The sequence below is a fragment of the Sus scrofa genome, chromosome 4 (genome assembly GCF_054392235.1).
Source record: "Sus scrofa isolate SSC_HxYL_T2T_F1_AM1 chromosome 4, Sscrofa_HxYL_maternal_Yorkshire_Landrace_v2.0, whole genome shotgun sequence".
NCBI lineage: Eukaryota > Metazoa > Chordata > Mammalia > Artiodactyla > Suidae > Sus > Sus scrofa.
In genome coordinates this window covers 96339993-96412081 of record NC_139386.1, presented here as the reverse complement: position 1 = coordinate 96412081, position 72089 = coordinate 96339993, and the positions used below count along the sequence as shown (strand labels likewise).

Below are 72089 nucleotides of genomic sequence, written 5' to 3'. Positions count from 1 at the left end.
TTCTCTTCAGCAGTTGGATCCCTTCATTGTCTTCCAGCATGATAACTGATTTATTCATCTTTTTTAAACATAAATTTTAAACATTTTTTGGTTTGGAGATATGAGATAAATGTATTCTCTGCCATCTTGAGTCAAGCTAGTTTTGTTTTTTTTTTTTATAAACATCACAATTTAAACAATTTTCCTGACTCCATTTTATTTTGTGCTCTTATGATCAATAAAATGTGATTTAAAATAAACCTCATTTTTTCCCCTTTCTTTTCCTCTCCCTCTTATGGTTTTGGTGAAGTAAAATGAAATTTAATTATTAGATTATTTTAACTTTTTTCCTGAAATAGTACAGTGTGTTAAATTTCTCAAGCTCAATTAAACAATTATTTACAGTTAACAATGTTTTTTAAAAATAGTTTAATTCTGGAAAGTTTTATAACATTTCTTGAGTTCTTTATTCAGGCTAATTTTTGGTTTTACTTAAATGTTTAGCTTTATAAAGGGTGTTGTACAGCATATACTTTGGGTTTTTGAGTGTTCAGATATGGATTAATCTTGCCATCATTATTGAATGATAATTTGCCTAAGTAAAATATTTTAGGGTTATCTCATTATCTTAAAATTCTAAAATATTTCCCCATAGCTCTGCACTAGGGGTATTTGAAGTTGGTATCATTATCTTCTTTGTAAGGAACTAGTATATGTCTGCAATTTTGTGAAGTTTGTGGGGTTTTTTTGTTTAATATCTTTGGAATTCAGAAATAGTACCAAGATGAGACTGAATGTGTCTTTTTTCAACAATTCTGATCACTATTCTGTGAGTTTCTCTATAATAAAAGTAGAGGTTTCAGGTTGGGTTTCTGTTTTTTTCCAAAGAAATTTTATCTCTGAAATCTTAGTGTCTGGGAAATTTCTCAGCACCAAGTGGATTCTTGTCAGTTGAATGAATATATGAAAACCTAATGAAGGAATGGTGTTTCAACTGCCTTAAGGCTGCCACAGCAAATGTCAATGAAAGGAACTAAAATAAAGACTCAACTTAATAATTCTTCTGTGAACACTGCAGTCCCCTAGTCACTTTCCTGCCTTCAATGAAACTCCCCTTTAGTCAGTGACCACCAAGGGGACACCAGGGCTCCCACGCCATGAGCTCTGAAGGGACGGCTGCCTGACTGCCCTTCATACCCAGAGTGAAGCTTGCTCACCCGCCTGTAGACACACCAACTCATTTGGGGTGAGGGTAGAGATCCAAGGCCCCTGTATACTCCCTGCAGACACATTCACACAACATGACTAGAAATCCACTTGCCTGTAAATTCACCATGTCCAGGTCAGGGACAGTCATGGACCTTTTAGCAGTGACAACTGGTCTGACTGGGGTAACTGAGCAAAATGTGTAACCTGGGTAACCACTTCCATCCTTCCTCTCCTATGTAAGGCCCTCTTCTCCCATCCTTTTATTCCCTCTATCAGCTTCCCAGGTTCTAAGACGCTGTCACCCAGACAGAAAAGAGCTCCTGTCTTTCCGCATGCTGTAGATCTATCTCCTCCTTTCCCAAAGGCAGGAGGTGCACACCCAGGGTTCTGGGTGGCTGGATGAGCTGCAGACTCAAGGCTGGGAGTGTGTCTTGGGCACCATCTGCTTTCTGTGATTTTTAAAGGTTAGTCTTCTGTGTGGTCCCCCAGGAAATTTTCCTTCCCTTGAATCTCTTTGCTTACTATTTTGTTTACTTTATTTCCCATAACTCTTCCCATATTGATTCTCTCTTACTTTTCCCCCATAGGCCCTTTGAGCTCCAGGTATCATTTGATTATTTAATGCATCTTGAGGAGGCCTCAAAGAGTTTCTTAAATGGGGAATATCAAGGATCTGATTTCTGAGTTTCCAAGGAATGAATTAAAGCCATCTCCAGGATCAGGGATGGTGGTCAACCACTACCGAGTTATTACAGATATTTCCCTTAAAATGAGCGTTGAAAGGGGATCATACACCAGGCCCACTCTGGGGGTCTTTAAATTGAGGGCGTGAAGGCACAGAGATAGACAATATTTCCGTTTTGAATGTTGTGGGTATTCTAAATATTTGGAAATACCTGAAGCATATCGGAATGTCATTTAAAGTGAGGTCCAAGTAACAGGATGAGACTAGGAAATTCTTGTCAAGAGACAAGTATAGGGACTGAAAGCAAAGGTATGGAAACTTTCATACCAATTCAACAGAGCCATTTAATGTATGTTAATCTAATAATGAAACAAGAAAATTTTTGTATTTCCTTCTTACTTTGTTTTTGAAATCATTCATTTTCATCATATTTTACAAAATCTTTGGTACATAACAAATGTGGGGAAAATTGATTTTTCATCTCATACAGATTGAGATGCACAGACATAGATTATGAGGAGGTGGGGCTGGCCTTATAAAAGACTGGAAATAAGGAGTTGGATATACAGGTGTTTAATGCACTATTTTTTTTTTTTGTCTTTTTTTTTTTTTTTTTGATGAGCACTCCCACGGCGTATAGAGATTGCCAGGCTAGGGGTCAAATCGTAGCTGTAGTCTCTGGCCCACACCACAGCCACAGCAATGCAGGATCAGAGATGTGTCTGTGATCTACACCACGACTCATGGCAATGCCAGATCCTTAACCCGAGTGAGACCAGGGATCGAGCCTACATCCTCGTGGATGCTAGTCAGATTCATTTCCACTGAGCCACAATGGGAATTCTCATGCTGCACTATTTAAATGTGATCTCATAAGAAATGGAAAACCATGTTTAAAAAATATTTTAAAATTCTTAGAAAAATGTATCTCAAGCATGTGTGAAAATTAACTAATGTATTAGCAAGGAAATCAGCAAGATGATGAGATTTTAAAAAGTACATGTTCCAGGGATGGTGCAGAATTAGAGCAGTGATATTTTGTGAAACAGAATACCTATTAAAGGTATTACAGAGTGATTATAATTTCATTTCACAGTTTTATAAAAGCATCATGATTGAGTTCTTTTTTAAACAGAACATCTGTAGAGGATGATCTGTGTTGTCAGGTGTGCAGACGTTAAGTCTGAATAAAAAAAATGAAGCAAATACTAGAGATAAAACTTGGTATAAAGTTGAAATACCATGTTTTCACTCTTCGACAACTAATATGTAAGCATAAAACTGTGTCAAATATAGATCTGAAAGAAGACAAGTTCTGATTTTTAACATTGCCAGGGGGACTCCCCACCGCGCCACCAACCTGTAAACAAGGCTGATGATTCAGTTCACCCATTTCTTATACTGGGAGTATTTTACTTTATTTTTTTGACACAGAGAAACAGTTTTGGTAGGGATGAGCCGTAACATTTTCATTTCAGAGGAATAACTGGGTCTGATGTAGAGAATGGATTTAAGGGATCAATAAAGAGACGTTGTCAGTATTTACTGTGTAAATTGAGAAAGGATTGAAGTAAAGCAAGGAGAGATGGTTAATCCTGGCTGCATGATCTGATCTAAATGAGAAGTTTAAAAACACATCACTGAAAAAAAAAAAAAGAGAGAGAGAGTTCCCGCTGTGGCTCAGGGGTAATGAACCTGACTAGTATCCATCAGGATGCAGGTTCTATCCCTGGTCTCACTGAGTGGGTTAAGGATTTGGCATTGCCCTGAGCTGTGGTGTAGGTCGCAGATGGGGCTTGGATCCTGCGTTGCTGTGGCTGTGGTATGCCAGCAGCTGCAGCTCTGATTGGACCTCTAGTCTGGGAACTTTGTATGCCACAGATGCGGCCCTACAAAGCCAAAAAAAAAAAAAAAAAAAAAAAAAAAAGAAAAAAGCCGGTCTGTAACAAGACAAAGAATAATTACTTTTTATGGACTTTACCCTCACACTTTCTTAAAACTTGCCTGAAGTTTTGTGAATAGTTGCAACACAGTCTCAGCAGTCACTGTGATGGATAAGGGGAGGCCTTGAGCCTATTCTTGGGCGCACAATAGACTGTGCCTCAGGACCATCTCAATAGGACTAGCACTATAGAAAAAAAGTGTCTTTAGGGGTCTTAAGATAACAAGCTTGAAAGTATCAATAAAAGCAATAGAAAATTAAGGATGACTTGGGATTTTGTTTTATTTTAAAAAAGAAGGGACTAGAAGTTTAGGGATGTGTTAAAAGTAATTTCTCAATTACTCCAATTTAAGCATTGCTCATGATAAATATGATGGCCCCCACTCTTAAGTAAAGTAAGAACATTTTCACTAGAGAAGTGATATTTAATAAACAGGACTTTAGGAATTAATTGTCAGGGGAAAACAAAAAAAAGTATTTATTTCAGCTAAAAATTAAAGTAATATAAAACATTAAAAGATAGTTTACATTAAATGGTATTATTTTAAATGTCTATGTTTGTCAAATATTTGACAAAATTTTAGGTCTTTTTTTCAAGAAAAAGTCTTTATTCACAATTTAAAAATGATTAACCTAAAATAATTAGATCGCCTCTCACCCAGGGAATGGACATTTAGTGTCTAGATTAGCCATTCAACTTCCTGGAGCTTTCTCACAAATGAATTTTCAGTTCATGGGAAATTGCTTATAAACTTAAAGCTGAAAACATAATAGCTACTTCTCTTATTTAATCTGCCTAAATTAAATATCTGAATGACATATACAAGACACGTGGACTTTGATATAGGATGTGCTTTCTTTGAAAAAATTGTGAAGTTTCTAAATTTAAATTTTTTGAGGTGGAATTCTCCACTTTACATTAAAAGATGATCATTTAGGAGTTCCTGTCATGGCTCAGTGGTCAGCAAAACCCACTAGCATCCATGAGGACATGGGTTTGATCCCTGGCCTTGCTCGGTGGATTAAGGATCCTGTGTTGCTGTGGCTGTGGTGTAGGCCAGTGGCTACAGCTCCAATTGGACCCCTAGCCTGGGAAACTCCATATGCCTTGTGGATGCAGCCCTAAAGAGCCAAAAAAAAAAAAAAAAAAGTGATCATCTAGAATAAATTATACACTTTCATTTTGTTCTTCACCTTGCTTTTGTTTTAGAAACTATTATAACTCTCTGACATACTTCATTCACTTATACTACCTTTATATTAATTTAAAAAAACTGACAACTTCATTTTTCTGAGAATAGATAGGCAGGACCTATGAACATGTGGTATTTCTATGATGGTGATGAAACCATGTATTTATCTTCAGTGACAAGATATTGGATTAAGCTCAGATAATTCAGTTATTGCTTGTGGCTGAGTGCCAAATGTTGGGCCACAAGATACAAAGGGATTATAGAGAGGAAAAAAGAAGAGACTTTTCAGGCCAGAGAAACCTGAACCCCATTACCAGCCAACTTGAGCTAGTTGATATAAACATTCCTTCCAACAGTAGCAGAAAGCATATTCTTTTTACGAGCAGAAGGAACATTTACCAGGAAGGACCACATTCTGGGTCATTAACTGAATCTTCATATATTTAAAAGGATTGAAGTCATATGAAAAGTGTTCTATCATCATAATGCAATTAGACAAGAAAATAATAATAGAAAATTGTCTGGAAAATCTCTGTATACATGGAAATGAGCAATATTTCTAAATAATCCATGGTTCAAAGAAAAGGGAAAATAAAGATTGCATAATATGTTGAATTAAGAAAATGAAAAGATAACACATCCAAATTTGTAAGATGTAGGTAATAGTACATACAGGAGCATTTGTAGCTTTAAATACTTAAACTAGAAATGAAAAATTTCTAAAAATGAATGATTTAAGCTGCCACCTTACAAAATTAGAACAAAAACCTTTTTTTTTTTTTTGTCTTTTTGCCATTTCTTGGGCCGCTCCCGCGGCATATGGAGGTTCCCAGGCTAGGGGTCGAATCGGAGCTGTAGCCACCAGCCTATGCCACAGCCACAGCAACATGGGATCCGAGCCGCGTCTGCAACCTGCACCACAGCTCAAGGCAATGCCGGATCCTTAACCCACTGAGCAAGGGCAGGGACCGAACCCACAACCTCATGGTTCCTAGTCAGATTCTTTTAACCACTGAGCCACGACGAGAACTCCCTTTTTTTTTAATTTTTGTTTTTATTTAATTAAATTAATTAATTTATTTATTTTGTCTTTTCCTGGGCCGCATTCATGGCATATGGAGGTTCCCAGGCTAGGGGTCTATTCGGAGCTGTAGCTGCCAGCCTTTGCCAGAACCACAGCAACTTGGGGGCTGAGCTATGTCTGCGACCTACACCACAGCTTATGGCAACGCCGGATCCTTAACCCATTGAGTGAGGCCAGGGATCAAACCTGCAACCTCATGGTTCCTAGTCGGATTCCTTAACCACTGAGCCACGACAGGAACTCCAGAACAAAAACATTAAATCCAGAGAAGTCAAAGGAAGGAAACATTAAAGAGTGAAAAAATGAACGAATACAAATGTGAAGAATTATAAGAACTCAATTAAATCAAAACATAGTTATTTTGAAAGATGAATTAAACTAGATAAACATCTAGCCAGATTGCTGAAAGATAGGGAGAATATGCAAATTACTAATATCTGGAATAAAAGAGTGTATTCATCTATTCATTAAGATTTTATAAAGAAGATAAGGGAATAATATGAAAAACTGTATGCCAATAAGTATGACAATTAAAGTTAAATAAAGTCCTTGAAAGAAAGAGTGGAGGGGGCTACACTTATTTTGGCAAAATAGACTCTAAGTTAAAAAAGAAAAAGAGGAGTTCCCGTCGTGGCGCAGCGGTTAATGAATCCAACTAGGAACCATGAGGTTGCGGGTTCGATCCCTGCCCCTGCTCAGTGGGTTAACGATCCGGCGTTGCTGTGAGCTGTGGTGTAGGTTGCAGACGCGGCTCGGATCCCGCGTTGCTGTGGCTCTGGCGTAGGCCAGTGGCTACAGCTCCGATTGGATCCCTAGCCTGGGAACCTCCATATGCCACGGGAATGGCCCCAAAAAATAGCAAAAAGACAAAAAAAAAAAAAAAAAAGAAAAAGAAAAAGAAACCAGAGATTAAAAGACATCTTTACATAATAACAAAGGGGACAAGTCGTCAAGAGAATAGTACAATTGTAAGCATTTATGTACCCAACATTGAAACATTTAAATACACAAAGCAATTACTAACATAAAGGTAGAACCAAACAGCGACCAGTAATAGTAGGAGACGTCATTACTCCACTTTCAAAAATAAATAGGTCATCTAGAATGCAACAATAATGATAACAATAATGATGAACACAAAGCAGATTGTGTTGAGTGAAGTAAGCCAGTGAAAGAGGAACACATACTGCATGAGTCCACTGATAGGATGTATCTCAAGTAATCAAACTTATAGAAACAGAAAGCAGGTGGTTGTCAAGGGCTTGGAGGAAGAGAAATGGGGGTTTCTGTTCAATGAGTACAAATTTTCAGTTATGCAAGATCATACATTTCTAGACATCTGCTCTACAATATTGTGCTTATAATTAACAATACTGTACTGTATTCTTAAATGTTTTTATGAGGTTAGATTTCGTAGTATGTGGTTTTTGTTTTTATTTCTTCCCAATTAAGACACATGCACAAAAGGTGTTTCTAAAAGTGCTTATTTTTTGTTGCATCAGAGTAGAATTATTCCAGAGAACATGTGTGTTGCTTGCACTGCAGTGTGTATATACACTACATGGAGACACAAGTCTAAAAGATGTTTCTAAGACTCATAACTGTGTATATGAATTAGGACTTAGCTATTTCAGCGAAAGAATATGTTCTTCACACATTGATGCATGTAATAAACTGTGTGAAGACATGTTTTAAGAAATGACTGCATGGTTGTGGATCAGGGATTAAGATACTCTTTCTTTTCTTTTCTCTTTTTGACCAGCCACACCTATGGCATATGGAAGTTTCAGGGCCAGAGATCAAATCCGAGCCAGAGCTTCCACCTGTGCCACAGAAGCCCCGATCCTGAACACACTCTGTCACAGTAGGAACTCCTCTTTTCTTTTTGAGGGCTAATTTGGCCCTAAACTTTCTCAAGGACCATAAAATCTATTTTGTCTGCTATGAGTATTGCTACGCCCACTTTCCTGTTTCCATTTGCATGAAATATTATTTTCCATCCCCTCACTTTAAGTCTGAGTGTCTCTAGTTCGGAAGTAAATATTTTGTAAGTAGCATACAGATGGGTCTTGTTTGTTTTGTTTGGTGGACTTTTTAGGACCACACCCATACATATGGAGGTTCTTAGGCTAAGAGTCGAATCAGAGATGTAGCCAAAGCTGTAGCTGGCTGGCCTACGCCACAGCCATAGCAACCAGATAGATGGATCTTGTTTTTTAATCCAGTTGGCGATGTTTATCTTTTGATTGGGTCATTTATTACTTTACACGGATATGTAAAGTAAATATTGATAGGTATTGTTTGTACTTTACCAAGTTCTCTATCATAATATATGTATACAACCATATCAGAATTTAATCTAGAGTCATAGTGATGGAGTACTTAATTGATTCCATAATTGAACTGTATATACTCCCATTACAATGGAAATTAATGACAGCATCCTCATTGATCTCATTGATGGTAGAAGACACAGACTATTTGTCTGAGTTTATATGACATCTCATTACAGGAAAAACCAGTTTCCCTTGGGAATTTGAGTTTTCCATCCTTTCCCACACTGGTAGAAAACCACTGGTATGGTATTATAAAGTTTAACAAATACGACACCCACTTATATTTGAATGCCGAATAAACAACAAATAATTTTTTAAGTCTGTCTCATGCAATATTTAGAACATTCTTGTAGTAAAATCATTATTTATGTTTACCTGAATTTAAAATTAATGAAGCATTCTATATGTTATCTTTTAACTCCATACTGATCCAACAAGAAATAGAATTTGAATGCAGTCATTTTTTACAGGGAGAAAGAAGAACCCAGGCTGCCAGCTAGTTAATTGCTCAAGCATCAGAAACAAAGTTTTAGGTTTATTATTTCAAAAACAATATTGAAACAGTGTTATTTTGATACCATAAATGGTGTTCATTTATGGTTTATTTATAGTTTTATACTATATCAATCATGATATCACTGCTTTTTTCTTTTTTCTTTGTATTTTAATAATTACTTAAAGAGTTTAATAATAACTGACTGTAGGCTTTATAAAAATACCATGTTATTAAAAACCTATATATACACCTAAATATCAGAATAAAACATGAAAATTATTATTTGCCTCTTTTCTAGGTAGAAACAGTCTTCTCAATATTTACTCTATATTACTCAAGAGTTTTCAAGGAAATACATACAATGATAGATTAATTTTTAGTTCGTACTTCAGGAATATTGATTTTTAGTTGGAGTTTTTAGAACACAGTCTTGAATATTTACACTCCTAACATTCAAAAATTTCTTTTTATTTTTAAGGGAATCTATTTTTCTGTAAGGTTCAAGAAGAAAAATATCTTTGTGCACAGTGAGTGGTAGGAAAATGGTATTTTACATTCAAATTACATAGAACTTTATAACTATTGTATAAAACTATGACATAAACAACTGAAGTTTTCTATGGGAGGGATGCAGAACAAGGCAAACAAAAAAATAAAAGGTATAACTAATGTAAAAAAAAGTAGAAAACATTTCAGTAAATGTTTAGCTTTGAAGAAGGTTAGAAAGACGCTGGAATGCTAAATCATACTTTAGTATTAATATAAATGGGTAAAAGAGATTGAAATAGCTATGCAGATCTAGTGTATGAGATTATAGATGGATCACATAATTAATTGAATAAGAGATAAAAGTCCTAAGCCTCAGATGTGGAGGGGTAGATATTAATAGCTGCTGTCCACATCAGAGAAGCTGGAGGGGGAAGCCAGGGCTACAATGGAAGCAAGACTACCATATGTAAGAAGATGGGGTAGAGTTCCCATCGCGGCTCAGTGGAAACGAATCTGACAATCATCTACAGGGACGAAGTTTTGGATCACTGCCCTGGCCTCGCTCAGTGGGTTAAGGATCCGGTGTTGCCATGAATTGTGCGGTCGGTTGCAGATGAGACTCCAATCTGACATTGCTGTGGCGGTGGTGTAGGCCGGCGGCTACAGCTCTGATTCAACCCCTAGTCAACTGCTAGCCTGGGAACATCCATATACTGCAGGTGCGGCCCTAAAAAGACAAAAAAAAAAAAAAAAAAAAAAAAAAGATAGGGTGAACTAGAGAAGAAAAGGTAACATATAGCCTGCATTCTGATCCTCAAACATCAGGTCTTTTTACAGAGAATTTAAATCTCTAATCATTGGGGAAATCATTCTGAGGACTGTGTTTCTGAAAGTTTCTTGACTAAGCCCACTACAATGATGTTTCTTTTGAGGAAGTGTTCATTGGGAAATCAATGCCTATTGAGAAACTTGTCATTGTTTCTGTGCCTTTTGTGTTTTGTTTTCTATTAGCAGATGTTTTCCGGTGTAGATTTTTCTATCCTGCAGAATTTCCTGTTGTGTCTGACCAGTGCATCTCTATTTGTCCCAAATGTACCTGATGAGAAAACACCAGCTAACTCTCCCTTTAGGCAGTCAGAGCCTTGCTTGACAGTTCAGTGAATGCAGAGATGGATCTTGTTTCCTTGTCTGAAGCCTTTTCAACCTGTTTTCACATACACAGCTTTGTTCTCTAGAGATTGTCTTCAGGTATAGAATTCATTCTCATTTATCTTAGAAACACAGCAAACATTGCCCAGATGTCTTTTCCCAAATAAATTGTTTTATAATTGGTCTGTTTAAACCTCTTCTTGCCAAAGTTTTTCCATTATCCTGATTTCTAGCAGAGGATTTTTTTTCAGGTGTCCAAATATAGAGAGATTTTCTTCTTTGTAGATGCTTAAGAATTTGGGTTATTTATTAAACATTTTTCTACAGCCACTGTTCACACCAAGTATATTTTCTGGTGTCTATTTAAGTTTATGACAAAAGAATAGAAATCCCTCATCCCCTCCACATTCAGGCAATTCACTAAATTTTGTGACTGCATTTGTGCTCTGGTTTCCAAAAACTGTTTTTCTCAGTTTTTATAGGATTTCACACCTTTGAAGTTCTCGTTTTTTCTTCTGCCTGAAATACCTGTTAGTGTGTATTCCCCAAATCTTATTTGGATCTCAGATCTTCTTGAAAACTATTTCATGCTGTTTGTACTTATAAACCTTTTATCTTGAATGGAATCTATTGAAAATGCAAATTTGATCACATAGGCCTCCTGATTTTTCTTTACAGGTTGACTCACTGATTTGCAGATGATTTTCTTAAATATTTTCTATTTTTTTTACATTAGTTATGTCTTTTATTTTTCTTAGCCTCCCCACCATGCAGCATGAAAGATTTTATAACACATGCAGTAGTACTAACAACATTAATGGAATAATAGCCAGTTACAGTAAGAGTGAGCTTATTCAGGAATAGCCAGAGGAACTTAAATTTACGATGTACAAACCATGGCAAGGCCATAAGCAAATCCAAAAACTGAGGAAGGGCATCTGCTTTTTATCAAGAAAAGGGGTGATTGGGTGGGGCTGTAATAAGCAAAGATTTCATTGGAGGAAGTTAGGAGTCCAAATTACGGAGACTTTTCATTTGTTGGACTGCTATAGTCTCTGATTCGCTGGACTGTTGTTGGGCGAAGATGTTTCTTCCTTATGCTAGGTAGGAAAGTAGGTAACACCTTCTTGTGTAAGCATACATATTTGCAGTAATTGAAGATGAATGGTAAGGTGCGAAAGCTCCACCTACAGGCCAGTCCTGGCTTAAATTTTTCTTTGAAGTTTTTTGTTTTGTTTTTAATTGCATAGTACTTAAAAGAATTCACTGGTGGATTTTCACTTTGTGTTTTCCCATTTTTTTTTAAGTTTTATTGAAGTATAGTTAATTTACAAGGTTGTGACAATTTCTGCTGTACAAAGTGACCCATTCCAGTCACTTTTTTTTTTTTTTTTTTAATGGCTGTGCCCATGGCACATGGAAGTTCCCAGGCCAGGGACTAAATCTCAGGCACACCTGTGATCTACGCCACAACTGTGGCAATACGGCATTTTTTAACCCGCTGTGCCGGGGCAGGGATTGAACCCACACATCTTCAGTGACCCTAGCTGCAATAACTGGATTCTTAACCTGTTGTACTATAGTGGGAACTCCTCCCAGGAGTTTAAATACCCTTTTTTAAATGAAAAAATGTAAAACATTAGTGTCTTCCTATATGGGCTTTTCGCTTCTTTTTGAATCTTTTGGACTTTATATCCTTAGAATTTACCCTTCTTGCTTCTAGTATCTTGGCCTGAGAAGCTTCCTGCAAAGGACACTTCACCCTATTCTTATTCTCTACAGAGCCGTAGGAGAAATTCTGTGGGAAAAAAAGGGAAATTAAAAAATGTATGTTTACCATACAAACACAGAAACAAATAGATGTTACTTTTGGGTTATTTTCCCAAATAAATTAATCTGTTTCATTATATGAAACTGGGGATAACACAGGAATATAGCAATCATCAGGCTGTAATGTTTTAGGTAATAAACATTACATTGCATTTCAATATTTGGGAGCTATGGTAATAGGAAAGCCAAGGCTTAAGTGGGAATTTTAGGGGCAGGTAGTATAAGGGAAACACAAAATGTCTGAGTTAAAATCAATGCATGTTACTAAGACAAGACGTGTTGGGAGAAAGAAAATATTTAATCTGAGATATTTCTGGTTTTGGAGTTGGTAAGTATATCATAGGATGTTCTTGAACGTCTTAAAATTTCCCAGTATTAGCTTGATCCATAGTTTATTAGATTGGCAATTTGCACCTGCAGGATAAAAACAGAATCCTCTACTTAAGACATGCTTGGCAAAAATTAAACTAATTAAGGGTAATGGAGAGACTCGGTTTTTCTGTTATGATTTCCCTCTAAAGGAGCTGTAAAAGTGCATAAGTTTGAATTACTCTATAGATTGAATTCAGTGCAGATACTTTCCTGCCTCGACATCCCTTCTTTGTGAAGGCCATTGAAATTGGAATACATTCTTTCTGGGACACATGAGCTCACAGTCAAATGTCACATGTCATCCAGATTATTTTATTTGTGTTCAGAAATGCAACTTATTTTTGTATGTTGATCTTGTATCCTGCAATTTTACTAAATTTATTACCTTTCAAGTTTTATTTTTTAATTATTTATTTATTTATTTTTGTGTGTGCTTATGTGTGTGGAATATTTAGGGCTTTCTATGCATAAGATTAGTTCCAGGAATTCTTTTGTTACTTTTTTTGCTTTTTAGGGCCATGCCTGCAGCATATGGAATTTCCCTGGCTAGCGGTAGAATCGGAGCTATAGCTGCTAGCCGATACCACAGCCACAGCCACAGCAATGCAGGATCTGAGCTGTGGCAACACCTGATCTTTAATCCACTGAGCGAGGCCAGAGATTGAACCCGCATCCTCATGTATATTAGTTGGGCTTGTTACTGCTGAGCCACATTGGGAACTTCCTCTGTTTGTTACTTTTAATGGTTTCTATTAAACTCCTTTTATTCATGCATTTTTTCCTGATTCTGTTTAATTGTCTATCGGTGTTCTTTTGCATCTCATTTAATTTCCTTCAGATTGTTTTAAAAAATATGTTTACTATTCCTAAGAGACTACCCTAAATAACAAAGTAGCCATGGTAAGTATCTCTAGGTGATGTTCATCCCTCCTTTACTTCTGTCATGTGAATATCATACGGCTGTTGCTTTGGGTGTTTAATCACTATTACACTTTTGAATAGAAGGATATGGAGTGAAAAAAAAGAATTTTTACATCAAAAATTTAAAAATTGTAACCAGTAGGGGTTACAGCCCTCACTTTATTATAGTGATGTAATTGCTAATTTTTTATGTTTAATGTACTCATTTGTCCTTGCCATGTTTCCTTACATCTTTTATCTTAGCATTTGATTAAAATCTTTACTCCTCAGCAGTAAGAACACTTGGAGAAGCTACCTTCATGGGATTGTAGGTGCCTTCTCTTATCTCTAGGCATGGTAGTACAATAAAGCATGAAAAAATATTTGTAACATTCCCACCCTTATTCTGATCACCATAATAAAACTGTAGCTAATTTTCCTTAGATAGGTAAATCATCTCAAGAGACAGTATTTCTTCACTTGTTCAATAGCTTGGGAAACCCGAAATGATTATTTGTTCTTGATCTAATGCTTACATTATTGAAGAAATGCTTTTCCTTTGAGCTCTCAGTTCTACAAGGCTATAGAGACTTGTAGCTGGATGAAGAGAAAAGGCTAGGAAGAAAATATTTTGAGTGAAAGTGGAAGTTAAATATTAAGAATTGTTCCTTCTTTCCCACTCCTAGTGATCCCACAAGCCCTCCCTGTACCAATTACTATTTCAGGTCGTAGATTTCTTCCATAAGATTGTATTCTTCTGTTTAAGGTGTCTCCTTAAAGCTGGTGCCACACCAAGTTTTAATAGGTCATCCTAGAAAGTTCAGGCAGAATAGTGAAAAATAGAAAAAATAAATCAAACCTCAGTGTTAATGAATATGGGTGGCATTCAGCAATTAGTGAACTTTTTGAGGCAAAGTAAATATTTATGAGTGTATAGATAAGTTTCACTAATGTCAACATAATCACTTTGTTCATCATCCCATTTAGTGCAAATCAGTATGGTTGAGAGGGAGGGTGATAGTCATTGAAAAGGTTACCATATCTACTGGGTTACTTTGTGTTTTAGGGCCCTAATACAGGTGGGATACCATTATATTTGCATTCAAGGACTATTTTACATGTTTGCTCACCTTTCTCTCTTCCTGATTACTTTATTACCAAAGATCTAATTTTCCTTCCAGTTTTCTAATAATTTAGTAAGACCATAGCAAATTTCCTGTATTGTTGTTTACATTCCACATATTTTTGAATTTTCTAGTTTCCTCCCATTGTTGATGATTTCTAGTTTCATGTTATTGTGAATGGAAAGCTACTTGGTATGATTTCAATCTTCTTGAATTTGAAAGAAGGTTTTTAACACTTGTTTTGTGACCTAACATATGATCTATGCTAAAGGATGTTTCATGTATGCTTGAGAAGAAGGTGTCTCTGTTCCTGTTGGGTCAGTTGTTCTACTTATGTCCGTTAGTTCTAGGTGGTCTAAAGTATAGTTCAAGTTCAATCCTTTGTTATTGACTTTCTGACTGGATAATCTCTCCATTATTTAATGTGTAGCATTGAAATCTCCTAGGGTAATTATATTGTCTAAAAGACAGGTTTGTTGGGTCAGCATTCTTGGTTGGCAGTTTGGTATTTTAGCACTTTGAATATATCATCCCACTCTCTTCTGGCTTGCAAAGTTTCTGCTATGAAATCTGCTGATAGCCTTACAAGGATTCTTTTTATTTTTTTTTGTGAGAATATTTTTTTCTCTTATTCTTTCAAAAAATCTCTTTGTCTTTGAGTTTTGAAAGTTTTATTATAATGTGTCTTAGAGATCTTTTTTATGGTTGGCTGTTTCCTTAAGATTTTATTTTATTTTTATTAGAGCATAGTTGATTTACAGTGTTGTTTCTATTTCTGTTGTACATCCTAGTGACCCAGTCATATATTTACATCGTGTGTGTGTGTGAGTACACATCCTTTGTATGGCACAAATGAGCCTATCTACAAAACAGAAACTGACTCATGGACATAGAGAACTGACCTGTCATTGCTAAGAGGGAGGGGGAGGAAATGGGATGGATGAGGATTTGGTGCAAACTATTACATTTAGAATGGGTAAGCAATGAAATCCAACTGTATAGCACAGGGAAGTATTTCCAGTCTCTTGGGATAAAACATGATGGAAGACAGTATGAGAGAAAAATGTGTATATGGATATATTTTTGTGTTGAATCATTTAGGGATCTCTGAGTTTCTTAAACTGAATGTACAAGTCCCTCATATTTAGGAGCTTCTCAGTTATTATTTATTTACATAAGCTCCCCTCCCCCCACACTTTTTTCCTTTCTCCTCTATCTGGGAATGCAGTAATGTGTAGAAGTTTCTTCTTGATGGTGTCCCAATGCTCACATAAACTTTTTTTACTCTTTTTCATTCTTTTTCTTTTCCTCTTCCGACTGGATAATTTCAAATGACTTTTCTTTGAATTCACAGATTCTTTCTTTTGCTTGAGTAAGACTGCTATCATTGATAACTACTACTTTTTTTATTTCATTTATTGTATTCTTCAGCTTCAGAATTTGCTGGTTCCTTTTTCTTCCTTTCTTTCTTTCTTTCTTTCTTTCTTTCTCTCTTTCTTTCTTTCTTTCTTTCTTTCTTCCTCTCTCTCTCTTTCTCTCTCTCTTTCTCTCTTTCTCTTTCTTTCTTTCTTTCTTTCTTTCTTAGGGTTGCATTTGCAGTATATGGAGGTTTCCAGGTAGGGGCTGAATCAGAGCTGCAGCTGCTGGCCTATGCCACAGACACAACAATGCCATATCCAAGCTGCATCTGTGACCTATGCCACAACTTGTGGCAACACTGGGTCTTTAACCCACTAAGCAAGGCCAGGGATAGAACTTGCAACCTCGTGGATACTAGTTGTGTTCTTAACCCTCTGAGATATGATGAAAACTCCCATTTTCATTATTTCTATCTCATTGTTTAACTTGTTTTATTCATTTTTTATATTCCTGATTTCATAGATTTGTCTTTCTGTGTTTTCTTGTAGCTCACTGGACTTTCTTTTTTTTATTTTTCTCAATACATTTTTTTCTACTGTACAGCATAGTGACCCAGTTACACATACATGTATACATTCTTTTTTCTCACATTATCATGTTCCATCATAAGTGACTAGACATAGTTCCCAGTGCTACATAGCAGGATCTCATTGCTAATACACTCCAAAGGCAATAGTCTGTATCTATTAACCCCAAGCTCCCAATCCACCCCACTCAAAACTTTCCTTAAAAAAGACACATACACCTGCATGTTCATTGCAGCACTATTCACAATAGCCAAGACATGGAAACATTCCAAATGTCCATTGACAGATGATTGGATTAGGAAGATGAACCACATACACCTATATACACAATGGAATACTACTCAGCCATAAAAAGAACAAAATAATGCCATTTGCAGTCACTGGACTTTCTTAAAACAACTAATTTGAATTCTTCATTGGGCAAATTTTAGATCTTCCTTTCTTCAGGGATGATTAGTGGGAAATTATTGCGTTTTTTTATGGTGTCATATTTCCTTGATTTTTCATGTATTTGAATCTTGTACTGCTGTTTTTGAATTTGAAGAAGCAATAGCTTCTTTCAGTCTTTATTGACAATTTTTGGGAGATAAATACTTCCTGTCAGATGTCATAAGGACTCTGTGATTTTCTGAGACATGTTCTAGGGATATGTCTAGTCCACACTATTTGCTTTCTCTTGGGGGAGGACTTATTAGGATTGTATTCCTTCTCTTGATCCTGCAAAGCCAGTTTGGGCCAACAGCCTCGCATTTGCTTACCCCAAGAGAATGCTGAATGCTAAAGTTTGTTTGGTTTCTCTCAATCTTCAGGGTAGAACTAGATTTCTGCATGACTTAATTAGGTATCTTCAAAAACTCGTTCCCAATGCCCTCATGTGTGTATAAGGAGTCACTGACAGGGTGGGAAGATTTATAGGAAAGATATACAGAGTGCTGGGAGTGCCCTTGTGCCAGCTGGGAGGATCTGCAGATGAAGTATCCCCAGAAGCTCATGGGTGGGCTTCCTAATAGTGTCTACAAAAAATGGCTAGTACAATCCACATCTCTCTCTTTGATGTCTTCTGAGAGCCCTGGCTGCTGTTCTCCCAGCCTCTCCCCACCCCCAGTCATGCAACATATCTCAATATTCTTGGTGGGACAGGAAGGAATATTTGGCTTCTTTGGCAGTATCCTTCACAGCTGGGAAGCTGATTGTTCACTATGTGCTCTCACTTTCCTCTCTAGGAGATATCATGGGAGTTTTTTCCTGGTGCTGAGTTGGAGAAAGGATAAGGCAGGTAAAGGGAAATGGTTCCACTTAACCTCTTCAATGCATACTACAATCTTGGGATTTTTTTTTTTTTTTTAATCTAAAGTGCAGTTGTGGAAGTTCTCCACTGGACCCATGTGTGTACTTAAAGGTATTCTCATCCATGAGTAATTGTCAAAACCAGTGTTCTTTGGAGGTAAGATAGTGGAAGATTTATATTCTGTTATTTTGCTAATGTCACTCTTGTAGATTATTATCAGCATCAATGTCATCATTAATTTTATAAAATGAGAATCTAATCAGATAATATCCTAGATTATGAATTCTTCAATAGCTCATAACAAATAAAAAGATAACTTTTAACCCCGAAATTAAAATTTCTATCAATGTAATTGCTATTCCATGCCTCCTTATCTTTAAATATATTAGAGATTTTCTAGAAATTTATTCATTCTCCTTATTTGTCTACCCCCTACTCAGATTTAAAAACTTCACTCAAGCATAACCATGTCTAAGAAATTTTTATTGACTTCTACCACCTAATTCATATTTCTCTTCCGTGTGCTCTCAGAGTGACATGCATATCTTGAATGCACATCTCTCCCATAGCCTCCCCACCCCCATCAGGGCACACTGTGGTCAGCTCTTTCTTTGTCTCCTCCCATGGGGATTAAATTTCCTATGGGGCGCTATCCTTATTTGAGCCCACATCACCTGAATATAACACACTTCTTGACAGAAGTAAGAACTAAGTATTTGCTTTTGGAATAATAAGCAGGTAAGTGATGTCTCTGGCCCTATATGTGAGTATTGTCACATTACATTGCATCTTCTAGAGTTGTTCTTTGCTGCTATTACTGGTGCAACTATGCCAGCTCATTCTGTCATTTCTCACAACATACTCCTCTTTGAAATAGAGGCTAGAGTGCAGATGGAAAAGCATAGGAAATTCTTGCCTCCAACCAAAGGATGAAGAAATATAGGGAAAGACCATGGAGAGTGTTACCAAGTCTTTTCTGTTATGTCCAGCAGCCTCCAGATTTCTAATGAGTCACCTCACTGGGGAATCTAGAATTTAAAAAGCAGCCCTAGTCTCGTAGTTTATCTTTGAGAGCCTTGAGCCCCATTTTCCCCTTAGACCATAGTTCCCAACTGAGGGAAAGCAGGACTTGTTTCAACAGGAGCAATGCGGTAGTGGTTCCCTAGGGCTATGTGTAGTGAAATTACGAAGCAATGCATTTACTCTAATGCAGATAACCAAAAAGATGTCTATTAATAACACTCACTCATGTTGTAAGTGGGTCATCACAATGAGTAGTTCTTAGGAGTGTGGTGGTGAGTCTTTTGCTATTGCTTTGAACAATTCTAAGAGAATGAGAGGAAGATCGGAATGTGAATACTGGGAATTGTCATCACATTAGTTAGACTTTTTCTGAAAGGCCATGATAAAAGATAAGAAACTGCATTCCTCTATAGAACTCACATGTTGGGGAACATGAAACTCTTTTACATTGGTGACTTGGCTTTCTTACTTCATAACTTGAATAATATGGCCCATTAAATAATCTAAAACCTTACAGTATATTTATTACATCTCCTAGTTCATCACTAGTTATGCATTTTATCTCATGTTCAATTAAGAAATACTGTAGATATTTTTAGAACTGTGGTCTATGTATATATAATAGATAAGGACTGAAGAGTGGTAATAGGCAAAGTAGTTGGGTGGGGAGACAAGATGATGCAGAGGTTGGGATTTTAAGGTTAAGAAGAAAGGAAAACAGTAGAGATATTGGAGAATGGTCACAGGAGGTATCCATAATATCAATATCCAGAAGGAAAGAAAGGATGTATTTAATTAGTGCTTTGTATGTATAATTTTGGGCTACATTTTAACTTATGCCATTAATTGTCATAGTATTTTAAATTTCAGTAGAGAAAATAAGATTTAGGGAGATTTAACTATTTACTCAGAAAATGCTGAAATAAAAATATGAATTAATGCTTTTTAACTTTATATCTAGATAGTGCTTCTTCACCATATAAATCTTATTTTTTTATTTTTTATTTTTGCTCATTTAACACCTTTACCAGCTATATGACAGATATATACATATAAATCAGTTGGGATATTCATTCATTCATTAGTTTATTTAGACATTGGTTGTCACACATAAAATTTGAATATTGCTATTTTTTAGGAAATCTGATGCTGGTGGGGATGAGAGGGGTGTAGATGAATCCCTGGTGCCTGACACGTGGACTTTTGTCAAATGAACAACATGGTGTCTACCCTCTAAGAACTTGACTTTTTTTGAGAAAATGATATCATTTTCTAGAATTACCTTAAATATGAGAAGTTCTAAAATATATATATTTCATGAAGGCAGGGATCTTGTTTTGTTCACTGATGTATTCCAAACATTTAATATAGTGGCTGTGATTTACTGTGTACCCAATAAAAATTTATTGAGTTGAAGGAAGTGCTATAGGAATGAGAGCAAATTATTTGTTTCTTCCTGAGAGTTCAAAGGATCTGCCCCAAACAAAAAAGTCATCAGGGTGATATGACATGGCTCATTGCATGCCCAATGAACTATTGAATTTCCCTGTGATTAAAATATTGGGATAAAATCTGGTAGATGGAAGACATCAATTTCGAGTGTGGTGAGAGCCCAATATATCAAAAACCCTCCTCCACATTTTTTTTTTTTTACCAAGAAGTTGGAGCTTTATAAAGTATTCAGAGATCATTATAAGTTTTCAGTAAGAAGGTACTCAGTTAAATAAAATTTTTAATTATTCTGCATTCACCCCTTCTTTCCAGCTGAATTATTTCAATACCTACTTGCCCATTTTTTTCTCCTATTTCCGGCCACTTTGTTTAAGCTATTCTCTGTGTCTGCAATTCCAGATTTCTCATTCTTAGGGTCATGTAACCTTGCTTCCCAAACAACTCTGAAAATATTCACCTCCCCTTGGTCTTCTCACATCAAAAGCATTGGAGGCCAAAATCTGTAGATTTTTGCCTTGCATGAGTCTGTTTTCTAATTATGAGAGGGAAAGGCAAACAGGATTGAAAATAGAGTGTCATGGATAAATATACATATATACATATATATTTTTTTCATTTTCAGAAAAATTGTTTCTCTTCAGATTCTTCTGCTGCCTCTAGAGAAGAATCAGTCATGTCAAAAACACCCGATTTGGGAATCCGGGGACCTGAAGAGGTAAAAAAAAAATTCATTTCCCACCAAAGCTATCAGCCCATGTATTATGTATTCTATGTTCATAGTTTTACCTGCAGAACAGAGTAAAAAATATATTTTAACTCCCACCTAGCATGCAGGTGCACATGTGACAGATGGACCGGGACAGAAGATTCAATTTAAAGAAGGGTCACTCATCATTGTGTACTTTCTCCAGTGGTTTATTTCTGTCTATTATTCTGTTTGCACATTAAAGCTTCTGTTTTTGACCACTCACCTGCACCTGATTCTATAACTTCAGTGGTGGGATAAGCATAAAGTTTCAGAATCAATGTCTTTGAATGGATGGCTTGTTTAGAGAGAAAAGAGCCCAGCAAAAAAAATAAATAAATAAAAAAAAATAAAGATACTTGAGATACTCAAAGTCACACCACTAATAGGATATTTCTTATGTAGCAAATGATATTTAAGCACTTTAAATAAACATATACATTTAATTTTTTCAGGGAATCAATGTATTTGTGCATATTTGTATGTGTTCTAGTATTTTTATGTATTTTAATTTTATTTGTATTACTTTATATTTTTGTTTCCCTTTAGTTTGTTTTATTTCTAAATTTCTGCTATTTTATAAAAATATTTATTACAATTGCTTATGCATAATTAAGGCATTTATTTTCCTTTTATCGCTGCTTTAAACAGCCTGTATTTCTAATATGTAGAATGCAGGTGATATTATTTTGTGACATTTATTTTACTTTACTTTGTATTTCCTCTTCCTTTGGCCAAAAGATCCACCAGAATTTTCTTGGCGAATGGATCTCCTCATCTAGTGAGTTCATCAAGAAAAGCTGGAGTTCCCCATGGCACAACGGAAACAAATCCAACTAGGAACCATGAGGTTGATCCCTGGCCTCGCTCATTGGGTTAAGGATCCAGCATTGCTGTGGCTGTAGTGTAGGCTGGCAACTGTAGTTCTGATTAGACCCCTAGCCTGGGAACCTCCATATGCTGTGGTGTGGCCCTAAAAAGCCAAAAAAAAAAAAAAAAAAGAAATGAAAAAAAGAAAAGAAAGGAAAAGCTAGTGGTTTTAATATTCCTGGAGCATTAGCATACTTAAAACTATTTTTCTATATCATTTGTATGTTTGTGTATGAAAATCCTTGGTAAAACTTCCTTCCTTGAATATCTTGAAAATCTCCACACTCTCATAATGCATTGTGTATTGTTGTCAGATAATATATATGTATTAAATCCACATGATTTTTAAATGTTAGTAATCAATATTTTTGCTCAAAGTCACAGATAATTTTTCATCATATTTAAATATAATATATTGACTATGTTATGTCTTAAACTTTACGGTTTTTGGTCAGTATTCGTGAGGGTTTGGATAGTCATGGATACGAGTAGCCTGAAAGGATGGCAGATCATTTCAGTGTGTAGGTGTAGATCTTTTTTATATCAGGGAAATTCTTTTTAACATTTTTACATGTTGAATTTATTTAATACTGTGCATGTTGGAGCTGTTTTGCTACTCTTCTATATCTATCACGTTCTTTATAATCATTTTAAAGTCTTTCTCTATTTCATTTAGTTACACTTAATTAATTATTTTTTAATTTTGCAAAATTTTCTTCTGTTCACAGCTGTTTTTGTTTTTTGACATTTTCTTTTATTATGTTTTGCTGTAGTTTTCACTTGCTGAACTCTGTAAAATATTTGCATGACTTGATTATTTTTCAAGTCTTTAGGTTTATCCTTCATTTTATTATGTTCCAGTATTTTTTTATTATTATTATTTTATGGCTGCACCCTGGCTTATGGAAATTCCCAGGCCAGGCATTGAATCTGAGCTGCAGCAATATCAGATCCTTTAACCTGCTGCACCAGGCCAGGGATTGAACCTGGGCCTCTACAGTGCCCAAGCAGCTGCAGTTAGGTTCTTAACTCACTACACCACAATGGGGACTCTGTGTTCCTGTATATTTTATATAATGTCATTTTGGACTTTAAAAAAATTTTTCCTAATCCTTATCAAACATAGACTTCTCCTAGACCAATATTTGTTAATGCATTTAATAAAAAAGACTTAAAAAGATTCTTATTTCTATTTGTTAGAACTTGGGAGGTTTAGGTGCAAAGAATATAGAATAAATTTGTTCTAAGGTAATTTTACCTTATTTACTTAATGACTGAATCTATTCTTATCTTCCCCAATTATCAAGTTTTTCTCTCTGTCCTTGCTGGACTAGAAAATCAAAAGTAGTCTATGTTTCTTTGCTTTTTGACTGCAGAAAAGATTGTTGACAATCCCGACTCCAATTTACAATGTTTTTCGTGACCCCATGGCCTATATACACTATATTTTTTTTCTAAAGGGAGGCAGTTTATGTATCACAATTCAATTACCCTACAACAGACCATGTTTTGATCTAAGTATGGTGGACACCACATGTATCTATAAATTGAGATGATGATGAGTAAAGGAAGAGAGAATGAAAGGTAGTAGGAGTAATTCTGGTCACTTAAGAGTATAGTTATCCTATATATAAATATTGATATACAGGATAATTATATTCTTTTGGTTTCATTGGCTTTAATCAGCTGAAGAACATGCCTTTTCTTATTTTTCTTGAATATCTATTTTGAGATTGTTCGGGGGGGGGCATGTGAAATAAATAGTCATAATTGGCAGTCCAGCTTGGCCCCTGTATGGAATTTAATAGAATCTCTCTCTCAGTCCTCTGCTCACGTGTAGGATCTTCTCTTCTACTTTTTGCACATACTTATGGCTATATTAATTGGGGTTTGGAGATAGAATTAAGCATTACTATCATGGTAAATCCTAAGTTGTCAGACTAGCAATGTAAATAATTTATGTTTAAAATTAACCTCAATTTTTGAAGATCTATGATGTATTCCAGAAACACTTAAACATTCCAGAGATGGACTCAAATAATAAAAATTTGGATTCTAGTGTCCCATAGGTCTCCATTTAGTGATTAAAATAGATAAATATATGAAAAATTAAATCATCAATATATCTGAATTTCCTTCAAAATGATCTTTCAAAAATAACTTAATATACTATGAAATTCACACAGATTGATAGTTATGTGATCATCAACACAATCATGTTTTAAAACGTTTGCTTCATCCCCAAAACATACCTCTTACTTGTTTGCAGTCACATGCCATTTTGTCCCCATTCCAACGTTACAACTAATCTACTTTCTGCTAATATATATTTTCTTTTCCAAGACATTTCATATAAATAGAATTTCCAATATGTAGTCTTTTGCACTTGGCTACTATCATTTCATGTAATGTTTTTGAAGATATTTATGTTGTGCTATATACCATACTTTCATTCCTTTTATTACTGAATAGTATTTAATTTTGTGAGAATATCGGATTTTGTTTATCAATAAATGTATTTATTCATAAATTGATAGACAATTGGATAGTCTTATTCTTTTGGCCATTATAAATTATGCTACCGAGAGCAGTTACATAAAAATATTTGTATGATAGTGTTCACTTCTCTCTGGTATATTCCTGAGAATCATATTGTTAATAGGTAAGTTTATACCCACCATTAGAAGAAACTGCAAAATCTTTTCAAAGTGATTGCATAATTTTATATTCCCATCATCAAAATGTGAAGGTTTTAGTCTCTCTACATACTCATAGCACCTTTATTGGCTATTAATTTAGTTATAGTCATTCTATTGCATGCGAACAGTCATCTCATTGTGGTTTTAATTTACATTCCTCTAACGATGAATGAACATACTTTTGTATACCATTAGCCTCTGATATACTTTGATGAAACGTCTAGTGAAAAGAGTATGCCCATTTTTTAAATGGCATGCGTCTCTTATTTTAATTTTAAGAAATACATGTGTATTTTTCCTACAAATCTCTTATCAGATATATGCTTTACAAATATGTATTATCTCTGTGTTTAACAATGATTTCATAATGGTACCTTTTGAAGTATGTATTTCTGGACTGTCAGTCTTTACCGTTGTGTATATATGTAATTATATATGCCAGTGCCATACTTTTTTGATTACTTCATTATTAGGGTGAGTTTTGCAATCAGAAAGTATAGACCCTCCATCTTTTTTTTTTTACTTTTTTCTTTCTTTTGGCCTCACCCATGGCATGTGGAAATTCCTGGGCCAGAGACGGAGTCTATGGCACAGCAATGACCCGAGTCACAGCAGTAACAAATCCATATCCTTAACCCGATGAGCCACCACAGACCTCCTAAACCTTCCATCCTTACCCTTCTTTTTCACAATTATTTAGGCTACACTAGTTTCTTTCCATATACATTTTATGATCACTTTGTCAGTTTTTACAAGAACAGTCTGCTGGGATTTATAAGAATTATGTTGAATTTATTGCTCATTTTGCTCAGAATTGTTTCCCAATTATGTTGCGTGCTCCAACCGATGAATGTGGCTATCTCTTCATTTATTTAAATCTTTAATTTCTTTCAACTATTTTGATGGTTTTCTGTATATGTATCTTGCATCTTCCTTTAGAAAAATTGATTCTCTTTTTGATGCTATTAAAAAGAGAATTGTTTTCTCTGTTTCATTTTTTGCATTGTATTCCTATTGTAGTAGGCACAATAATGACCTTCCAATGATGTCCATGTATCAAGCCCAGAAACATGTAAATAGCTTAGGTTAAATGAAAAAGGAGGAAGGCTAGAGACAGAATTAAGTTTGCTAATCTGCTGACCTTTAGGTAGATTATTTTATATCATTTGCGTGTGACCATATAATCATGGTATTCTTCAAAGTGGATGGCAGAATCAGAGTCAGAGGAAGAGGTGTAACTTTCCCAACTTTGAAGAAAGAAGAGGGAGACCATGAACCAGAGGCTACTAGAAACTGGAGAGGGCATAATTCTTTCTTAGAACACAAGTCTGCATATCCTAGATTCCTGTATTTGTGTACCTGAATATGTTTTACCTCTTTCCTTTTCAGGTCTTGGCGAAAAATCTCACCATGGTCACGGAGTTCCTGTTGCTGGGTTTCTCCAGCCTTGGTGAAATTCAGCTTGCCCTCTTTGTGGTTTTCCTTTCCCTATACCTCGTCATTCTCAGTGGTAATGTCACTATTGTTAATATCATCCGCCTGGATAAAAGCCTTCACACACCAATGTACTTCTTCCTTGGCATACTCTCAACATCAGAGACCTTCTACACCTTTGTCATCCTACCCAAGATGCTTCTCAATCTCCTTTCTGTGGCCAGGACTATCTCCTTCATCTGTTGTGCCATCCAAATGTTCTTCTTCCTTGGTTTTGCTATTACCAACTGCCTGCTATTGGGAGTGATGGGCTATGATCGTTATGCTGCCATATGTCACCCTCTACATTATCCCATCCTTATGAGTTGGCACGTGTGTGGAAAATTGGGAGCCACCTGTGGGATTGGTGGGTTCTTGGCCTCACTAACAGTAGTGTATTTAGTTTTCAGCCTCCCTTTCTGTAGTGCCAACAAAGTCAACCATTACTTCTGTGACATCTCACCAGTTATTCGTCTGGCTTGCACAAATACAGATGTTCATGAATTTGTCATATTCATCTGTGGGGTTCTTGTACTTGTGGTCCCGTTTTCACTCATCTGTGTTTCTTATGTCTGCATTCTGAGGACTATCCTGAAGATTCCTTCTACTGAGGGTAGACGAAAAGCTTTTTCTACCTGTGCTTCTCACCTTACTGTTGTTATTATTCACTACGGTTGTGCTTCCTATATCTACCTGAGACCAACAGCAAACTTTGTGTCCAACAGGGATAGGCTGGTGACAGTGACATACACCATTGTCACTCCATTATTAAATCCCATAGTATACAGTCTCAGAAACAAAGATGTCCAAGTTGCTATTAGAAAAGCGTTGGGGAAGAAAGGATCCCTGAAATTCTATAACTGATGCCCAGTTTACTGTAATAACTAAAGTTCTAAATTTCATTTAATGCTAAGCATTTCACCATTGCATTGGAATTGTTTTTGTGAAGTCTACATTGGGCCAATGGGAGTAGACTTATAGATCAAGTGCCGCTACCACTGATCTTTCTACTAATTTTTGTAACTGGTACTTAGGGACTACATTAGGGAATAAGGAGAACTATATGGAGGAAAGTAGGACTGCACCTGCAGCATATGGAAGTTCCCAGACCAGGGGTGAACTCAGAGCTGTAGCTTCCAGTCTACATCACAGCCACACTGGATCTGAGCCACATCTGTGACCTACATAGCACCTTGCAGCAATGCTGGATCCTTAACCCACTGAATGAGGCCAGGGATCAAACCCACAACCTCATGGATACTAGAGGGTTTTAAACTTGTTAAACCACAATGGGCACTCCTGGAGGAAAGTTCTTATTTGATGCTACTGTCATGCTCTGGATGCTCTCAGGGTTTTGCAAATGTATACTGTCTTTCTCATGTGCTAACCTGCTAACCCATTATGGCTTTGTGGAAGCATTCCTTACTTGGAACTTTTACTACTTTTTTTTTGTGTGTGTGACAGGTTTGAAGCTGCATCTGGCTGATATCTTGTGAATGTATTTTTTAATTCTTAAAGTGCACAAATTTTCTTATCCTCTTAGAAGAAAACTATCTCTTCTGGAAGCATTATTGGGTAAATTCATTTTAAATTAACTGGTCCATATATAATCTAAAAGAGAATATTGTGCATTCTTGCTACTCCCAAGTCCAGTTGGATGAATTGTAGACATCTTTCTCTTTGTTCTGGTACTTCAGGGCAATAGCTCTTGCGAATAATAGACTCTTACATTTAGACTTGGAATTTAATATCAATCCACTCTGTTACTTCACCTCCAGGTTGCACGTATTAAAGTCTTGAAGTTGTTCCCTAGTTTTGGAGGGAGATAAAATATCTAGAACTCCATTAGCTTCTTATAAAGAATGTATTTTCACATCTTTTTTAACCGAACATTTTTATTTTTTGAGAGCATTGGTACATTTTCCTCTCTCAGCTTTTGTATCTCAATTGCAATATAGAAAAGTTCACATAGTGTCATTGGTGTGACTCTAATCCCTGTTTTTCCTCTAAAATGTTATTTTGAGGTTTATTGGTAAAATTTCAGCTTAGAGTATTATCGTTTGTAAAAAAGGGTCAAAAACAATTGGCCTGACCAGTGTTATGGCAATAATCACCTTAATTACTTTAGTCCACATATTACAACAGACAATATTTTGAAAGCAATATTTAAACATGAAATTATCCTCATGAACATGAGCAGGGAAAGATTTGCTTACAATTTAAGGAATTAAATTTATGGAGCATCAAAATCCATTCATAGACCTAATTCATGAGAATCCTTGCTCATGGCCAATTTTATATAAATCATTTAACTCTATTTTTAAGATTCTATCTTTTCTACTTTTGGCACTTTGTTATAATATTACTTTTCTCATTTGCTTGAGAAATTATTTATATCCTTCCATAAAATTTTATAATGTATAAAAATTTGTATAATTTTATACATTATAAAATTTGATGGTAATGGAAGGATACATTAATTGGTATTCTTGCAGCCATCTACTAGGTTTTATCCACAGATTTAACTTTTTCTTTCAATGCTGAATGTCAGAAACTCACCATGAGGTAAACATTCTATTCTGATTAGAATAACACATGCAATTAACTAGAGTAGTGCTGCTTTATTACATCATATGCATTAAAATGTTTAAGTACAGTCTAGAATTTAAAGTTTCTGAATATAGGAGATATAGACAGTAGGAAATTAAATTCTATACTGCTAGAGGTTTCAGTTATTAAATAGAAAGCTCTAGTAATGTACTTTACAATGGATGCTTTGATCAATTTTCATAAAAAGCAGCTAAGTTTTCTGTCTTAAATATTCTAGTACTTAGACTATTTTCTACAGCAGCCTGAAACGAAAGTGATTTTTATAAATTTTTATTTATCCTACATTATGGGTCTAATTTTCTACTATCTTCTTCATGTGTGGGCTTCCTGAATGACTTTTTCATCTAACTGTTATCTTTTTCTTGTTGTTTCTGTACTGAACAGCCCAAGAAGAGAGAGATATTGTTATTCTTGAGAAACAAGTTTGCTTATTGCCTATTCCATACGTCAGAACAAAAATTGTGCCAGACTGTGTTAAACAGGCAAGAAAGGCTTTATTCAAGTTTATTTTAATAAAAGAGAAAGGCTATAACCAAGTCTGAACTTGGCAATTATAACGAAATGATAAGGTTTTTAAAGGTTGAGATGAGTTAGTGGAAAAGTACTGGAGGAACTTACACTATTTCTGTTTGTTCCCTGGCTTTATCAAGAGGAAAAATAAACACCTCACAGCTGTATAAGAGAATGGAGTTTGTGCTTATAGCAAGGCGCTCTCCAAAGTTAGGTTTCTATCATCTCATGGAAACTGAAACTGAGATATTAAGGACAATGTCTTCCTTAACAATTATATTTCAAAGGGATCCTTCCAGGTTCTTGAGAAAGATATTTCTGGGTTGTAAAACTGACTGGAGGCTTTTAAAAATATTTATATCTCAGGAGGACAGAGAAAGAATTTACAGTTACACATTTTCTAAAGTAAATACTCCAAGAAAAGGGAGATTGTGGATCTAGAGTCAGGAAGAATCCCGTCTGAAATTTAGTTGAGCTGAAGGGAACATAAAATCAATAGAAGACATACAAAGTCTTAAGAAGTCTGCCACATAAAAAGAAATGCAGTGCTGATACAAGCTACAATACTGTATGAACATTGAACACATACTAAGTGAAAGAAGCCAGTCATGTAGGACTACATGATTCCTTTTGTATACTATTCCAGAATAGGCAGATCTACAGAGATAGAAAGTAGGTTAGTAATTGCCTAGGGATGAGAGTAGGGTGGGGAGATTGGGGAATGTTGCCTAAAGTGTGGATTAACTTCTTAGCTAATAAAATATTCTAAAATTGATTGCAGTGATGAGTACATAACTATGTGAATATACTAAAAGCCATTGAATTTAACTCTTCAAAGTGTTGGCTTATATGGTACATGAATTTTATATGCAATAAAGAAGAATTCTGCTGCATGAGGAAGCATGGAGCATGTGTATTTATGAAAGGTTAGAGAAAGCCCAAGATATAAGCAAGGCTGAAAAAACTTTTATCTTCTACCTGAAGATGGCTAATAAAGAATGAGGAAGGAATACCAAAGCAACAATGTAAAACTCTTAGATACACAAAGAATCAAGGAAATATGACATAATCAATCACAATAATCTGCTAGTAACTGAACCCCAAGACACAGAGATATGTGATTTGTCCCCAAAATAACTCAAAAAAGCCTTTTTTAAAGTTTACTTCAAGAAACAAGAAAAACCTCAAAGGAATGGTCTAAACTTACACTTAACTAAAAAAAGAACAAATAAAACTGAACATGATTAGAAGGAAAGAAATCATAATGATCAGAACAGAAACATATGAGATAGAGAAGAAAACAATAGAAAAGATCAATGAAGCTAAAAGCTGGTTCTTTGAAAAGATCAACAATATTGATAAACATTTAGCCAGACTTATCAAAAAAAAAAAAAAAAAAGAGAGAGAGAGAGAGGGATCAAATAAACAGAATTATAAATAAAAAGGAAGTTACAACTGATACCACAGAGATACAAAGAATCATAAGGGATTACTACAAGCAACTATATGTCAATAAAATGGATAACCTAGAACAAATGAACAAATTCTTACAAAGATAAAACCTTCCAAGACTGAACCAGGAAGAAATAAGAATAGAACAGTCACTGGAGTTCCCATCTGTGGTTCAGTGGTAAACGAACCTGACTAGCATCCTTGAGGATATGGGTTTGATCCTTGGCCTTGCTCACTGGGTTAAGGATCTGGCATTGCCGTGAGCTGTGGTGTAGGCCTGCAGCCACAGCTCCAATTCGACCCCTATCCTGGGAACGTCCATATGCCGTGGGTGCAGCCCTAAAAAGATAAAAGAGGAATAGACCAATCACACAAAAAAAATGAATAAATAAAAACTTCTAAAAAGCAAAAGTCCAGGACCAGATGGCTTCTATTGTATCAAACATATAGAAAAGAGTTAACACCTATCCTTCTGAAGCTCTTCCAAAAATTGCAGAGGAAGGGACACTGTCATACTCATGCTATGAGACCACCATCACCCTGATACTAAAACCACTCAAAGATGGCACAAAGAAAGAAAATTATAGATGAACATCACTGATGAACATAGATGCAAAAATTCTCAACAAAATACTAGCAAACAGAATCCAACAATACATTAAAAAAGACCATACACTGTGATCAAGTGGGATTTATCCCAGGGATGCAAAGATTCTTTAATATCAGCAAATCAACCAGTGTGATACACAACATTAACAAAATGAAAAAGAAAAAACCATATGATCATCTCAATAGATGCAGAAAAAGCCTTTGAAAAATTGCAAACCCATTTTTGATAAAAACTCTCCAGAAGCTGGGCATAGAGGGAATCTACCTCAACATAGTAAAGGCCACATATATCAAACCCACAGCTAACATCATTCTCAGTGGTGGAAAGCCAAAAGCATTCCCTCTAATATCAGGAAAAAGACAAGGATGTCCACTCTCACCACTTTTACACAGCATAGTTTTGGAAGTCCTAGCCATGGTAGAGATGAAAAAGACATAAAATGAACCCAAATTGGGAAAGAAGAAGTAAAACTATAGTTGTTTGCAGATGACATGATACCATACCTAGAACATCCTAAAGACACTACCAGAAAACCGTTAGAGCTTGTTAATGAATTTGGTAAAGTTCCAGGATATAAAATTAATACACATAAATCTTTTGCATTTCTATACACTAACAACAAAATATCCAAAAGAGAAATTGAGGAAACAATCCCACTTACTGTCCCCCCGCAATATAATTAAAATACCTAGGAATAAACCTACCTAAGGAAATAAAAGAACTGTACTTTGAAAACTATAAGACACCAATTAAGGAAATTGAAAATGACACAAGCAAGTGGAAAAATATACCATGCTCTTGGATTGGAAGAATCAATATTGTTCAAATGATTATACTATCCAAAGCAATATACAGATTCAGTGTAATCCCTATCAAATTACCAATGGCATTTTTCACAGACCTAGGACAAAAATTAAAAAATTTTTATAATCACAAAAGACATTTGAAGCAACATCAATGGATCTAGAGATTATCATATTAAGTGAAATAAGCCAGAGAAAGACAAATATCATATGATATCACCCCATTACTAAAATTAATATATCACTCCATTAGTTCAATTCAAAATGTTCATCTCCAAGACACATTATAATAAACTTTCAAAAATCAAACAAATCAAAACAAAACAAAACCAGAGATAATCCTGAAAGTAGCAAGAAAATAAAGATTGTAACCTACAAGGAACCCCCATTATGCTATCAGCAGATTTCTTAGCAGAAACCTTTATAGGTTAAGAGAGAGCAGGATGATATATTAAATCTGCTGAATTAAAAAAAAATATGCCAGCAAAGGGTACTCTTTTTGGCAAAGTTATTCTTCAGAAATGAAGGAGAAATCAGGATTTTTCCAGATAAACAAAAGCTGGGAGAGTTCATCAATCACCACGAGATATGCTCTAAAAATTCTGAAACACTGAAAGGAGTTTTTAAAGCTGAAATGAAGGGATGATAATTCGTAATATGAATACATGAAAATATACAACATACTGGAAAATATAAATACATAGCTCCTATAATTTCTTAATAAAATACAAAATATAAAAGGGTTAATTTTGACCTTAAAATTTTAAAAGATGCAGAGAAAAAGGGTAGAGTTTTTAATACAATCAAAGTTATGTTGCTATAAATATAAAAAAGAGATATTAAAATATTTAAAGCAGGTAAAGAATTTAAATAGACAGTGTCAAAAGTGTACATTAAAATGTCTAATAAACATGGGAAAATTGTTAACATTATTAATCATGTGGAAATGCAAATGAAAATCAGAATGACATACCACTTCATATCTAGTAGGATGGCAATAATAATAATAATATAGAAAATATGTGTTGGCAAAGATGTAGAAAAATTGGGACTCTCATGCCTTTCTGGTGGGAATGTAAATTAGTGCAGCTGATGTTGACAACAATTTGACAGTTCTTCAAAAAGTTACAGATAGAATTATCATATGATTTGTTAATTTCACACTTACATTACATACTCAAGAGAATTAAATTCATATATTCACAAAAAACTTTTACCTGATTCTTCATAATAGCATCATCCATAATAATTGGAAAATAGGAATAATCCAAATGCCAATCGATGAATGGACAAATGATTTTGGTATGCCTATCTAGTGAAGTTCTATTCAGCCATAAAAAGACATGAAGTTACTTGCCACAACATATGTGATCTTTATGCTAAGTAAAAAGTACCATGTAAAAATGACCATATATTGTATGATTCCATTTCTAGAACATGTTTAGAATAGGCAAATCCATTGGGACAGAAAATAGAGTATAGGTTGCTGGGGGAGAGGAGATGACTACTAATGCATATGTGGTTTCTTTGGGGATTAGTGAAAATGTTCTGAAATTAGTAGTGGTGAATGAGTTTGAATCAACACATGAAAGTAGAATCAGTTGCTGCAGAGAGGGCTAGGGAAATTTTTTCTAGAAGATGGGGATTTTTTAGATCCCTATTTTTGTCATGAGTTGATTACCTTCATCCTATTAATTATATACTGACTGTATTTTTGGTCATTGAGCTCATTGCCCTATTAAGACAAATGTATTTGTGCTACAGTCACATTTTTATTTATTTATTTATTTATTTATTTATTTATTTACTGATTGATTGATTGATTGTCTTTTGTCCTTTTAGGGCCACACCAGCAGCATATGGAGTTTCCCAGGCCAGGGGTCTATTTGGAGCTACAGCTGCTGTCCTACAACAGAGCCACAATAACCCCAGATCTGGGCCACGTCTGCGACCTACACCACACAGCTCATGGCAATGCCGGATCCTTAACCCACTGAGTGAGGCCAGGGATTGAACCCACAACCTCATGGTTTCCAGTCAGATTCATTTCCGCTGCGCCACCATGGGAACTTCTATGGTCACATTTTACTTACAAGAGTAGTAGGAAGAGAATGTCTCTGCATATAAAGATGTACCCGTATGCTTTTGTGAGGAATTATCTTCTCATATGAAAGATATCTTGGAGAAATGTCCAGCATTAACCTAGCCCAAGTAGAATTAATCTTTTATTTTACAATGACTGCTCTTCTGAAAATGCGTGAAACACATTCATCAAGATCCTCAAGGAAGGTTTAAAGAGCCAGATATTTAGGAAAAAACAATGCCTTGAATGTTTATCTTTGAGTGTATCTCCCCAATCAACCCAATCAACTCCCAATCTTTGTGAGTGTGAAGACTGTTATATGTTACTGATTAGGAAAAATAAAATCTGTATTTTTTTAAATATCTTTCACTGACTTATATGAAATATATGTCCTTAAAGTGGGATGGTCTTTGTTGGCTAAGCACAAACTTATTCATCTTCCTCTATGTAAATGTGTTTGTGATGTTTTTATACTGTTGTATCTCAGCTGTAATTCACTGTTTTGTACTTCGTATGTAACCTAGTTTGATATCCTTAAAATCACATTTTCTTGAATCACAATTGGTCTGTTCAACATTAAAGAGTGCCTTAGAAAATCAATCCTAATATACAAGCCTACAAATCCAATTTTAGTGCTACTATATTATAGCATGGCCAAGGTCACAGAAATTTTCTAGTTCTGCCTTGGTTTAGGCTTCCGACAATGTATTCAAAAGAGATATAAACATAGGGATGATGATAAATGGGGAATAAAAATACCAATTTATTATTTTTGGCTGAATTTATGCCTGAAACTTAAGTGCAGATTTCTGTAAGCTCAGCTGGAATACAAGGCCTAGTTTGAAAGATGAGGGTTTTTGCATTCTTATTAAAGCCAGTTGCAGATCTAAAGATCTTACCTCTTTCCTGCAAGTTACATATGACTAAAAAGGGGAGTGAAAATTAACCAAGGATAAGTGTGTGTGTGTGTGAGAGAGTGTGTTTGTGTATGTATGTGTGTGCACATATATGTATGCATGCTTGAGAAGAAGAAGGATGAAAAGATGTTTAGTTCTAGCATATGAGTGCAGGACCAAGGTTAAATTAATTTTTGGTCCCATGAAAAAAAAGAGTAAGAACAAAATGCAGGAAGGAGAAATCATTTTAACATATATGATATTTTACACATAGTGATCCTGCTCCTTGTTAATGTTCTGCTGTCTGACTGGGAAAGAACAAAGAAAACTGTGGGAGATTTTCTTGTTCCCCTCAACTCAATACCATATTATATCAGGCTAGGAATTAACTACACCATATGACATAAAGGCCATTTATCTCATAATTATCGGTATCTTTTCCACAGATGTCACATGGTTTAGTCCACTGTTGAAGATGAATACTTATGCAATCTAAGTTCTATTTATCAAGAAAGTCAGAGTATTAACAAGGGGTCATGTGAGAGCATTGTAGGAGCATCAATAAAAGAAGCAGGTGATATGGACTTAGTATTAATTCTACTCATTAGTAGGCAAGACATTTTAGTTTTCGGAATGTCAGTTTTCTAATCTCTAAAAAATAGATAACATATACTTCTTAGGGCTGCTCTAAAATACAAATAAGTTGACATTTTAAACAGAAGCACATAAGTTCAAGTTTGAACAATTAACACATTAACCTTATTTACCTTAGGGGTTACCAATTTATTTCTTTTTCATGGGATAATGTGATAGGCTGGAAGTCTGGGCTGAGCAATGGGCCCAAAGGAAAAGAGAATCTGGTGGCCAAAGAAATTAAATTTGCTTTGGTCTCTGTGATCTTCAGGCTCCACCCTCAGGAAGTCTCAAGCTTCAAAGAAATGGAAGAAATACGGTGGGCATACACTCTTATCCGACAAGCCCAGCATCTCACAATAAAAGAGGGCATGTGAATAAAGTATACCAGTTCTTGAACCAGTCCTTTGAACTTCTTTCTAGTTCCCCTACTAATTAATGCATTAAATAAAATTTTTACAATGTTCATTAAAAAATCCCAATCCCTTCCCTCCTATTTCAACCCCTGGGAATATATATGTCATTGATGAGGAAACGGGTGGAAGAAAAGATTAAGAAATGAAACCATTCAGTCAGAAGACCTTTATTATCAAGTTTATCTTGAAAAGAAATGTAAAGAAATGGCAACTCTCTCCATGGAGTTCCCTCTTTACTCTCACTTCCACAGGAAGGAGAGATTATAAAAATGTCTAACTCATATATATAAGCAACTTACACAACTCAACAGCAAAAAAACTAATCAATCAATGGAAAAATGGGCAAAAGACCTGAATAGACATTTCTCCAAAGAAGATATACAGATGGCCAACAAACACATGAAAAAATGCTCAACATTGCTGATTATAAGAGAAATGCAAATCAAAACTACCATGAGATACCACCTCACACCAGTCAGAATGGCCATCATTAATAAATCCACAAATAACAAGTGCTGGAGGGGCTGTGGAGAAAAGGGAACCCTCCTGCACTGCTGGTGGGAATGTAAACTGGTACAGCCACTATGGAGAACAGTCTGGAGATACCTTAGAAATCTATACATAGAACTTCCATATGACCCTGCAATCCCACTCTTGGGCATCTATCCGGACAAAACTCTACTTAAAAGAGACACATGCACCCGCATGTTCAGTGCAGCACTATTCACAATAGCCAGGACATGGAAACAACCCAAATGTCCATCAACAGATGATTGGATTCGGAAGAGGTGGTATATATACACTATGGAATACTACTCAGCATAAAAAAGAATGACATAATGCCATTTGCAGCAACATGGATGGAACTAGAGAATCTCATCCTGAGTGAAATGAGCCAGAAAGACAGACAAATACCATATGATATCCCTTATAACTGGAATCTAATATCCAGCACAAATGAACATCTCCTCAGAAAAGAAAACCATGGACTTGGAGAAGAGACTTGTGGTTGCCTGATGGGAGAGGGAGGGAGTGGGAGGGATTGGGAGCTTGGGCTTATCAGACACAACTTAGAATAGATTTACAAGGAGATCCTGCTGAATAGCATTGAGAACTATGTCTAGATACTCATGTTGCAACAGAAGAAATGGTGGGGGAAAAACTGTAATTGTAATGTATACATGTAAGGATAACCTGACCCCCTTGCTGTACAGTGGGAAAAAAAAATGTCTAACTCAAATTCTGGCCTGCAATGCACATGAAGATGCCTAAGCTTCATGAGACAGAAACTCTTTGCTATTCACATAGAGTTTTCTGCTTGTTGAATGTTTAATGAAATGGGTTTAAGCTCAGCCTGCCTTTCCTGCCCACTCTGTGTGATATTAGCTTGTGTCTTTTACCTATGCCCTTGTAAATATCTTTATTGAATGCTGACCAAATGTAGACTTGTGCCAGTGTATAAAAAATTAGGGAAAAAACCCAGCTCCAATTAACACATTAGAAACATGGAAATAGATAGATTTTGCATAATTTTCTTACTTGAATATTAATTGGATATAACTTGCGCACCCCAAATTGTAACTTTACAAATGTTATTTAAAAATTGGAATCTAACTATATTGAAAGATTCAGAAAATGTCCAGAGGAAGTTCCTGTTGTGGCACAGCAGAAATGGATCTGACTAGTATCCATGACATGTGGGTCCGATCCCTGGCTCTGCTCAGTGGGTTAAAGATATGGCATTGCTGTGAGCTGTGGTGAAGGTTGCAGACATGGCTTAAATCCAGCATTGCTGTGGCCGTGGCCTAGGCCAGCAGCTGTAGTTCCAATTGGATCCCTAGCCTGGGAACATCCATATGCCATGGGTGCAGCTCTAAAAAGAAAAAAGCCCCCCCCCCAAAAAAACAAAGAGAAAAAAGCAAAGAAATTGTCCAAACAAAGGATAGCTAGAGCTCTAGAGATAGAAGCTTTCTGCTGCTTTATGCAATGTTTTGTAGTGTTGCTCTCCATTCTGACTGAGATTGGGTAATAGTGTTTGCCAGAGCTAGAATTCTGAACATGTATACATTTTCCTAAAGTAGCCATGTATTATTTTTCCATTGATTTAAAAAAAAATTCAACAGGCAATAACTTATGTAACCATGGCAAAAATCTATTCTTTTTATATCTGTGTTTAGAAATAAGTGAGAGATGATTTCTATTCTTGAACACTGTGCTCAATTGTTTGATCATTTTTTCCACTGCGAATTTTTCCACACATACTTTGTGTTTCATTACTTGGAAAGAGAAGCATCAAGATTAATGATGTAGCAGAGAAATTGTTCTTCCCACAACTCTTTGGAGAGCTGATTTGAACTCTTTATTTCTCAAGCTGTAAATTATAGGATTGAACAATGGAGTTAGGATGGTATAGGATACTGACATGAGAACATCCTGGCTTGAGGAGTAGTGGGACTTAGGCCTTAAGTAGATAAAGGAGGCACAGCCGTAATGGACAATGACAATAATGAGGTGAGAGGCACAGGTAGAAAAAGCTTTGTACCTACCTAATGTGGAAGGAAATTGGAGTATGGCAGAGATGATGTGAATATAGGATACCAAAATCAAGAACAGGGGTATAACCAGGACCAATGCACAGAGCATGATGATGATAAACTGATTAAAATGGGTAGGGTGAGATGCCACCTTGAGAACAGGAGAAATATCACAGAAGAAGTGGTGTAGTTGGTTGGAGGAGTGGAAGGGCAGGTGAAATACCATGGATGTGATGATCTGTGCAACAGTGAAGCCACAGAAACAAGCAGCAGCCACAAGTCCCACACACACCCCATAACCCATGAGCACTGTGTAGCGCAGAGGGTTACAGATGGCCACGTAGCGATCATAGCCCATGGCTGCCAGCAGGAAGGAGTGAGAACAGCCTAGGAAGAGGAAGGTAAACATCTGGATGGCACAGCCCAGGAAGGAGATGGTCTTCTTCTGGGCCAGCAAGTCAACCAGCATCTTGGGTACAATGACAAAGGTGTAGCAAGTCTCAGAACAGGAGAGGACACCGAGGAAGAAGTACATGGGGGTATGAAGGGCTCTGTCCAGCACAATGGTGGAAATGATGATGGCATTAGTGCCCAGAGTGAACAGGTAGACGAGCAGGAAGACGACGAAGAGCAGCCGCTGCAGCCCAGCCAGAGATGAGAAGCCAAGGAACGTGAACTCTCTCACTGTGGTCTCATTGACCCACTCCATGGAAGGTACATAGTAAGGAGAGAATCTAAGAGAGAAGACAGTGTCCAGAAAAAAATACCTTGAAAATTAGAGGAATCACAGGAAATTGGTCATCATAGAGCATGTGTTTTCATGTTTTGAGTTCTAATTCATTCCTCCTCTTTCTGGTTTTTGTAAGACATGGAGATGTATCTAAAACTAATCAAAGTGTGCATCCAACTTTGAGTCTCTGCAGTATTTATAATATCTTAGGAAAATGTTCTTGACATTTCCCAGATTCAACTTCATCTCCATTCCCAGGATAAGGCTGTTATTAATTTTAGCCTCTCCTTCTAAGTTTACTCTGCAAAGCTAGTCCATTTGATTTTATCACCTTCACATCCTCCCACTTTACTGCAGCTGCAAAATAAATTATCTACGTGGCCGATATTTGTATATAACTTTATTCATGACTTTATATATAATCTTCAATAGCTGTTTATTATCATTCTCTTCATGCCTAAGTGTTTAATCTCTCCATAACCTAGATTTACCTTCCATCCAATTCTGTTTGCCTTACTTCTTGATATGAATCATCAATTCCACCTTCTTAAACTCATTAACTTACTCTTGCTTTTGTATCTGTATTCTGTTCCAAAATCTGGAAAAAAGTTCTCTAAGATGGAATACTTCTACACATCCTCCAATGCCTAGATCAGATTATTTCCTGTTGCAGAGAAAACCACAGGTTTTCTTCAGGACTCTAGTCTATTTTCATTAATTTTCTTAACTCCTGCAAAAATCACTTTATGGCTATCTTTCCATCACCACTCTCACATCTCATCAATCCTTATTTCCCACGATGCCAGCTAATCTTCTGAAATGTATATGGTATTCTATTGCTTACCTCTTCAAAAATATTATTCACAGCTATAGCACAAAGTTCAAAGTCTTTTAGTTCTTAAGTTCTTGTTTTGGAAACTAAACTTTGTTTCAACAATTATCCATGGACATTTATGGGATGCATCATTGTGGTGCTATATGTCTGTCCTTCTTTGCCTCTATTCTTTGCTCATGTTAGTTTGTAACAAATATTGTTTTTCTTTACAAATATTTTACCATTATTCTGAAGCCTCAACCAATTCTACTTTTTTTTTGAAAGCTTCGTTAGTATGTCCTCATAAAGAAGTTGTTTCTTCCTCAGAATTTACATAAAACGTTGATTTCCAATTTGACGTTTTGTTAACTTTGAAATACTGCATTTTTTAAAAAAAATCTCTTTTCCACTGGATTTTGTACCCTTGAGGGGTAGGTGCGAATTGTATATATTTTTACCTAAATTCTCCTTAGCATCTAAAACCATATTAAGTATCTAAGAGCTTCTCAAAAAGTAATTATCATACATAAAAAAAGCTAACTTGTGATGTTATGTTATCACATTTGCAACACAATATCCTTCCTAGAACTCATAGAGGAAGATAATTCCTAGTGTTCCCTCAGCCTGGGCATGAAGATTGTACAAGATCTAGATATTTCTGGATCACATTCAAACCAAAAAGAAAAAATCTCATTTTATAATAGGAGAATAGAAAAGAGCATCTGATCACTGGAGTTCTATGTACCTAGATTTATTTCCAATTCCCAACACATTTCCAACTATCTAAAACTTATCAGAATGCAAAAAATGGGAGGTAACCCTGTGTTTACTTCATTTTAAAAAGTGTATATTTCTGAATTATTTTCTTAACTAATATTTATAACAAAATTAATGTCAGCATACTCTACTTTAGATGAGAACCACTAAATCAGGACTATAAGGCACTATTAAACAATTATTAAGCAAAGTGATTACAATCACGCATCAGGCACTAGGTATGTGTTAAAGACATACATGTAAAAGATTTGGTCCAAAGCCTCAAGTTGATCACATTTCAAAGCCGAGATGTATATGAAAGAAGAGATTATTATAAAATTAAGTGGTTGAAATGATAGATATGCACATTCAATTATGAGAAAAATGAGGAGATACATTTTTTGAATATCCTTGTAAAAATATTTTTGTATTTATTTACTTTTTTTTTTTTTTTTTTTGTCTTTTTGCCATTTCTGGGGCTGCTTTTGTGGCATATGGAGGTTCTCAGGCTAGGGGTCTAATCGGAGCTGTGGCTGCCTGCCTACGCCAGAGCCACAGCAACGTGGGATCCAAGCCACATCTACAACCTACACCACAGCTCATGGCAATGCCAGATCCTTAACCCACTGAGCAAGGTCAGGGGTTGAACCCGCAACCTCATGGTTCCTAGTCGGATTCGTTAACCACTGAGTCACGATGGGAACTCCTATTTATAGGGTTCTTGACATCTGTTATAGAGATATTGAACTAAGATATTCTTGGGAAAATATCATGAGACTGGGCATTATTTAATTTCTAAAACTTTCATACAGATGTGTAAAGCATTCAGCTGATCATAGCTTCATCTTCGGGCTTCTGGGGAGTGCTGTCTTTTTCCTGGTGTACTCTGCTTCTATAGTTATGCCTCCCCATCCTTCCAATGGAAAACTTGTGAAAGGGACAAATCTCTTCCTCCATCTTATGCCCCTGATTCTTTGTTCAGTGCCTAACACAAAAATTTTTATTGTCTAGGAGCTATAATTACTACTACTATACTGCTATCTTTCTAATTCCAAGATCCTCAGTTCTCAGGATTAGTAATACATTTTTAAATACATAATCCTTTATTTTACCCTTACAAACACATGTAAAGCTGAGTAATGTAGGGATAAAATGAATTTTGAACTTAGGCAGATGTGAAATTTAATCCTGACTCTGGCATATTTTTGTGACAAAATCTTAAATTCTCTAAGTCCCATTTTCTCATCTGTATGGTGTCAAAAGTAATTCCTGCCTCCAAGGGCTATAATGGAAATTAATTGAAATCATGTATACAAGAAAGATTAATTCAGTACATAGGGAATGCTCAGTAAATAGTCCCTTTAATTACTTTATTGTTGTTCTATGGGGATTGGGATCAGAAATATTCATCAATGATATAATGAGCATTTAATTCATGGCAAGTTGCTGAAGCTGCTGTTTTCCCTGGGGTTGGGGTTTGAGAAGAATTTAAGAGAGATTTCCATTCCTCTGAGGTCTGCAAGCCTGATTAAAAGTAACTTGATTTTATACAGAGTACTGTTCTGCACTGGAAGGGAAGCAAGGGTACTGATTTCGAAGTTTGATGCAAGTTCTCTGGTATCTGGTTACTCTGTAGTCAGAGTCACCCAGGCAGTTTATCTGCACCTAAATTTTCTATTTTTTAGGAGGGATATATAGGATAAAATTAGAAAATAAAATTATAGTTAAACTTGGTCACAAGTACAAATTTAGTAGTTTCTCATTTTGGATGCTTTGGTATCAATGCATACTTAAAAATTAAACTCAACTATTTATTGATCTCAAAGATTGGAGTAGATTGTTTTGCAATTCTCATATTTATTATTTATCATTTTTATTACATTTTAAGCACTCCAGTTATAAATGTGAATAAAATTTCCTTTCTCACAGAAGAGAGAATCAAACAGCTAGCCATATTGCCAGCCAGATTATCATAAACGTCATAAAAGTATAAGCAAGATGTCCCAAAAAATCTTAAGGAAAAAACAAGCAGTTTCATGGAAATCTTTGAAGAACAAATAGTATTTGTATACTACCTACAAGCATTTTGATAAGAACATGGACTGAATCTCAGTGGCATTATTTATGAAAACTTTGTGATTGAGCCAATTATTTTCCTTAAGGTCAGTTAAGGATTGAACAAGTACCTGATGTTCTTCTGTACAAACACAGAGATGCATCCCTTTTTACAAAGAAAATATCTAAACTTATACAGTCTGTGAAACAAGATATGCTCCTTTGCTCCTTTTTCCTTCCTTTTGTTTCTTATCAAAAACTTCACCTTGAGGTCACAAACTGAAAAACAAACACAAACTAAAAAACAAACAAATAGAATACCCTACTCAGTTAATTTCTTTGGGAAGCATCATCCCAAACTATCAGTCCATCAGTATTGTCTTTAATATTTCCCAGAAGAAAAATAGGAGACAATTTTAGTATTAGTTTATCAACCAAAATTTAGGTCCATTGTATTGAAATAGATATGAACTATCATTTATCATGTTTCCCATCATGTAGATAGGGTGAAAATACTGTTATATATAGTCTCTCATCTGGTCCTCCTCATGAAATCATGAGGTAGATATTACTCTTAATGGCTTCACTATAAAGAAGAGAAACTTGCAAATCAAAGTGTTTGGGACTTCTCTCAAGTTCACACAACTGGTGGAACTAGCCCTGGAGCAGAGATCTTCTTATTGGCCGTGTGTGTGTGTGTGTGTGTGTGTGTGTGTGTGTGTGTGTGTTCATGAGAAAGGGAAAACTGTATTCTGTCACCATCCTTACATATGAAAGTATTTAAAGAAAAAGATTCTTGTTACAATTTTGGTATAGGCCCAAGTTCCAGCTCCAGTGTATTAGCTCCAGGACTTTAACTTGCCTGAATTAATCTCCTCATTGTTATAATGGGGTTGATTCTGATATAAGCTAACATAATTTTCAAGGTTTGTCCAAAATGAATGAGAAAATGTCATTACCATGGTTAAGGGTTACACAAACATTATTTTTGTAATTATAATTTAGGATGGAAAAGGGCAGACAGTTTTGAGAATACTATTCTCATACTGCTTAGTGTATTCCATTGATTTCAGGAAGGGTTTAATAGGATAAAGATGATTTTTCCTTCACAGGAAGGTGCCTTGATTTTTCTTTATCACTTACCCGAAAAGATCTCCAGAAATCTGGAGTCATAAATGTTAGAGCTGTAGGATAGCTTAAAGATCTAGCCTAGTAACCTCATTTGACAGGTGAAGAAATTAAGTATTAAAGAGTACTGTGAAGATCCCAAGACCAGAAAGCAACAGAGTGGATGTGTTAGAATCAAACAGGGGACTTTTGTTTTTCAGATGAATGCAATCCCACAGTATTATGCTACCTTCTCAAAATGTTTATTATATAGGTAACGATTCCTCTTTGCGTACAGTGGTTGCCCATGTGTTTTCTTCCTGAGTTTGTCTGTTCTTTTTTACCTTGTGCTACTGTTTCTGACTGTCTCTGATTTTATGTTGCCAAAAAGCAGGGTTTCTGTGTGTTTATACCTGTCAACTATAATTATTTTCAGAGTACTCACTAAATTCTCAGACCTGGATTAGGTATTGTATATTTTTTCTAGATCTCACCTAATAAAACGACTTATGCAAAAAAAAAAGATCATGATTTAAGATTTTGTAGGTATACAATAAATGAAATGGAATACTACCTGACCTTAAAAAAGAAGGAAATCCTGTCCTATGAAACAACATGGATGAACCTAGAGAAATTATGTTAAGTGAAACAGGCTAGTCATAGAAGGATAAATTCCATTTACAGGAGGTGTCTAATATAATCAAACTCATAAAAGGAGAAAGTCACGTGGGGTCTGCCAGGGCCTGGGGGAAGGGAGAAAGAGGAAGTAACTATTCATTGGGTATAGAGTTTTAGTTGTGCAAGATGAACACATTCTATAGATCTGCTGTACAACCTTGTGCCTATAGTAAACATTATGTTATTGTGTACTTGCACATTTGCTAAGAGGGTATATCTCATGTTAAACATTCTAACTGTAATGAAACAAAAGATACAGTGATTCAGATGTTGTTAAGTACCCTGTTGAATTAAATCAGGACAAAACAATGTCTATGCAAACTTAGGAAGAGATATGAGTCAGTTAATTTAAAACATGTACAGAATTTATGTGCATATGTTTAGAAAAATCTGCTTTAAAGCTTCATTAATCCTGGTTAACATTATTTGGAGTTCGCGTTCTTCATTGTGGCTCTCTCTGTCTCTGTCTTTTCCTGGCATTGTACCAGTGTGGGCCCATCACCCTTCTCTGTCTCTTACCTGAGCTGTGAAAGGGTAGGTCCTGCTGGGGTATAGTCACCCTTATTCTCTGACCATTGTCCAGTTTCTCATTGCCGTAGGTTCTTGGTCCACCGTGGTTGCCTGTTATTCATAAATGGGCTCCCAGTTGCCTCTCCCTCTCCGTAAGAGAAGCCAGAGGTACAAAGACTATAGGAGACAGCATCCAAGATGAAATGGAAAAAGGGAACAAGTCAAAAAGGAACAGAGGCTACTGATCTCTACTCAGGGGTAGGGAGAGTATGATGGTCTGGGGATTTAGACACAGACCAAAATCAAATGTAAGCAATTTCCTCCTAACATTTTGTGCCTATTGACCAAAGACCAATATCTAACAGTGACCATAGAGCAACTGGCACTTTCATTGCATTTATTTGTAGTGGGCTTCTGTGTCTCCTGATGCCAGACCCATTGCCATGGAGAGGTTGCACTGGGTTTAATTAACAGCTGAGTTGATTGTGGAAAATAGAGGCAAGTCATCAAATGCCAAATTACTTCCAATTGAGCCTGAGCATTAGGCTTGGGGAGTGGAAGGCTCTAAGCCACTCTCAGATACAGCGATTTTCAAAAATTTGACTAATTTTAAGTTGATTTCTCAATTTTATGTTATCAAAGGGACAAAAAAAATTACACATATAATTCATGATGAGAGGTACATTATAAAATATGTTTGCTCCATTTAAACTGTGCTTTTTACACTTATAATTCTGTCAGACTGAGAGGGCTGATTGAAAAATTTTGCTTTCTAGTGAAGGCCCTGCTCAGAATGAGCTGAAGGAGACTCATTTCACCCTTAGCCACAGAGTTCATTTTTTTCTACCTCTTTTTCATTATTCAGAAACTAATAAGAGTGTATTGTTATACATAGAAGAGACTAAATAAATATGTGCTGAATGTCACGTGAATAAACGGTCAAAGGCAGTATTATCCCAATAATGAAAGACTTCTCAGCTTAAAGGAAAAATACCATCATTTCATTTCTAATCTCCAAAATTTCTGGTTTCCATTTGCCTTGTGGCTAAGCTAGGAATGAATGTAGATTCAACATCGCATATGTCAATGGATGCTGACAACCCCTAACAATGGTTTGGTGCATAGTAAACACACATCAATTCTCTGATAGATAAAGAAATAATGATATTGAGAACAAAAGTAAGGACAAAGGGAGAATAAAAAATAATTGAGTATAAGAAATAATGCCCATAAAGAAGTAAGAAGAATGGAATTCAATGTTTGAATCTGAATTCTGAACATTTTTTGTTATTGATGTCCACTATTGACTCCAGACTCACAGTAGTTTCAAAAAATACTTTGATAAGGTATGCTTGACATGGAAAAAGCTGTATGCATTTAATGTATGCAACTTTATGAGTTTGATGTAAGTATATACCCATGAAACAATCATTACCATCAAAGCCACAGACAGATCTATAATCTCCCCCAATTTTCTTCAGCCAACATAATCATCATCATCATTATTATTAACTGGGGTAAGAAAACTTAGCAAAAGATCTATCCTCTTAGCAAATTTTAAGTATACAATACAGTACCTCTAAGTACTATGCTGTATAGTGCATCTCCAGAATTTATCTCGCATAATTGAAATTTTGTACCTTTTAACCAATATCTCCATATTCCTTCTGCTTTCTCCAGCCCTTGGCAACCAATATCCTACCATTGCTTCTATGAGTTTGACCATTTTGGATTCTACACGTTAGGAGATCCTGCAGTATTTGTCTTTCTGTATCCGGCTTATTTCACTTGGCATAACATCCTTGTGGTTCATCCATTTTGTGGCAAATGGCAGGCTTTCCTTCTTTTTTAAGGCTGAATAATATTTCGTTGTATGCATATACCACATTTTCTTCATCTGTTTCCTTTGATATGTACCATTAGGTTATTTTCATATCATGCATATTATGAATGGTGCTGCAATGAACGTGGGGATGCAGGTATTGCTTTGTGATTCTGATTTCAATTCCTTTTGATAAATGCAAGAGGTGGGATATCTGGATCACACAGTAGTTCCATTTTTAGTTTTTTGAAGAACTTCCATACTGTTTTCCCTAATAGTGTTCCAGATTTCCCTTTCTCCACATCTTTGCCAATACTTGCTATCTTTTGTCTTTTTGATAGTAGTTATTCTAATGGATATGATGTAATATCTTTGGTTTCAATTTGCATGACTCTGATGATTAGTAATTTTGAATACTTTTCATATATCTGCTAACTATCTGTTTATCCTCAAATAGGGAAAGCACAGACTCTTCTATAAATGGTGGTGGGAAAAACTGGATAACAGCATGTAAAATAATAAAATTAGTCTTTTAGGCTACATCCTACATAATGATCATCTCAAAATGGATTAAAAACTTAAACATAAGTCCTGGAACTATACAACTACTAGAAGAAAACATGGAAAAAACTTCTTAACATTTGTCTTGGCAATAATTTTTGAATATGCCACCAAAAGCACAAGCAACAAAAGCAAAAGTCAAGAGGGATTATATCAAACCAAAAAACTCCTGCACTGCAGAGAAACAATCAACAAAATGAGAGGTCAATCCTAAAGCAGGAAAAAGTTTTGCAAACAATGTCTTTGATAAGGGGCTCCTATCCAAACTATAGAAGGACCTCATACAAACAAAAACAAAAAATTCCATTAAAAATGGGTAAAGAACCTGAGAAGAGATTTTTCCAAAAAATTATAAATGGGCCACTCCCACCACTTATAGTAATATTATCCCAATTAAAAAAAAATGTTCTCATTATCATCCAATTGCTTCAACCTGAAGTTTCAGAGGGAACAGATGATGTGTACTGAGTCAGTCAGGACACTGGATTCTCTCTGTGATGTTTGGCTGTAGAGTTTGGTTCAGGATGGGCATGAGATCCAAGTCTGTTCAAACAGGAAAACAAGATTCAGTCTCCCAATGTTCGTTTTCACATCCACAGAAGAGAATTCTTTTTTCCTCTGGTCTAGAATTTATGAACTGAAGTTGACAAAGACTACTGAGTTTAGGCTAAAAATGGAGCCAAGACTGGAGAAGCAGAGCTATGAGATGTAACCAGTTGACTGTTTGAGGATAACTATTTGAAGTCTCTGTATCATATATGGTGCCAAAACCATTGTACCACTGGACTTTTCCTCCTAAATGAACCAACAGATATATTTTTTACCAATGTCAGTTTGAGTTGGATTGTCTTTTATTTGCAACCCAAATAATCTTCAGTTATGACTCTATTGCACTTTATGACAGATTTGAGAAGACTTAAACTATGAAGAAAATATGTAAAATATTAAGGCAAGCATAAATAGATTACAAAAGGAAACCAAAACTGTTGAAGTTTATTTAGTCACTTGTATTTATTATAGGTAATTTTGCTATAAGCAATTTAGCCTTTCAAGTTGATTTTTTACTAAATTTTAAGTACATTTTATTAAAGTTAACATATACAGAAACACATCAATATGTATATTTGGATTCACAAAGTGGCACATCCTGCTATGTGTATGTAATTCTACTTGCATTTTCATGATAATGATATTGAACACATTTCCACAAGTTAATCAGCCAATTGGATTTCCTCTTTAAAAAAAATCTTGTTCAATATTTTGCACACTAAAAAAGGAGGCGTACCTCTGTTTCTTACTGACTCACAGAAAATGATAAATATTCTGGAAATCAGTATTTAATTAGTTATGTGTATTTCAAATATCCTGTGTGACTGAAAATTGCAGTTTGATCTATTAAGGTGACTGTAGCGAACAGAAATCTTTATTTTTAATGAAGCATAATTTATCAATCTTCCACTTTCTGGGTAATGCTTTTGTATGCTGTTTAAATAAATTTTGCCTCCACTAGATAATAATTTGTTTAGAGTATTCTAAAAAATTATTGCTTAATCTTAACCATTCAGTTCTAATGTCCATTTGGTATTCAGGGCCAGGTCTTGAGGTGACAGGTGCTTATGGGTTCCTAAGGTATCAGCCTGCTGGTTCATGGGGCTGAGTCCCTGCCTGACTAGATGGCTGACCTGAGGAAACTCAGTACTGGTGTTGAGAGACTTGTGGGAGTCAAGTCCTGGTGCTGATAAACTAGAGAGAGGATTCCAAAATGGCACTTGTCAGCATGAGCATCCTTACGGTACAATGAGTTTCTATAAATGGCTGTTGCCTGTTACTATGTCCCAGGATGAGCTCCAGTTGCCTCCTAACTCCTGGGAGGCTCTCCAAGATCATCAGGTGGGTCTGACTGAGGTTCCTTTCAAATGACTGCTCTGCCCAGGATCCTGGAGCATGTGAGATTTTGAGTGTATCCTTTAAGAGTGGGATCTCTACTTTGTACAGCCTGCTGACTTTCCCAAAAGGGAGCTTTGATGACCTTCAAAGCCAAACATTCTTGAGGATCATCTTCCTGCTATAGGGCCCCTGGGCTGGGAAGGCCAATGTGGGGCTCAGACTCCTTACTTCTTATGGAGAATCTAGGCAATTGTAATTATCCCCTGTTTGTGGGTTGCACACTCAGTGTTATCAGTTGTGACTATATTACTTCTCTGCCCTTCCTATCCCTCTCATTGTGGTTGTGATTCCTTCTTTCTATCTTTAGTTGTAGAAGATCTTTTCTACTAACCTTCTGGTCTTTCTCATCAAGAGTTGGTCTATATATAGTTGCAATTTTGGTGTGCCTATGGGAGGAGTTGCGCTCAGAGTCTTCTTACTACACCATCTTGGCCACTCAGAAGGACTCTCCAATAAAAATAATCCAGGTAATTTAGGCACTTATTTCTTTTTTGACAAAAATATCTATTTGTTTATAGAATTAAATTTCCATTCAGGAACCTTCATGAATATAACTTTCCAGACTTATCAACTCATGCGCAAAGTTTTGGCAAATAAGTATCTACTGAGAACCTTTCTCAGGGAAGTCTTCCCTGCTTTATTTCTCAGTGTGTAGACAAGAGGGTTGAGTAGTGGCGTGATCACCGTATAGGTCACTGCCACAAGCCGATCCTTGTCTGAGGAGTACAGGGATGTGGGCCTCAAGTAGATGAAGGAAGCACAGCCATAGTGGACGATGACCACTGTCAGGTGGGAGGCACAGGTGGCAAAGGCCTTATGCTGTCCCTCCACTGAGGAGATCTTGAGGATGGTGGAAACAATGAAGACGTAGGAGATGAAGATCAGCACAAAGGGAACCAGCAGTACCAGGATGCTGAGGAAGAAGATAACCATCTCCTTCTGGTTGGTGTCTGTGCAGCCCAGTTTTATGACAGGGGAAATGTCACAGAAAAAGTGGTTGATCCGATTGGAGGCACAGAAGGGCACACTAAACACCAGGACGTTGACAACCACAGAGATCAGGAAACCACAGAGGGTTGAGGTGAAAAACCAACCCCATGCAGGTGGCTCAGCTGACAATGAGTGTGTAGGTAAGAGAGTTGCAGATGGCAAATGTAGTGATCATTGCCCATCCCAACACTAGAAAATGGTTGGTACAAGCCAAACCCACAAAGTAATACTGCTGGGTAGCATATCCAGAGAAAGACAGAGTTGGACTTATAGAAAGCATTTTGGTACAATGACCAAGTTCAGCATTTTAGTACAATGAGCAAGGTGTAGCAGATTTCAGAGAAGGAGAGGACAAAGAGAAAGAGTACATAGGGGTGTGCAAAGCCTGATCCAAATGACAGTCATGATGGTGACACTAGCCATCAGAGTGGTCAGGCAGACCAGGAGGAAAATTTAAATGACAAACAGATCTGCAGATGTCCCAGGGTTTGAGAAGCCTATAATGATGGATTTGTTGATCATGTTCTGGCTCTATTTCTCAAATAAGCCCAGGGAATCAGATTAAGATATCCTACACTGAGAACAGAAAAAAAAATGACAAAAGTCAAATGCTCTCATGGAAACCACAAATGTGTCTCAGTACTACAAAGCTAATAATACACATAAAAAATGAGTAACTGGTTATGCACATTAATCAGGAGCTGAGGGGAAAGCATAAGGTATGAGGAGTAGTGACATGAGTAGTATCTCAATTCAATAACTGAAGAAATTTATTTTTGTAGGTTGGTTTCATTCTTTGCCTTCTGATTTGCACAGAAGGTTCATACAAAGTGGTTGAATCAGCAAGTGATTTCAAACTCATCTCATCAAATCCAGTCATTTTGTGGAAGAAAAAAATGAGTCTCAAAAAATTAAACCACTTGCTTAACTGACTGTTAACCTGAAGGTAACAGAAGTAAAATAATGAAGCTTAGAGAAGAAATCAAAAAGTAAAAACTAGAAAAACAATATAAAGATCAACAAAACTAAAGGCTGTTTTTTTTTTCAAAAAAAAATAAACAATAAACTTAGCTAAAGTATGGAAAAAGAGAAGACAAAAAAATAAAATAAAAAATGTAAAAAGAGACATTATAATGAATGCCTCAGAATCTTAAAAAGGACATAAAGAAATATAATTAATAATTGTGTACCTACAAATTGGATACTTTAGAAAAATGAACAAATTTTTAGGAACATAATCTATCAAAATTATATCAAGAAGAAATACAAATTTTAGACCAATAACAGATAAAGAGATTTATCGTAATCAAAACTCTCCCAACAAAGAAAAGTCCAGGACCAGACAGCTTTGTGAGTGAATTCTACCAAACATGCAAAGAAGAATTAGTACCAATCCTTATTAAACTCTTCCGAAAAATAGAAGAACACTTTCATACCCAAGTTATGAGGCTACATCACCCACATACCAAAGCCAGATAAAGACACCACAGAAAAACTACAGGCCAACATCCCTGATGAACATAGGTGCAGAAATCCTAAAAAAAATACTAGTAAACAAAACACAAGATCACATTAAATTTATTATGCATTATTATAAAATTGAGATATTCTTGAGATGTAAGGATGGTTGAACAAGGCAAATCAATCAATTTGCTACATCACATTAATAAAATAAGATACATAATCAAATCAATAGATGCAGAAAAAGTATCTGACAAAGTTCAGTATCCAATCATGATTAAAACTCTCACCAAATGGATATAGAAGAACTTAACGCATTAAAGTGTATATACAAAAAGTCCCCAGATAAATCATAATTAAGAGAAAATTGAAAGCTTTTTCTCTAAGACTGGGTACAGTGGGACTGAGGCCCACTCTTATCACTCCTATTCAACTAGTACTAGAAATCCTAGCCTGAAAAATTAGACTAGAAAAATAAATAAAGGGCATTCAAGTCAAAGAGGGAAAAGTAAAATTATTACTATTAGAAGATGATATAATCATATATGTAGAAAACTAACAATCTCATCAGAAAAACTGCTAGAATAAACGAATTCAATAAAGTTGTAAGATAAAAAATAAACCCACAAAATCAGCCATGTTTTCTATACACAAACAATTAATTATTCAAAAAGGAAATTAAGAAAACAAACTAAGCCAATAAGAAAAACTTGTATACTGAAAACTATAAAATGTTTAGGAAGGAAATTAATGAAAAAAGAAATAAATGGGAAAATATCCAGTGTTCATGGACTGGAAGAATTAATATTTTTAAAATGTTTGCAGTACTCAAAGTGATTTACAATCTAAATGTAATCCTATCGAAGTCCTATAGGTATTATGTACAGAAACAGAAAAAATCTTGAAATTCATATAAATCACCAAAGACACTGAATAACCAAATAATCTTGAACAACAAGAACAAAGCTTGTGGCTTCCCAAGTTCTGACTTCAAAATATATTACAAAGCTACACTAATCAAAATAATATGCCATTGACAAAATCAGGCATGTAGACCAATGGAATAGAATAGAGGGCCCAGAACTAAATCCATGCCTCTATGGTCTATTTATAGCTTACAGATCTACAATTTAAGTTTAAATTCTTGTATGGAGCAAAATATTTTCAGAAAAGTAAAATCAATTCTGTAGCAATCATAAAAAATAGGATTAATTACCTTATTTAGTGTAAAGAGCTCTTTCTTGTCTGTGGATTATTTGTACAATAGAACAATGTAGACTGAAGTAACAAAGGGCAAATCTCAATTTCTGCTTCTGTGCTTACTGACAGAAGCAAAACTTCTTTGAAAGGTAACATCCCCAAACTATGAGGGTCAAAATTATGTACATCATTAGGGGTAATCAGGAAAGGAATTATTTCCATCTCCTCTTATGCTGATTTCCAAGTTTACATCTTTTTGTTTTCAGAGAATAGACAAAATATATTGCTTGCTAGATCAGAGTATACAGTGCCTTGTGTAGACATATGGGGTTCCATTATGTGTTGCCATACAGGTAGTGCTCTGACTGAGCTTTCAGTAAGCCACCTAATTTTCTATTAGGACACCTTCTGAATGATGGGTACACAGAGGGAGCCAGGTTTCCAAGTGTTATTTCTCAGTATTCTTACTGACTTGTGAGGCAACTTCTTTCAGAGATCAAATTCCCAAATATACAGAGATCAATTTCTGAGCTCTCCTTTCTGCTTCTTTGTACTATTTAACTCTTCCATGTTCCAGTTGCATGCTCTTTTTATTACTAAGGCATCTTACCACTGGGAAGAGTGAACTCCGTCACTTGCACTTTTTCAAAAATGTCTTATTATTCCATGTAAACTTTGGAAATTTGTATTGTCATGTTGCTTTCAGAATTCACTCTTGGGTTTGAGTTGTGATTATATTGATTTTGTATTAGTGTGGATGAAATAGACAACTTTATATATAGTTATTCTAATAAAATTCATCTGTAAAATAATAAGCAATTTATTAAGAGCTCAACTAGATTTAAGATACTTGTTAAGAAAATTAGGTTTTTGCAGAACACACCAATGTTCCTAATTAGAACTTCTATGGACAAGAATCCAAGAAGAAAACATTGCAATTAAGCCCTTTTTTGACTCATAAACACTAAAGTTGAGAATCAGCGGACAAACACACTGATTTCCTGACGTAAAATTCAGTGAAAAATTCCTACTTGGTCTTTATATTAGAGTCTTAATTCTGGTGATTTCTCCTTCAGAATCCATAACAGATCAACTTCCAATGAAGATGTGGACTAATTATGCTTATGGCTCCTACTCCCCAGGTTCCTCAACAAAGGCTACCTTTGAGAAACTTGTGACCTTATTTTTCCAAAATAAACTTGGCCTCTAATTAACCCCATATGCCTCCAGGGCAGTAGATCAAGCCTCAGGAGTCCAACAATCACAGTACATGTTTCTAATAACCATACCCCGAGTTGGTCACCAGAGCTTCTAAAGACACCAACTTTGGCTGGAGAAGCTCAAAGTCCTGATAGATGGGAGAGGGTACCTCCATTGTTGCAGATGAGAGCATCTATCTCAAGGCAGACTCACTTCTGCTGATACTCCTTCAGGTTCTGATTTTTAGCTTAGAATCTACTTGTCAAAGGATCCCAAATGCTGTAAGAGCTGCTTGTGTCTGAATTGAAAGGAGGAAAACAATGTAGGTACTTAACAGTGGGAGCATTGATGCAGTCTAGGGCTCCGTGGGGTCTAGACTTGAGTGAGGGTAGTGCTTGTGAACATCTCCCCTTGAAAACCCCTTAGGAGGTCAGTGACAGCCTTCTGACAAGTGGCAAGATTAAAAAGGAAAACTAGGGGTTGTTTTAACTTCAAGTAATAAAAGTGATTAGACATGGTCCATATAATTCTCTGAATTTTTCTTAATGATAAGACTGGGTCATATTTGCTTCTGGCTAGATTTTCTTTACATTCTTTTCTTTTTTCTTTTTGAATTTGTTGCCTCACAGATGAAGTGAAACATATACTTACTAAATCTGTACTTGTCTCTCTGCTGTGTACTCCAGATGCCTGTTTTTAGCTGTAACTGAAATCTGATACTTAATATACGTTTTAATTAGGCATTCAGGATTTTCATGTCTATCTAAAAATATAAAAACTCTACTTCTTTAATATCTGAGGCTGCATACATAATTACTCTTAGTTAATAGATGGATGCTTTTCCTAAGAAAAATATTTGAATAACTTAAAATCTTGCAACTGAAAATCTGCAGCTGTGCCACTTTTTAGAGGGAGCCAGTACCCTCAAGTTTTGAGTCACTATTTAAATTAAATTAGGAGTTCCCATTATGTCTCAGCAGGTTACAAACCTGACCAGTATCAATGAGGATGCAGGTTCAATCCCTGCCTCACTCAGTGGGTTAAGGATCTGGTGTTACCATGAGCTGTCATATATGTTCCAGAGGCAGATTGGACCTGGTGTTGATGTGGTTGAGGGTAGGCCATGAGCTGCTGCTCTGATTCTACCCCTAGCCTGGGAATTTCCTTATGCCACAGGTGCAGACCTAAAAAGCAAAAGCAAAAGCAAAAAAAAAAAAAAAAAAAAAAAAAAAGGAATAAATTAATTCATATGAAATTCCTTAGAGTATCTAAAGAGTCAGAAAAATAAGGTGCAGCAGTATTATCTCCAAGGATCATAACCTGGTTTCCATCCCTAGGTTCCAGACTATCATAAAGGGACTTTTCAGATCACATAACTAGAGAATTTTGGACTCTCAGAGTTGAAAACTTTCTTAAGGGTTAGTATTCAAAACTTAACCTAAGTCAAAACTTCTTCTGCAAAATAGTATGCAGGGGGGTGTCTGTTTAAGTATTTCCCATGCATCCTTACAGTTTATTATAGTTCGTGCTTACCCTCGCACCTTTAACTTTAAAGTGAAACTGAATATCTGAGTTGAGTACCTTGCCTGAAGGCATAAAAGTCTAGACCTAAAATATCGATCTTCTCACTCCAAATGGAGGGATTTTTTTTACCTTAATTTTATATCCTGAGGGATTTTGGCTAGAAGATCTTTTTTATCCTTCTGCTTTAATATCTTTCTACCCATAGTACTGATATAATACATTATGGTTGTCTTTGATGTGTCCTTGAGCAGGTGGGGGCCACCTTCTCAGAAAACTCTGCTACTGGGTCTCTAGACATCCTGAAAAGGGAAAATATATAAATCACACAATTAAGTTAAACTGTGAAGTTATATTAATGTCATGCAAAAAATCCAGTAATCTGAAATCAGTGTCCTCATACACCTGAGTGAGAAATAATCCAAGTAATTTTTTGGTATTGGTTGCATAGAGGCATTCCTCCAGAATTAGACTATTCTAGCTTCTGTGGTTTACTTTATAATTCATACTCAATGGAATGAGTATGAACGGCTCGGATCCCGCGTTGCTGTGGCTCTGGCGTAGGCCGGTGGCTACAGCTCTGATTCAACCCCTAGCCTGGGAACCTCCATATGCCGCGGGAGCGGCCCAAGAAAATAGCAACAACAACAACAACAAAAAGACAAAAGACGAAAAAAAAAAAAAAAGATATGGAAGATTAGGAATGGAGAAGTTACATCTAAAGATGGAATGAGTTGGAATTAGAGGTGGATTCATTGAAAGGAGATAAAGAAAAATATCGAGAAAGTGATCAGGAAAGGACAAGCAATGATCATAAATTTAGATTTCCCTTAGTGTTTTGAAATAGATGGAAATTCCTTTGTCCAGGTAGAGGTGTTCTGTAAGGAAATTGCCTCATTAGTTTGCCTTTCATCATATAGAAAACATACACATACATATGTATGTAATGGAAACAAACATGGTGTGTCCATTCTTTATTTTATATGTAATAGCAATATCTTTATAGTTGCAGAATGAAAAATTCCTATTATTTGTGTTAAAGAACTTTAAAAGAAGCATGTGTATCCTAATATTAACTTCAAATAATTGTACCTACCAAGTTTAGGATCAATTTCTAATAATTAATAAGGAACAAATGAATACTAAATGATTTTATTTCCAGAGAACATTGTCTTTACTTCTGAGGCTTAGGCAGTTAGGAAATATACCCATGAAAAAATTTTCTGGTATAAGCCCTAAAAATAACTTTAGAAGTAAGCTTTTTCAGGCAGTTTGCGAACTGTTTTAGTGGCAGAATATTAAAAAGGAATATTATTGATATAACAACATGCAAAAGATATAAAGCATATGATTTGTGTCAGGGAGTGTAACCTAGGAAACTGACCAATTGTCTCATTCTTGGTCACTCTGTAAGACAAGCTCCCGTTTATTTTTGCGAAACTATTTTTCTGAGTTTCTCTGAAGCACCTCAGAATGGGAAAACTGAAGTGTAATAAAAAGGCATCAAAGTTAATGAGATTCTAAGAGTCTTATAATTCTTCTCTTTCTAAAAATAGGGGAAAGTTTTCTTTTATGTTGTATTGTTTTACTCTTGACTCAGTGCTCAGAACTTCCAGTGATATTTCTAATTGGTCTGAACACTAAAGCTGTTTTTTTCTTACTGTTTTAGCTAATGACATAAAATTATTGTAATGAGTATTCGACAAAAGGCATATGATATTCTTACGGTACATATTAGTATTTAGTAAGTTGTCCATAAACACAAACACCTTCATGATTTTGCTCAGCGATTATCTAATTTTTCCTCTCCTGTTCCATTTTATGTTTAGATAAACTGAAGTTCGCATGCTGTGTCTGAGCATTACCCATTCTTTCATTTCACTTTTTAATCAAGTTCAGATAGCTGAAACAGCATGTTTTTTACTTTTGGAGATCTAGTTTCTCAGGCTTGCAGTGTACAAGAAAATAAAAATAATCCATATATAAGATTCAAGGGAAGGCTATTAGATGATTTCTTATTTCTTGGCTAGAGAGATGATATGTCCTTAGTCTTAGGAAAAAAACTCCTAAATAGTTATCAGTTATTTTGTTTCATATTTAACCTTAATTCTTTTTTTTAGCAGATTTTTTTTAGAGGGAATGAATGAGTTCCACCAAATACCTGGAAAGGCCTGCCACCTGCAGACTTTGGGCTGAGTTCCCCATGTATTTCTCCCTGAATCCCGGCCTCTCTCTGTGTAGGCTTCTCCTACATAGCAGTGACCATGGAGTGGGTCAATGAGACCACAGTGAGAGAGTTTGTCTTCCTTGGCTTCTCCTCTCTGGCTGGGCTGCAGCAGCTGCTCTTCTTTATTTTCCTGCTCGTCTACCTGTTCACTCTGGGCACTAATGCCATCATCATTTCCACCATTGTGCTGGACAGAGCCCTTCATACCCCCATGTACTTCTTCCTCGGTGTCCTCTCCTGTTTTGAGACTTGCTACACCTTTGTCATTGTACCCAAGATGCTGGTAGACCTGCTGGCCCAGAAGAAGACCATCTCCTTCCTGGGCTGTGCCATCCAGATGTTTACCTTCCTCTTCCTAGGCTGTTCTCACTCCTTCCTGCTGGCAGCCATGGGCTATGATCGCTACGTGGCCATCTGTAACCCTCTGCGCTACACAGTGCTCATGGGTTATGGTGTGTGTGTGGGACTAGTGGCTGCTGCCTGTGCAGGAGGCTTCACTGTCTCACTGGTCACTACCTCCCTGATATTTCATCTGCCTTTCCATTCCTCCAACCATCTCCATCACTTCTTCTGTGACATCTCTCCTGTCCTTAAGTTGGCTTCCCATCACTCTCACCTTAGTCAATTGGTCATATTCATGCTTGGTGTATTTGCATTGGTTATTCCACTGTTACTTATCCTGGTCTCCTATATCCACATCATCTCTGCCATTCTAAAAATCCCATCCTCTGTTGGAAGATACAAGGCCTTCTCTACCTGTGCCTCCCATCTCATTGTGGTAACTGTTCACTATGGTTGTGCCTCTTTCATTTACCTAAGACCCAAATCCAATTACGCCTCAAGTCAAGACACCTTAATATCTGTATCTTACACCATCCTCACTCCACTGTTCAATCCAATGATTTACAGTCTGAGAAATAAGGAGTTTAAATCAGCCCTTCAAAGAGCAATAGTCCAGACTTTGTATCCTGTTAATTAAATAACCAATTTTTAACTATTCAGGTAATGATAATGCCTTTTATGTGCCAAGTAAAATATATGCTTTCGAACATTTTCTTGTTTAAAGATAGAACACATTGTGATGTAAAGTCATTTTTTTCATATGAGGAGAATGATGTTCAGAGAAGTTAAGACATTCTGGCTTTCTGCCATTAGTGAAACTCTGAGAAGTCTATGTGTGAAAAGTGTACTCAGTTCTAGAAAAAATTTCACCATATTTCACTGTTGTAAAGATTTATTATTCAAAACAAATATATCTGTTGATGAGAGCAATGGTGCATCCAAGCTGCCTAATTTAAAGGAACAGTAGAAGAAATTTGACTATCTATTCCTACCCTTCTTATAATCAGTTTTCCCTTTCCTGAAGACAGCAGGAAACTCTGGTCCCCTGTATTCTGCAGCAAACCTTTGTGGCCCATTTTTGGTTTCTGATCTTCTCTTTTCTCCCCTTCTGTCTACATATTGAAATATATTTGTCTTTACTTGGGATTGTTTTGTCCTTTCCTTGTTTGAGATTGACACCTTATTATGGAGTCTCCATCCATATATATTTAATGACCTTCCTATAGTATCCTGTCATAGCCCCCAAATTTATTCCTTGAACATCATGCCCATTTATTCTCTTTAAGACAGCTGCTAACATTGAATAATTGCTGAAGTATCTCGAGTAATTTAAGCAAAGAGATTGAGTTAATATTAATAGGATGAAGAGTAAGAGTTCCCTAATGGCCAGAAAATTCAGAGAAAAGTTCTTCGTAGAAAACTTCATTCTTGCATAGAAGAAGACAAGAATTCTATGTGCAGGGATTCATCTGGTCCCTGCCTACCTCTGTCATTATTTTTAACATTATCATTATCCATTTTTCATATGTACCTAGTTGTACACTCTGAAGCTAATCTATTACTTGATGGTCCTCAAAGTGACATGATCCTGTATTCTGCCATGTTTCCTCATGTGCTGCTGCTTCTCTGGAATAACGCCCCTCTTTTAATTTCCTTATTTCATCTGATATGTCAATATAACTTCACACCCTCAGTTTCTTTCTAAAGACTTCCCTGTCTCCCTGACATACCTTGACAATGGTATTAGGCTCTACCTTCCTTGTGTTCCCATAACACCCAGAATCTATTTTGATTATATCTCTTATTATTTCAACAAATATTTATTCATTGTTTACAACTATTTTCTCACATCCACAGGTTGTCTTTTTGTATTATTTTTCATGGTTTCCTTTGCTGTGCAAATGCTTGTAAGTTTGATTAGGTCCCATTGATTCATTTTTGTTTTTATTTCTATTGCCTTGGGAGACTGACCTAAGAAAACATTTGTATGGTTGATATTAGATAATGTTTTGTATATGTTCTCTTCTAGTAGTTTTATGGTGTCTTGTCTTATGTCTAAGTCTTTAAGACATTTTGAGTTTACTTTTTTGCATGGTGTCCGGGTGTGTTCTAGTTTCAGTGATGTACAGGCACCTGTTCAGTTTTCCCAGCAGCACTTGCTGAAGAGACTTTTTCCCATTTTATATTCTTGCCTCCTTTGTCGAAGATTAATTGACCATAAGTGTCTGGGTTTATTTCTGGGTTCTCTGTTCTGTCCCATTGTTCTGTATGTCCGTTCTTGTACCAGTAACACACTGTCTTGATTACTGTAGATTTGTAATATTGCCTGAAGTCTGGGAGAGTTATGGCTTCTGCTTGATTTTTTTTTAATGTACAGTACAGTATATTTTAAATTAGCTGAAGCAAAATTTTATTCCTTTTTTATAAATTGCAAGACTACATTCTTTTTCTACTTTAGAATTTTTCTTATTTTATCTGTCAGTTTATAGTAACTTTTTATTAACATTTTGGTCATTTTTGAGTAATTCCTCATTTATTGTTTATTTCCTAATATTTTTGTTTGTGCTTTCCTTGCAAATAAATATTTTATTTTACACAGTAAAATTGTTGGTTATTTATTATTCTATGATAATCTTTCATTATCTTCATGCTTAGCTTTTCAATTTTTAAAATATTTTTAAATTAAAATATGGTTGACTTACAGTATTATGCCAATTTCTGTTGTAAAGTGACTCAGTCATGCATTATATATATAATATACATACATAATATACATATAAATTGTTTCAGTTTTCCTTTTCTTTTTTAGGGAGGCACCCTCAACATATGGATGTTCCCGGGCTAGGGGTCAAATCAGACCTACAGCTGCTGGCCTAAGCTATAGCCACAGCAACACAGGATCCAAGCCACATCTGCAACCTCCACTACAGCTCACAGCAACACCAGATTGCCAACCCACTGAGCAAGGCCAAGGGATCCAACCCACATCCTCATGGATACTAGTTGGATTCCTTTCCACTGTGCCACAATGGGAACTCCCTCTTTCAATTTTTCCATTCAGTGATATATTTTTTTCAAATTCTTCAATTTTTTTTTGCATTTTTTATGACATTATCAGAGTTTCTGAACAGTGCATTACTTAAAGGTTTAAGTGGAACTTTTCTATTTCTTAAAGAAGTATTTATTGAAATACTATTCTGTGTCAGAAACCAATTAGGTGGCATTGAGATAATTTCATATTTGTAAGTTTGTTAAAATTCTCTGTGCAATAATATAAGTGTAGTGCCTTATTTGAGGGATAACTGTATGATGACATCCTCTATTTCAGCTAAGAAAATCGGCCTTTATAGTCACTTTATTCTTACTGTCTAATATCTGGGATTTTTCTTTCTATAAAATTACTGTTTAGTCTAGACTTTCAGAATTCTTGGTAAAAATGTGTACAAAATTTTCCATTACAACATCTGAGGATGTCTTTGAAATTATTTTGTCATTTCATACTATGTATATTTGTGCTTTCTTTCATTTTTCTCTGGATAAAGTAGTAGTAATTTGTATGTTTTGTTTATATTATTGAAGAGCTAATATAGGTACACTTGTGTGTATGTATTCAAGTGTTTCTCTTTTTTAACGTCATTATTTAATTGTTACTTGTATTATTTTCCTTTGTATTTCCCTTTAATTGGTTGTTTCATTTTTAGCTATCTGATGTTTTATAAGTACTTTTATTTCTAAAATTTAAATTTATATATATAGTTAAGCTATGAAATTTTCTCTCATCACTGCTTTAAATTTAACCCACCCATTCTAATATGTAGAGTATAATTGATATTTTCTCTAATAATAATAATAATATTTATTTCATTTCTCTTTGTATTTCCTTTGACCCAACAATATTGATAGTATTTTAAAATTCTCATGTGGAAGAGCCATTTTACATCAGTATCTATTGATAATTTATTATTGGTATTTGGAAATATTGCTTGCATTATTTTTACTTTGTGACATTGATTCTAAGTTTTTGTTATAACTTAAAAGAGAGTCATACATATTTCATGTGCCTTGAAAAGAAATCATGCATCTTTTATTAGGCTATAAAGTTAAATGGATAACTCTGATATAATTTACTAATTTATAGTTCAGGTCTACTAATTCTTAGTTTATATTTTTTTTCCTGATGTGTTTTGAACATGGTGGTTTATGAAAATTACCTGTTGTTAGTCAATTTTATGTTATATTTTATAATTTCTTATGAAGGTGGCAGCTGTGTTTTGGGGGAGGGCATAAATTCATATAAATTGTAATTTCATAATTGCAGCTGTTAGAATTAAAACTGTAATTTTTACCTTTTTTGTTCAAGTAATGTTCTTTGAATTTTGAATTGCCAAATATCAAGATCACAAGATGGGTTTTTTTGTGCTGGGCATAATTTGCTGTGTTTTGTTTTGTTTTTTGTCTTTCTGAGACATTTCACTGTAGATGTGTCTTATGCATAAAATTGAGTTGTGTTTTGAGAGTGTATCAGATTTTTTAGAAATCTTTAGTCTCTTTTTCTTAGGCATTCAGTATTTGGTTAATCAGTTTTAAATGATAGCCATAGAGTATCATCTGTTAATGATGTAGCAACAATTAAGCTTTTCCTATTTCATCATTTCTCTCATCAGTCTCTTCTTATTTTTTAAATTTGTTACTTAAGTACATAACTTTTACATATCATGCTTCCACTTTTTTTCCCCCACTTCTGTGTGTGTTGGATCTACATTTAGGTATGTTTATTCAGTGTTCACTTCTTGTCCTTTGGCTGAAAGGCTTACCAGACTTTCCTTGGTGAATGAATTTCTTCATCTAGTGACTTCATCAACAGAAGCCAGGGATTTTAAAATTCCTGGAGTGTTAGCATTTTAAAAACTATTTTTCTATGTCTTTGGTATTCAAGGACAGTATGTTTATGAATGAAAATCCTTGGTAGACTCTTCTTCCTTGAATTTCTTGAAAACTTCAACACTTTTAGGCATTGCATATTGTTGCCAAGAAGTATGATTTCCACATGATTTTGTTTTTATTGTTAGTGATAGTTTTTTCTACAAAGGCACAGATATTTTTCTGTCATATTTAAATAAATACAACAGTTTGACTAGGGAATGTGATGGATTTGAATGTTTTTGATCAAAGTTGATGAACATTTGGATAGTCATAAATATGAATAGAGTGAAAACATGACAAATAATTTGAAAAAAAAATTTTTTTGGCCATACATGCAGCATGTGGAATTTCCCAGGTAATGGATCAAGACCACACTACAGCCCACAAAGTTGCTGGAGTGACCATGCTGGATCCTTGGGATCCTTGGATCCTTAAACCACTGTGCCACAAGATAACTCCTCATTTGAATATTTATATATAGTTTTTTTTTAATTTCAGGGAAGTTTTTTTATTTTATTTTTTATTTTATTTTTTTTAATTTATTTTATTTTCCCACTGTACAGCAAGGGGGTCAGGTTATCCTTACATGTATACATTGCAATTACAGTTTTTCCCCCACCCTTTCTTCTGTTGCAACATGAGTATCTAGACATAGTTCTCAATGCTATTCAGCAGGATCTCCTTGTAAATCTATTCTAGGTTGTGTCTGATAAGCCCAAGCTCCCGATCCCTCCCACTCCCTCCCCCTCCCATCAGGCAACCACAAGTCTCTTCTCCAAGTCCATGATTTTCTCTTCTGAGGAGATGTTCATTTGTGCTGGATATTAGATTCCAGTTATAAGTGATATCATATGGTATTTGTCTTTGTCTTTCTGGCTCATTTCACTCAGTATGAGAGTCTCTAGTTCCATCCATGTTGCTGCAAATGGCATTATGTCATCCTTTTTTATGGCTGAGTAGTATTCCATTGTGTATATATACCACCTCTTCCGAATCCAATCCTCTGTCGATGGACATTTGGATTGTTTCCATGTCCTGGCTATTGTGAATAGGGCTGCAATGAACACGCGGGTGCATGTGTCTCTTTTAAGTAGAGTTTTGTCCATATAGATGCCCAAGAGTGGGATTGCAGGGTCATATGGAAGTTCTATGTATAGATTTCTAAGGTATCTCCAAACTGTTCTCCATAGTGGCTGTACCAGTTTACATTCCCACCAGCAGTGCAGGAGGGTTCAGGGAAGTTTTTTTAAATAGTTTTAAAATGTGAGTTTGATTTAGGGACTCCAATACTGTGCATTTTTGATCTATTTTGCATTTCTTCTATGCCTATCACTTTCTCTTTAATTTTTAAAAGCATTTCTTTCTTTAATTTAATTTAATATGGATTCATTTTGATAGTATTTTCTTCTGTATGTGGTTGTTTCTGCTTGCTATTTTCTTTTTCTGTGTTTTCTGGTAGAGCTGTCATTTGCTGAACTCTATAAAATATTTGCATGTTTTGATTATTTTTAAATTCTAGGTTTATTCTGTCTTTCCTTTATGTTTCAGCATATTTTATACCTTGTTGCTTTGGGCTGTTTTCTTTTTCCTAATTCTTTATCAAAGATTTCTCACATTCAAAATTTGTTATACATAGAATAAAAAATAATTTGGGATTTTTAATTTTTTAAATTTTTAAATTTTTTTTGTCTTTTTGCCATCTCTAGGGCCACTTCCACAACACATGGAGGTTCCCAGGCTAGGAGTCTAATTGGAGCTGTAGCCACTGGCCTATACCAGAGCCACAACAACTTGGGATCCAAGCTGCAGCTCATGGCAATGCTGGATCCTTAACCCACTGAGCAAGGCCAGGGATCAAACCCACAACCTCATGGTTCCTAGTCGGATTCGTTAACCACTGAGCCACAATGGGAACTCCGGGATTTTTTATTTGTACTTAGTAAAACTTGAGAAGCAGTTAAATGTTCAGTAAATAGAATAAATTTCAGGTAAGATAATATTTTGCTTAATGTGATTATACACAGTTAAAAAGTATTCTTGTTTTTCCAAGTTAGTAGGCTGTTGTATATTGTTGCTAGAGAACTAAAAGTAGTCTATGACTCTTTGCTTTTTACTACAGAAAAGATTACTGAAAATTTAGACCTCAGTTTTCAATGCTTTTCATATTTCATGAGCCATATGCAATACTTCTTCTAAGGGTAGTTTGCATATCAGAATTCAATTGCTCTGTAACAGAGCACATTTTGATCCAGCTATGATGGACTTCACATTTATCTGTAAGGAGAGACGATGATGCCTAAGGAAAGGTGTTTTGGATAATTTGGTCACTTAAGAAAATATTTACCTACACATAAATACAAATAGTGAGTCTCATTGACTCACTTTTGGTCTCATCGGTTTGAATCAGCTTAAAAAATGTTTTCTTATTTCATTGAAATTATGTTTGTTCAAAAGAAGAGACACATGAAATAAATAGTCATAATTTATAATCTAAATCAATCCATCTGTATTGAATTTAATATAAAATGTCTCCCAAGCCTCTACTCAGGTTTATCATCTTACCTTTTTTTTTCATATATGTTTATGGCTATATTTATTGAGGATTGGAGATAGAATAGAGCCATAGTAAATTCTAAGCTCAGATTAGAAGGGCAAATCATTATTAATTTATCATTCTTTTACTAAAAATTTTTGAAGACTTGTGATGTGCTCCAATAGCACTTAAAGATTTCAAAGAAGGACTCAAATAATGGATCCTGATGCCCTAAATAATTGTAGCTAGGGACTAAAAGAGACATATATACAAAAATTACATTATAATATGAATTTCTTCCAAAGTAACTGTAAAGTAACTTACTATACCAAAACTGTCCTATTCTATTTTTTTTCTGCCTTTTAGGCCTGCACCAGCAGCACATGGCTGCTCTTATATAGTACTTACGTTCTTAATTACAGACATAGTTACATAAAAGTGCAGTAAAAGGTAAACCTAATTCACTGCATTGGACATCAGACCCTTCTGCTTAGTTCTTCTAAGGTGGAATTCTCATGGATGTGGGTTTTTGTTGGCCTAGAAAACAAATAATTTCTCAATAAAAAGGGCCATCTTCTTTTATCCAATGTATAACCCTGTCTCCATAAAAGCATCTTTCCACTTTTACCTATTTCATGAGATATATCTTGATTTCCTTTCTTCAAAACATCATAGCTATAGCCCTCTTTTATACCACTTACTGAGTTCTTACTGTACTGAATTCTTACTGAGTTACATGTTCAGGCAGTTATGTTCATATGTTTCTCTTTTACCAGACTGTCAACAGTGTGATGTGATACACACACACACACACACACACACACACACACACACACACACACAGTGGACTGTATTACTCAGCCACAAAAAGAATAAAATTTTGCCACTTGCAACAATGTGAATGGACCTGAAGGTTATTATGCTTAATGAAATTGTCAGAGAAAGACAAATACTGAATGTTATGTTTATATGGAAACAGAAAAAAAATGAATATAACAAAACAGAGAGATTCACAGATATAGAGAAAAAACTGGTGATTACCAGTGAGGAGAGGGAAGACAGGATGGGCAAGATGGAGATCGATTAAGAGGTACAATTTACTGTATATAAAATAAATAACTTACTTCACTCAGTATGATAGTTCCGTCCATGTTCCTGCAAATGGTGTTATTTTGTTCTTTTTTATGGCTGAGTAGTACTCCATTGTGTATATATACCACATCATCCTAATCCAATAATCTGTCCATGGACTTATACCTGGAATGTAATGTATGGCACAAATGAACCTTTCCACAGAAAAGAAAATCATGGATTTGGAGAATAGACTTGTGGTTGCCAAGGAGGAGGGAGAGGCAGTGGTGTGGATTGGGAGCTTGGGGTTAATAGATGCAGACTATTGCCTTTAGAATGGATTAGCAATGAGATCCTGCTGTGTAGTACTGGGAACTATGTCTAGTCATTTATGATGGAGCATGATAGTGTGAGAAAAAAGAATGTATACATGTATGTGTGACTGGGTCACCATGCTGTACAGTAGGAAAAAAAATGTATTGGGGAAATAACAATTGATTACAATTAAAAAATATGAGAAATAAAAACAAAAACATCAAATAGCCAAATGAAAACTACCTAAATAAATAATAAATAAATAAATAAGCTACCAGTATATATAGTACAGGACAGGGACTGTAGCCAATATTTTATAATAACTATATATGGAGTATAATCCATAATAATATTGAACACTATGTTGAACATCTGAAACTAATATTGGAAATCAAATATACATCAATTTTTAAAAAAGCATGGTATCTAGCACACAAAAATTGATGTTCCAAGAATTAGGAAATAGAAACCGACAGACTCGGAGTTCCCATCGTGGCTCAGTGGTTAATGAACCTGACTAGCATCCATGAGGATGGGGGTTCAGTCCCTGGCCTCGCTCAGTGTGTTAAGGATCTGGCATTGATGTGAGCTATGGTGTAGGTCACAGACATGGTGGGATCCCACGATGCCGTGGCTCTGGTGTATGTGGGCGGCTACAGCTCCAATTCAACCCCTAGCCTGGGACCCTCCATGTGCCTCAAGTGTGGCTGACAAAAAAAAAAAAAAAAAAAAAAAAAAAAAAAGAAAGAAAGAAAGAAACTGACAGACTCTACAGACCAGAGTTTATAAACCAATATAGCATCTTTTTTGCTTCAATATATTTGTACCATAAATCGGGGTAGTCACTCAACCTAACAGATTCAGGGGAAAGATGTAGCCTGCTGATGAATCTTCTCACTGAAATATTTCCTGAACATCTAGCCATAGTCCCAATTTATGACATAACTGAAGGATAGAGAAGCCACTAAGCCCTAATCATCAAATTCTTGCTTAATATTTTGGCATTTTCTCCTCATCTTCCATCTTGCGGTATCTCTGATACAACTTGTAAAGAGCAAGTCACATGAGCCCCTAAGACAGACATCTATGAGTGTCTAGTATTTCTGTCTTCTAGCCCCAAATGTCTGGACTCAGTGGCAGACAGAATAAATATGCAATGTGAAATTAGGAGGTAGTTCTTCTAAGAGAGAAGCCTCAGCTAAAACCTATGGAAACACACTATTACATCTTACCCCATAACCCTATTTTTTTCTTGATTTATTGAACAAATATCAGTCGTGCTCACATTATGTTCCAGGAACAAACGAGTTTCCCATGTGTTTGAAAGGCTTATGCTGCCTCTGTCATTCTAATAATCTGTCCTCTATTTTTTTCAAATATTTCTTCCCCTCTTCTAGGTTTCACAAATGAGAATGTGAAATGGATATTTTTCTCCACATTGATAATAAAAATTAGTCATTAGGTAGGGTTACTCAAAGAAGGCGATGCATTGTCTATTTTAACAAGTAGGACAAGAAAACCTCTACCTCTCTAAAAAGTCCCCAGAGAATTTATAAGAGGAAGCCAACAAATCTCCACAGTATTTTAGAAAGGTACTTCTCTTTGGCCAACAAATTCTCATAGTGTATTAACATAGTTTTACTAACTGGGGAGATTATGGACAAGTATTGGGTGCAGTGTGGTAATTAGATCCCAATAGAAATAGATCTTAATAACAACCAAAGTGTTGAGGCCATGGCTAATGTAAAAAGAAAAGACCATTGGTGATACTCATTGAGGAAATAGCGAAACTATCCAAGGCACAGGTGATATTTCTGTGTGAAACAATGCAGGTAGTTTTCTTATACTGGCCCAGAGTTTGTAGAAAATGAAAGAAGAACCCTGGGACATTGTGGCAGGGGATATACTTTTGGCAGATTTCACCTAGAAACCTTTATAGAATTTTCCAGTATGTATCTGAGAATAAAGAAACCTTCATGTCCCTGGGCTCTAAACTCTGATTTGAAAGAATGTAAAATTTTAATTTTTATTTAAGTACTTTTACTTCTTTATTGAGATGAGCAGGGAGAATCCAGTCACTTATTTGTATGTCAAATTTAAAAATGTTGGGGTTTTCCCTGGAGCCGGTTATCTGTTTTCTCTTAGTTATTGGTAGTGGAAAATAGGAAATGTGATCATGATAGAAAGGGCAACTGGATGGTGGAAAATGTAAGAATAAAGATAAAGACCAAGATCAAGAGGAAGGGATCAACACAGGAAACGTTTTGATCTTCTTCATAGGGGGTAATTATTGGAAAGAAAGGAAACCAAAATTTATACAGCATATGGAACATACAGAGAACATAGAAAGTATTTTTACTTAGAAGACATGTGGTAGTACAAAGGGGACCAGGCTGCTATAAAGTGAACTAAGATCATTATTAATTCATTAAAGGACTGTTTCATTTATTCATAAAACACTTACATACCATATATTACATTTACTTAAATATTGGGTTATATTTTCAAGATACACAGGGAATAAGGGGCAGTCTTTATCCTTGAGGCTCTCAAATCTATTGGAGAGACAAACAGAGAAAATAATTGGATATAACATATTGAATATTTTGATGAAGACACATGAAATAAGCTTTACATATACTAGAAACAACGAATTCTCCCTAGGCATATTACAGAATGTTCATAACTGGTGACTTTAAAAAGTGTGAAGAATGAGTGAGCCACAGATGAAAGTTAAAGGAAATTTGAGGCTGAGATTCTTTATCTCTCTTCTCCCATCACTTTTTCTCAGCATGAAGTCTTGAAATACAAAGGCATATACAGAAAACTGTACATTTTTTAGTGCAATTCCTGTGTGATTTAAATTTAGAGAATATATTTGTAAACGTAAATGGGATAGAATAAGTTGCCTCTTTTACCAGCTTGAGAAATTGGCTTTACTCTATAGGTGATAGAAAGGTATTGAGCAAAATATTTAAAAGTCACTTTACTCTTTCCACTTGCTGAGAAGGCAGTTTAGTTACATCCTTTTCTTTTTCTATCTTTTTCATTTTATCCCAAAGCTTTTTTTGAACATGTAATATCTTCCTTTTCAAATTCAGGATACTGTATCCTCTTTACCAATTATTTTATGCAGCATCTCAGACTGGATTAAATGCAGTCAACATTTTCCACAGCAAATGTATTCTTGAAATTCCATTCCCACATAGGTTCCAAGGATGAGTTTGAAAAAGTAGATGATATATTGCAGAGGTTGGTTGGTTGGGGGGCACAGAATAGTCATTGAGTAATGTGGCCTTTCTTGGGATAACTAGTCAGTGTTCTTTCTGAGGATGATTCTATAAAAGAAAATACTCAAATAAGGGAGACCAGAGAGTGGGAAAAGCAGGGATGTTATCTCCAAAAGAATACTAGAGGAATCTTGTTCCAGTCAAAAGCACAGTGTGTATTTCTTATTTATAAAGTTCAGTGCTAAGGCAATACCAAGATATCAAAATATGAACTAAAGTTCTTAATTCTAATTCCATTTCAAAATTTTACTAAATCTTTGTCTAAGCAAAAAAACAAACAATAATAGAAATTTTGTTAATTTTAAAGGACTTTAAGACCAACAATAAAGTGATATTAAATTTTTAAAAGTTTAGGTAGTGAGGTAATTGAGAAAACCACATGATAATAAGAAAAGAAAATGATAAAATGATAGAAAAGAAACGCTTTATTTTTTCCAGTTTTTTTGAGCCATAATTGACATGCAACACTGTATATGTTTAAGGTATATGGCAAAATGATTTGATTTACATACATCATGAAGTGATTATCACAATAAGTTTAGCAAGCTCCCATCATCTCATGTAGGAACAAAATTTAAGAAATAGAGACATATTAATAATATTTTTTCTAATGATGAGAATTCTTAGGATTTACTCTTAATAACTTTCATATGTAACATACAGTAGAATTAAACATAATTTTTAGGATGACAGTAATTTTTAATAGATCATTTCTCTTTGCATTTCATGTGAAAACTTCTCCCCAGATTCACTGCTAAAATCAGCATAAAGTTAGCCCTTCAGGTGCATATTAATTTAGGATAATTTTTGGTTAATTGGAAATCCTCTTTTTGCTCTCTCGTGCCTGTTGTTTCTCTTTCAAACCAGACTGGCTACTTTAGGAAGGGTAAATCTTGACTTCTCACTTCCAAAGGCCTCTAGACTTGACCATGTTGACTTTATTCCATGGGATCAATTCTTCATGGCCAATTCCTCCTGTGTTACTGAGTTCTTCCTGTTGGGATTCTCCAGCCTTGGGGACCTGCAGCTGGTCCTCTTTGTCATCTTTCTCTGCCTCTATTTGATCATCCTGAGTGGAAACATCACCATCATCTCAGTCATCCGCTTGGATCACAGCCTCCACACACCCATGTACTTCTTTCTGTGTGTCCTTTCTACCTCTGAGACCTTCTACACAATTGTTATCCTGCCCAAGATGCTTATCA

The 72089-nt window shown here is 35.5% G+C and overlaps 4 protein-coding genes and 1 pseudogene across 4 annotated transcripts in view; 3 read left to right on the top strand and 2 right to left on the bottom strand.

The window, feature by feature from the left end:
• The first annotated feature begins 21125 nt into the window (after window positions 1-21125).
• On the top strand, window positions 21126-30184 carry LOC100626501 (olfactory receptor 10R2). The gene is made up of 2 exons (XM_085021279.1): window positions 21126-21212; window positions 26201-30184. The coding sequence occupies exons 1-2, from the start codon at window positions 21171-21173 to the stop codon at window positions 27146-27148; spliced, it is 990 nt and encodes a 329-aa protein (XP_084877405.1). The 5' UTR covers window positions 21126-21170; the 3' UTR covers window positions 27149-30184.
• An 8411-nt stretch (window positions 30185-38595) lies between these two features.
• Window positions 38596-39540, bottom strand: LOC100519896 (olfactory receptor 10K2). The gene has a single exon (XM_003125681.1). It carries the CDS (start codon window positions 39538-39540, stop codon window positions 38596-38598), a length of 945 nt encoding a protein of 314 aa, XP_003125729.1.
• Window positions 39541-50378: 10838 nt separating this feature from the next.
• LOC100626402 (olfactory receptor 10T2-like) lies at window positions 50379-54837 on the bottom strand (annotated as a pseudogene).
• Window positions 54838-58447: 3610 nt separating this feature from the next.
• On the top strand, window positions 58448-59389 carry LOC100519710 (olfactory receptor 10K1). The gene has a single exon (XM_003125680.1). It carries the CDS (start codon window positions 58448-58450, stop codon window positions 59387-59389), a length of 942 nt encoding a protein of 313 aa, XP_003125728.1.
• A 12456-nt stretch (window positions 59390-71845) lies between these two features.
• Window positions 71846-72089, top strand: part of LOC100625390 (olfactory receptor 10R2-like) — a 942-nt gene continuing 698 nt past the window's right edge. The window contains exon 1 of the mRNA XM_003355116.2: window positions 71846-72089. This exon is cut by the window's right edge and continues 698 nt beyond it. Within this exon, the coding sequence (XP_003355164.2) occupies window positions 71846-72089 (244 nt within the window).

Coding starts and splice junctions, on each gene's coding strand:
- LOC100626501 (XM_085021279.1), top strand. CDS start 21,171: ATGTCAAAAACACCCGATTTGGGAATCCGGGGACCTGAAGAG. Junction 21,213..26,200: donor GAATCCGGGGACCTGAAGAG/GTAAAAAAAAAA, acceptor TTTCCTTTTCAG/GTCTTGGCGAAAAATCTCAC.
- LOC100519896 (XM_003125681.1), bottom strand. CDS start 39,540: ATGGAGTGGGTCAATGAGACCACAGTGAGAGAGTTCACGTTCCTTGGC.
- LOC100519710 (XM_003125680.1), top strand. CDS start 58,448: ATGGAGTGGGTCAATGAGACCACAGTGAGAGAGTTTGTCTTCCTTGGC.